Source organism: Trachypithecus francoisi, unplaced genomic scaffold (genome assembly GCF_009764315.1).
Source record: "Trachypithecus francoisi isolate TF-2019V2 unplaced genomic scaffold, Tfra_2.0 Lachesis_group20, whole genome shotgun sequence".
In the NCBI taxonomy this organism is placed as follows: domain Eukaryota; kingdom Metazoa; phylum Chordata; class Mammalia; order Primates; family Cercopithecidae; genus Trachypithecus; species Trachypithecus francoisi.
In genome coordinates, this window is record NW_022681466.1 from 17,344,682 (window position 1) to 17,415,407 (window position 70,726).

General features: G+C 47.9%; 1 protein-coding gene, 1 non-coding gene and 1 pseudogene across 3 annotated transcripts; 1 reads left to right on the plus strand and 2 right to left on the minus strand.

Moving 5' to 3' along the window:
- Positions 1-5,659: 5,659 nt before the first annotated feature.
- On the minus strand, positions 5,660-6,337 carry LOC117066582 (annotated as a pseudogene).
- Positions 6,338-23,111: 16,774 nt separating this feature from the next.
- On the minus strand, positions 23,112-35,213 carry G6PC (glucose-6-phosphatase catalytic subunit). 2 transcript variants are annotated; one of them, XM_033182888.1, is made up of 5 exons: positions 34,763-35,209; positions 31,098-31,207; positions 27,864-27,969; positions 25,620-25,735; positions 23,112-24,422 (listed from the first exon to the last, which is right to left on the minus strand). In XM_033182888.1, exons 1-5 carry the CDS (start codon positions 34,990-34,992, stop codon positions 23,911-23,913), a joined length of 1,074 nt encoding a protein of 357 aa, XP_033038779.1. In that variant the 5' UTR covers positions 34,993-35,209; the 3' UTR covers positions 23,112-23,910. The 2 variants fall into 2 exon arrangements, with proteins under 2 accessions (XP_033038779.1, XP_033038780.1); XM_033182889.1 differs by having other exon boundaries at positions 24,377-24,422; positions 27,864-27,886; positions 31,092-31,207; positions 34,763-35,213.
- Positions 35,214-45,059: 9,846 nt separating this feature from the next.
- On the plus strand, positions 45,060-45,166 carry LOC117068051. Its single transcript, XR_004430926.1, has one exon. It is a non-coding gene; the product is annotated as a U6 spliceosomal RNA (small nuclear RNA).
- Positions 45,167-70,726: the final 25,560 nt, after the last annotated feature.

Consider the following 70,726-nt stretch of genomic DNA (forward strand, 5'->3'; position numbering starts at 1 on the left):
CGGAGGAGGGCTGCAGTGTGCTGCATTGGAGGAACCAAGAGAACATTGAGCTGTGCTTTGTGGAATGAGGTTAAGGTTGACCAGGTAAGGTGCGGTAGACAAGGTCCAGTTGAAGTAAGCTTTCAGAGGCTATATGAGCATTATTGAGATATAATTCACACAGCACAAAATTCATCCATTTAAAATGCACAATTTGGTAGCTGGTTGAGGTGGCTCATGCCTGTAATCCCAGCACTTTGGGAGGCAGAGACAGGTGGATCATTTGAGGCCAGGAGTTCAAGACCACCTGGCCAACATGCTGAAACACTGTCTCTACTAAAAACACAAACAATTAGCTGAGTACGGTGGCACACGCCTGTAATCCCAGCTACTCGGGAGGCTGAGGCAGGAGAGTTGCTTGAATCCAGGGCGTGGAGGTTGCAGTGAGCTGAGACTGCACCACTGCACTCCAGCCTGGGTGACAGAGTGAGACTCCATCTCAAAAAAATAAAAATGAAAATAAAAGGCAGGGTGCAGTGACTCATGCCTGTAATCCCAGCACTTTGGGAGGCCAAGATGGGTAGATCACTTGAAGTCCGGAGTTTGAGACCAGCCTGGCCAACACTGTGAAATCCCGTCTCCACTAAAAACATAAAAATTAGCTGGGCGTGGTGGCGGATGCCTGTAATCCCAGCTACTCAGGAGGCTGAGGCAGGAGAATCGCTTGAACCTGGGATGCAGAGGCTGCAGTGAGCTGAGATCATGCCACTGCATTCCAGCCTGGGCAACAGAGTGACACTCTGTCTCAAAAAAAAAAAAAAAACTATAAATTTATCATGTACAACATGTTCTGAAATATGTATACATTGTGGGATGGCTCAATCTAGCTAATTAACATAACCTGGGAGGTGAGGTTGCAGTGAGCCGAGATCACACCATTGCACTCCAGCCTGGGGGACAAGAGCAAAACTAAGTCGAAATGAACTGAAATGAACTGAACTGAACTGAAATGAAATGATGTATAATTCAGCCGGGCACGGTGGCTCATGCCTATAATCCCAGCACTTTGGGAAACCAAGGTGGGAAGATTGCTTGAGGCTGGGATTTTGAGATTAGCCTGGGCAACATAGTGCAACTTCATCTCTACGAAAAATTAAAAAGTTACCCAGGCATGGTGGTATGTACCTGTATTCCCAATACTCTAGAGGCTAAGTTGGGAAGATATCTTGAGCCCAGGAGGTTGAGGCTGCAGTGAGCTATGACCATGCCACTGTGCTCCAGCCTGGGCAACAGAGTGAGACTCTGTCTTAAAAAAAAAAAAAAAATTAAAAAAAAAAAAATCAATAAAGGAAAAAAATACAATTCATTGGTTTTTAGTATGTTCACAGAGTTGTACAATAACCATAGTCAATTTTAGAACATTTTCATCACCCTAAAAAAAGCCCTGCAGCCTTCAGCACTCTCCATTTCCCCCAAACATCTAGCCTTAGGCAACCACCAATCTACTTTCTGTCTCTGGATTTGCCTACTCTGGACATTTCTATAAATGGAATTATATGGTATGCGATCTTTTGTGCCTTGCTTCTTTCACTTAATATAATGTTTTCAAGGTTCATCCACACTCTAGCATGTATTCGTACTTCATTACTTCCATGGCCAAATAATACTGCACTGTATGGCTAAGCTATATTTTATTTATCATCAGTTGATGGACATTCAAGTTATTTCCACTTTTTAGCTATTATGAATAATCCTGCTCTGAATACTTGTGTACAATTTTTTTCTTTTTAAAATTTGTATATATATATTAATTAAAAAATGGAGATGGGTAGAAAATAAAAGACTAAAAAAAAAAAAAAAAGACAAAGATGCAAAAAGAAATGAGGCCAGGCGTGGTGGCTCACTCCTGTAATCCCAGTACTTTGGGAGGCTGAGGCAGGTGGATTACTTGAGGTCAGTAGTTCAAGACCAGCCTGACCAACATGGTGAAACCCGTCTCTACTAAAAATACAAAAATTAGCCAGGTGTGGTGGTGTGTGCCTGTAATCCCAGCTACTCGGGAGGCTGAGGTAGAAGAATTGCTTGAACCTGGGAGGTGGAAGGTGCAGTGAGCCAAGATTGTGCCACTGCATTCTAGCCTGGGCAACAGAGCAAGACTCCATCTTTTTTTTTTTTTTTTGAGATGGAGTCTTGCTCTGCCACCCAGGCTGGAGTGCAGTGGCCAGATCTCAGCTCACTGCAAGCTCCGCCTCCCGGGTTTACACCATTCTCCTGCCTCAGCCTCCCGAGTAGCTGGGACTACAGGCACCCGCCTCGTCGCCTGGCTAGTTTTTTGTATTTTTTTTTAAGTAGAGACAGGGTTTCACCATATTAGCCAGGATGGTCTCGATCTCCTGACCTCGTGATCTGCCCGTCTCGGCCTCCCAAAGTGCTGGGATTACAGGCTTGAGCCACCGCGTCCGGCCTGACTCCATCTTTAAAAAAAAAAAAAAAAAAAAAGCAGAAATGAAAAACACACGAAAAAGAAAAACAAAGACAGGGTCTCACTACGTTGCTCAGGCTGGTCTTAAACTTCTGGACTCAAGCAATCCTATCTCTTCAGCCTCCCAAAGTGCTAGAATTACAGGCATGAGCCACAGTGCCCAGCCAAGTTTTTCATAATAAAGATTTATACCCTAAGAACAGTGATAATCCATTGAAAAGTTTCAAGCAAAAATGTGATATCAGAGTTTGGGTTTAAAACGATCACGCCATCAGTGTTCTGGTGAATGGATATGAAAAGGGTGAGAGTGAATGCAGGGAGCAGTTATAAAAGCCATTGCGGCCAGGCGGGTGGCTCATGCCTGTAATCCTAGCACTTTGGGAGGCCAAGTTGCGTGGATTACCTGTGGTCAGGAGTTCAAGACCAGTCTGGCCAACACGGTGAAACCCCATCTCTACTAAAAATATAAAAATTAGCTGGGCATGGTGGAACGGGCCGCCTGTAATCCCAGCTACTTGGGAGACTGAGGCAGGAGAATCACTTGAATCTGGAAGGTGGAGGTTGCAGTGAGCCAACATCAGCCTGGCCAACAAGAGCAAAACTGTCTCAAAAACAAAGGCCATTGCAGGCCATTGCCATGGATGGTGGTAACTTTGATCTGAGATAGGCAGCAGTAGAAATGGCCAGAAATGGGAAATTTTAGAGATATTTAAGGGGTAAAATTAAGAGGATTTGATGGTAGAGGATGGATGGGGAGGAAGATAGCATGTGGGATGCATGGACTTAACCATTCATGAAGACACAGAATTCCAGAAATGACCCAGTTTGGGGTAAAATATTAAGAATCTAAACTGGGTATGGTGGCTCACATCTGTAATCCTAGCACTTTGAGAGGCTGAGGCAAGAGGATCATTTGAGTCTATGTGTTCAAGACCAGCCTGTGCAACATAGAGAGACCTTGTCTTCCTGAAAACATCTTTTTTGAAAAGGAGTTTCACTCTTGTTACCCAGGCTGGAGTGCAGTGCCACGATCTCAGCTCATTACAACCTTCACCTCCCAGGTTCAAGCAATTCTCCTGTCTCAGCCTCCCAAATAGCTGAGATTATAGGTGCCTGCCAAAGTGCCAGGCTAATTTTTTGTATTTTCAGTACAAATGGGGTTTCACCATGTTGGCCAGGCTGGTTCTCAGACTCCTGACCTCAGGTGATCCACCCGTTTCGGTCTCCCAAAGTGCTGGGATTACAGGTATGAACCACTGCTCCTAGCCTCTATAAAAAAATTTTTTTTAATTAGCTTGGTGCGGCGGTGTGTGTCTGTGCTCCCAGCTACTCAGGAGGCTGAAGTGGGAGAATCTCTTGAGCCTGGAAAGTCAAAGCTGCAGTGAACCATGATCATATCACTGCACTCCAGCCCTGGCAACAGTGTGAGACCCTGCCTGAAAACAAAAAACCCCAGGTAACAAAACCCAGGTGTGCATGTTTTGAATTTGAGGCACCTGGGTGAAATTCAAGTCAAGAGGCTGAATGCGTAGTTGAATGTATAGCTCTAGAAAATGGTGGTGGTCTGGACAGGGAATATTACAAAAGGAAACACAAGGAAGGCTTCAGTGCCCTGGGGCCAGCATACTGGGAGCTGCTACTACAATAGGCCTGAAGGATTACTGGAAGCCAGAGAGAGGGGGCTATACGGAGAGGGTGTTCTAATAGGAACTGTGGACTTCAGTAAGGAACACCACCAACGCTCAATGACCCCTCAAGAATAAACTCCCTGCCTCACTCTGGTCTCTTGCTTGTGCCTCCCACTGGCAAAACCCATGTGGAAACCGAAGGAAAGTGAGCCTGCTGCAGTTCTCCAGGGCAGCCTGCAGAACAGAGAGGGAGGCAGAACGGAGGGCAAACGGGAGATGCCCAGCACAGAGGAGATTTTTTTTCAAAACTGAAAAACAGATTCAGTATTTTCTCCCGCAGACCCCCAGTGTAACCTCCAGGGACCCCCGTCCAGGTGCAGGGCACACCCTTGGTCACCCCAAATTCCCAGAGCTCCCAGGGTCCTCCTTCTCGGGGTCTCCACCTGGATGGTGGGGGTGGATGTCAGAGAAGGTCAGGGTGATGAGTGGAGAACGGCAACTCTGCTAAGGGACTATTCCCTTGTGGGGAGTGGAAGCCGGGCTCCCGGTGAAGAGCGGGACTTGGGGTGAAGCCGAGCGACAGCCCGGGAGGAGTGAGGATGGCGGGTGTGCTGGACATTCAGGGCTCGGCTGGACACTCACTCAGGCCTCAGACTCCCAGCGGTGCGGGCCTCGGTGTGGGCCGCCCCTCTCCCTCTCGGACGTAGAATCCAGTGTGAGAGAGCTGGGGTGTGCCCTCGCTAGGCCGGGCTGTGGGTGGGCGGCCATCAGCCCAGGATGGTTTCGAAGTCTGAGGGCAGCACTGGGTTGGCTGCAGCCTCCAGAGCAGCCAGCGTTGTCCCTGGAAGCTTCCGAATCAGCTGCTTCTGGGCTGTCCCGAGCGACCCCACGAGGTGGGTGTAGGTGACGCGGTATCTAGTAAACTTGAGCTGAAAGGCCACTGCACGGCCTCAGAAGACAGACGACCGGCGGCGCCCTTGACCCCCAGCGACATTCCTGTGTTACTTGGCTTTCACAGAATGGGGTAGCAGAGGGAAGCCGTGTCAGAGATGAGGCGCATGAAAAACGGGTAATTCTTTCAAACTTACCGATGAAACTGCCTCTGGAGTTGCTTCCTGCTGGTGAGTTCGTGGTCTCCCCGACTTCAAGAATGAAGCACAGACACCTTCATCGTGAATGTCACAGCTCTTAAAGATGGCACGTACCCAAAGAGTGACCAGTAGCAAAGTTTAATTGTGATGTGCAGAGCAATCACAACAAAACTCCCATAGGGTGGAGAGAATACCCAAGCCCGCTACCACCTCCCGTAGGTGGGAGCGGGGATGGGCTGGTGGGTGGAGCAGCTTTTATTCCCTTATTTGTCCCCGCCCATGTTTCATTTCTGTCCTATCAGAGTGCCCTTTTTTCAATCCTCCCCACAATTGGCTACTTTTAGACTCCTGCTGATTGGTGCATTTTACAGAATGCTGATTGGTGCATTTTACAGAGTGCTGATTGGTGCATTTTACAGAGTGCTGATTGGTGCATCTTACAATCTTCTTGCTAGCTACAGAGCACTGATTGGTGTGTTTTACAATCCTTCTTGTAAGACAGAAAAATTCTCCAAGGCCCCACTTGACCCAGGAAGTCCAGCTGGCTTCACCTCTGAAAACGGGAACTGGGGTGCACACGCGTGGAACCTGTAGGCCTGCAGCAGGAAGATCTTGTAGATGTTGGTGCACACCGTCTGGATGCTGTTCACCTGCAAATCCAGAAAAAGGCTGTGACACTTCAGCCGGAAGACCCCAAAGAGTTCACAAGGGACACATGTTCCACCCGGCCTTGAAGCCTTGGTTGAAGGTGAGACTGGCTCTGATGGAGGTCCGGGCATAGCTAGAGTAGTCGCTTGGCACTTCCAGGGTCGGGTGTCCAGCAGCAGGCCGCCCCAGAGGAACAGGCCGTGGGCCGGCAGCTAGACAAAGGCCACGCGACCCACGGCCTCGTCTTCCACAGGGAAGTTTACCACCGTCTTCCACAATTTCACCACGCAGCCGTACTCAGGGACACCTAGGACCACAGTCCTGAGGAAGTTTTTTGCGTGGGGGAGGTGAGGTGTCACCAACAAGAAGTCATCCACCAAAGGCAGGAGCAGCCCGTCCCGCCGTATCCCGGCAAACAGCTTGTTCTCCATGTAGCTGTAACACAGGCTGCAGAGCAGCGTGGTGAAGATAGAGCCCTGCGGGATCCAGAGGGGATTTTTTTTTCCTTTTTTTTTTGAGACGGAGTTTCGCTGTTATCGCCTAGGCTGGAGTGCAATGGCGCGATCTCAGTTCACTGCAATCTCTCTCTCCCAGGTTCAAGTGATTCTCCTGCGTCAGTCTCCCAAGTAGCTGAGATTACAGGCATGCGCCCCCATACTTGGCTACTTTTTTGTACTTAGTAGAGACGGGGTTTTGCCATGTTGGTCAGGCTGGTTTCGAACCTCGTGACCTCAGGTGATCCAGCCGCCTCAGCCTCCCAAAGTGCTGGGATTACAAGCGTGAACCACCGTACCCGGCCTTTTTTTTTTTTTTTTTTTTTGAGACAGGGTCTCACTCTGATTGCCCAGACAGGGTTCAGATAATTCTCCTGCCACAGCCTCCTGAGTAGCTGGGACTACAGGCACGCACCACCACGCCTGGCTAATTTTTAGTATTTTTAGTAAAGACGGGGGTTTCACGTGTTGGCCAGGCTGGGCTTGAACTTCTGGACTCAAGCAATTTGCCCACCTCAGCCTCCTAGAGTGCTGGGATTACACGTGTGAACCATCGTGCCTGGCCACAGAGGGAAATTTAAATGTCAGATAGGACGTGAGGGAAAAAGGACCCGCACAGAGCCTTGAGGTCCTGGGACATGGAAAACCAGGGTGAAGGCTGATGAAGGAGACAGAGGAGGCATGACCAGAGGGAAGAGAACACCGAGAATGTCCTAGAAGCCAAGTTAAGGTTGACTGCATTGTCAATTTTTCAGAAAAAAATTACACACACACAGAGGTGCCATTTTTTTGCTGCTATCTATTTTATCTGCTAGAGCACAGAAGCTGGGAAAATGGAATTGCCTTTTGGGGGAGTCCTTCCTTCAAAAACAACCAGCCCCACCTAAGGCAAGAGTCCCCTCTATCTCAGCAGTGTGGGTGCTCTTGCTGGCCCCACAGAAGAGCTTCCCCTAAGGCTCGCCCAGCAGTGTTACCTGGTGCCTGTGAACACAGGTTCCAGATGGAGGCAGATTACCTGGGTGTTGGGCAAGTTACTTAACTTCTTAGTTTATGCATCTGGAAAATTGGAATAGAAATCATTGTGAGGATTAACCTAGGTGTCCCAGTACCTGGGACATAGTAGTTGTTCAAATGTACTAGCTATTTTATTGATTGATTGATTGAGACAGAGCCTCGCTCTGTTGTCCAGGCTAGAGAGCAGTGGCGCAATGTTGGCTCACTGCACCTCTGCCTCCTGAGTTCAAGTGATTCTCCTGCCTCAGGCTCCCGAGTAGCTGGGACCACAGGCACATGCCACCACGCCAGGCTAATTTTTTTTTTTTTTTTGAGATAGAGTCTCGCTCTGTCGCCCAGGCTGGAGTGCAGTGAGGCGATCTCCGCTCACTGCAAGCTCCGCCTCCTGGGTTCATGCCATTCTCCTGCCTCAGTCTCTCGAGCAGCTGGGATTACAGGTGCCCGCCACACGCCTGGCTAATTTTTTGTATTTTTAGTAGAGATGGGGTTTCACCGTGTTAACGAGGATGGTCTCTATCTCCTGACCTCATGATCCGCCCGCCTCGGCCTCCCAAAGTGCTGGGATTACAGGTGTGACTAATTTTTGTATTTTTAGGAGAGACAAGGTTTAACCATGTTGGCTAGGTGGGTCTTGAACTCTGACCTCAGGTGATCCATCTGCCTCGGTCTCCCAAAGTGCTGAGATTACAGGCGTGAGCCACCGCGCTTGGCCTGTACTAGCTATGTAAATTCCAGAAATGCCTGGAATATAGTAGATGCTTGATAAATGTGAAATGAACGAATTGCTCCAGTTGAAAAATTATTAAATTAAAAGATGGACCCTGCTTACATAAGTAATAATCATAAGGGATTTTATGAACAAATAATTTGAAACCTTTAGAGTTTAAAGTTTCTTATTACAGTAATAAAATAAAGATGTTAACTTTGACAGTAATCTAAGTGTTCCGTTAATTGAATGATCAACTTGTTGGCTTTCAGAGAAGGAAGGAAATGTGTAGATTGGCACTAAGACATTCAAAGCCCCAGCAGGAAGCTGAGGCTCAGCAGAGCCAAGGAGTCAAGGGTCTTCCGGAATGTTCCCCAGCAGGGATGGACCACAGCTCCAGGGTGTGGACGAGTGGCAAGCAGGGCAGGTGAGCTTCAGTGAGCAAGGAGGTCTTTGAACGCAGGGTGCAAGGTATTGAAACAGAAAATATTTAATTTGCCTCAGTTTATTTTTAATTTTTTGTTTTTCTTAAACTGAGTTTGTTTTTTTGAAACTGAGGTTCATTTATAAAAGAACACATGTTATTGTGGCTATATAAGAAAATGTCCTTGCTTTTGGGAGATACATGAAGTTATTTAGAAGTAAAGGCCATGATGACTGTAAATTTTGCTGAAATGAATGATCAAAAACCAAGAATATGTACACATATCTAGTGAGAGAGTGATAGAGCAATGTGGCAACATGTGAATACTGTAGTTGGTGATTTACATGAAAAATATACAGAAATTCATTGCTTTTTTTTTTTTCTGAGACAGTGTCTCACTCTGTTGTCCAGACTGGAGTGCAGTGGGATGATCTCGGCTCACTGCAACCTCTGCCTCCCTGGTTCAAATGATTCTCCTGCCTCAGTCTCCCGAGTAGCTGGGATTACAGGTGTGTACCAGCACGCCTGGCTAATTTTTTGTATTTTAAGTAGAGATGGGTTTTACTGTGTTGCCCAGGCTGATTGGGAACCATTGCATTTTTTTAATTTGCTGTTTTTCAAAATAAAGAGTAGAAGGCTAGGTGCGGTGGCTCTCGCCTGTAATCCCAGCACTTTGGGAGGCCAAGGCGGGCAGATCATTTGAGACCTGGAGTTCAAGACCAGCCTGGCCAACATGGTGAAACCCCGTCTCTACTAAATATACAAAAATTAGCCAGGTGTGGTGGCAGGCGCCTGTAATTCCAGCTACTTGGGAGGCTGAAGCAGGAGAATCACTTGAACTCAGGAGGCAGAGGTTGCAGTGAGCCAAGATCCCACCACTGCACTCCACCCTGGGCAACAGAGCGAGACTCTGTCTCAAAAAAAAAAAAAAAAAAAAAAAGCCCAGTATGGTTGCACGTGCATGTGATCCCAGCTACTTGGGAGGTTAAGGTGGCAGGATCCTTTGAGTCCAGGAGGTGGAGGCTGCAGTGAACCATGATTGCGCCACTGCACTCCAGCCTGGGTGACAGAGTGAGACCCTGTTTCAATAAAATAAAAACCAAAAACAAAACCAAAAAACCTTTCAGTTCTTAAGCCAAGGAGATCAAGGTCTGCAAGCATTCACAATCCTTAGAAGTCACCTAAAGATAATGGATAACCTGAATCTGAAAGGCACGGAAAGTTTATTTTTCTCTCTGCTGGGGACATTACTCTAAAGGTAGCTGAGCAGGCCGGGCGCGGTGGCGCAAGCCTGTAATGCCAGCACTTTGGGAGGCCGAGACGGGTGGATCACGAGGTCAGGAGATCGAGACCATCCTGGCTAACACGGTGAAACCCCGTCTCTACTAAAAAAATACAAAAAAACTAGCCGGGCGATGTGACGGGCGCCTGTAGTCCCAGTTACTCCGGAGGCTGAGGCGGGAGAATGGCGTAAACCCGGGAGGCGGAGCTTGCAGTGAGCTGAGATCCGGCCACTGCACTCCAGCCTGGGCTACAGAGCGAGACTCCGTCTCCAAAAAAAAAAAAAAAAAAAAAAAAAGGTAGCTGAGCAAAGAGAATGCAACCTTTTTTTATTATTTTTTGCCTCCCTATCTACTCTTCTTAACAAGTTTTCCTGATTGCTTGCCACTAGTAGGGTTTAAATTCTCCCGAAAACTATCTCAGTCTCAGATCCTCATCAGCTGACATTACAATCAAGCTAGCCTAAAAGGGCTCATCTCTGGCTACAGAAATAGTGCTTTTTCATCTTTATTTTTATTTTGTTTTGAAATTTTGCAATTCCTTCCCTCATGAAGGTTATGGAAGAATCAGAAAAAAAGATGATGGTTAATATTATTTTATATCGTGGGAAACCTACTTAAACATTTGAAATGCTCAAACATGCCGCAATCTGCGTGGAGAACATTCTGGCAGTGGGTAACAAGAGTTATGAAACTTTTCAAACCTTTGACCCAGCAATACCAGTTTTGGGAATATACCCCAAGGAAATAACCCAAAAGGGAAAAAATGTAACTTGTTCAAAGATGTTGCTGTGCCGCTATTTATAAGAGTGAAGAATTGGAAATAATCCAAATACCAAATAAGGAAATGGCTCAGCAAATTATGGTATAGTGACATAAGGAAAACACCAGCAAATGATTTTAAATGACAGGAATGTAGCCTCTGCTGGCTCTGGGGAATGTGTAGTTTAGATTAAGTGACGAACCCCAAAACAAAACACCAAATGGAAAGGTTACAGCTATGAAAAATGTGTGTTGTGAAAAAAAGTTTAGAAGTGACTCTTGAGGAAAGGCAGACATAGTTTAGAGTCGAGTTTGGGTGCTTCTTCCGTAAAATTGCTTGTGAATTGCAGTATCTACTGCAGTACATTCCAGACCTGACCATTTCGATCCTAAACACAGCTATTTGAGTATATAAAGTAGACAGCAGTTACAAGGTAGATCAGACAGTGGGTTTTCGTTTTGCAGCAAAAAGTCTTCGTAGTTTTGTCCCTGTGCACAGGAAAATGTAAATGCTAGCATCAGAGTTTGGAGACTCTGAGGATTGCAGAACTGCAAAGACAGGCCGGGTACTAAAACCTTCCTGGAATCGGTCCACTGTCTGCTGGAAGATCAATCTCTAGACATTGCTCAGGGCTCACCACAACGAAGCAAGTGGAAGGGACCTACTTTTTCAAAGGAAAAAGAGGAAGAAATTAGATTTCAGAAATCAAATAAATCAGAGATGTCAAAGAAACATTTACAGAAAAGTAACACTGACTCTTCAATTACTATTACAGAATCAGGCTGTAATGTAGACCTCATTTCTGTAGACCTCATTTCTACAGACCTCATTTCTACAGAAGAAGACTCACACTTTTTTTTTCTTTTTTTTAAACATGAAACACAAGAATTCAGAATACGAAACTGAACAGTCAGATCAAGAAACTAACAGGACATTGAATCAAGGAACTGTAAGAAATAGGAGGTGGATAGATATTTGCAGCAAGCTTTAGGGGCTATATAGTATTTTAAAAATAATACATCATGGGTATGAATTAGTATTTACCAACCGGGAAGCAAGGAAACACACAGTAGAATGAACTATTATTAAAGTTTACACATGATTTAAAGTTCACTTTGCTAATAAATTCTTACCTTAACAACCTCATTAGAGACTGGGCACGGTGGCTCACGCCTGTAATCCCAGCAATTTGGGAGGCCAAGGTGGGTGGATCACCTGAGGTTAGGAGTTCGAGACGAGCCTGGGCAACATGGTAAAACCCTCTCTCTACTAAAAATACAAAAATTAGCTGGGCAGGGTGGTGGGCACCTGTAATCCCAGCTACTTGGGAGTCTGAGGCAAGAGAATCGCTTGAACCTGGGAGGCAGAGGTTGCAGTGAACCAAGATGACGCCACACTGCACTCCAACCTGGGCGACAGAGCGAGACTCTGGCTCAAAAAAACAAAACAAAACAAAAACAAAATAACCTCATCAGAGCTATTTGGCCTGGGATTTTTTTTTTTCTTTCTCAACCTTAACTTGGACAGTAAGAAACAATTAAATTAGGATATTTTTCTTTTCTTTTTTTTTTTTTTTTTGAGATGGAGTCTCGCTCTGTCACCCAGGCTGGAGTGCAGTGGCCGGATCTCAGCTCACTGCAAGCTCTGCCTCCCAGGTCTACGCCATTCTCCTGCCTCAGCCTCCCGAGTAGCTGGGACTACAGGCGCCCGCCACCTCGCCCGGCTAGTTTTTTGTATTTTTTAGTAGAGACGGGGTTTCACCGTGTTAGCCAGGATGGTCTCGATCTCCTGACCTCATGATCCACCCGTCTCGGCCTCCCAAAGTGCTGGGATTACAGGCTTGAGCCACCGCGCCCGGCTAGGATATTTTTCATTAGTAACAAAATGGGAGTATGTGCCAACAGTATTGGACATGAGTTTTACAGCAATGAGACAACAGAGAAGTATGTCATCTCTTCCACCTTCTCCGAAGAAGTCCAATCCAAGCTGAGAATCACTCAGCACCAGTGTTAGGCAGAGTTTCTCTTAACTACGTTCTTTGTTTGTTCATCTGAGAATGTGTTTTGTTTTACTCTTTTCTCTCCCTGGTGATTTAACAACAATATGAAGTACACCCAGAGCCTTTTTTGGGGAGAGCAGTTTATTTACCAAATTTACAATAGGTGGCTCTTTGCCAGCCCTCCCTATTTCCCCCTCAGTGTTTGGCTAAGACTCTCAATCTGGCTCCACATTTTATCCTGTATTTAATGATGTGCACATCCGTGGGTACCTAGTAACATATTCAGCTCAAGGTCTCTACAAGAGGCCTGGAGCCAAGAGTCATTTTACTTATGTGAACTCAGATGGGACAACTCCAGTTTTAAAGAGTAGACCTGATGGGAGGGAAACATTTTGGAATTTAGAGTGACAAATCCACTTGAGACAGACCTGAGCCAGGTGCAATAGCTCATGCCTGTAATCCCAGCATTTTGGGAGGCTGAGGTGGGAGGATTGCTTGAGCCCAGGAGTTCAAGACCAGCTTGGACGACATAAGGAGACCTCATTTCTACAAATAAATACCAAAAACCTCCAAAATTAGCCGGGCATGGTGGCATGCACCTGTAGTCCCAGATACTTGGGAGGCTGAGGTGGGAGGATCACTTGAGCCTGGGAGGTTGAGGCTGCAGCGAGCCATGATCGGGCCCCTGCACTCCAGCACTCCAGCCTGGGTGAGAGTGAGACCATGTCTCAACCAACAACAACAACAAAGTGGGTTGAGTTCAGCTGTCTCCTAACTAGAGGATAAATTAACTCACCAGTTGATGAAGTCTTTACTTTTGGGATCATTTACCCTTTGGAAGTTCCTAGAAGCTGTGCAGAGTATCTTATCGCTGTGCAGAGCACAGGTGAAAAATGAGAAAGGGCATAGTTCTGGAGATAACAGTTGGCGGCCGCTGTAGCTAGTGAGCCTGCTGACAAAGCTCAGAGAGCCAGATCAAAGACCAAGGCTGCTGTGTCAGCTTCTCCCCGATCGACACTAATACCCATCAGGAGTCAGGGCCTCGGTCGGGCACAGTGGCTCAAGCCTGTAATCCCAGCACTTTGGGAGGCCGAGACGGGCGGATCACGAGGTCAGGAGATCGAGACCATCCTGGCTAACACGGTGAAACCCCGTCTCTACTAAAAAATACAAAAAACTAGCCGGGCGAGGTGGCGGGCGCCTGTAGTCCCAGCTACTCGGGAGGCTGAGGCAGGAGAATGGCGTAAACCTGGGAGGCGGAGCTTGCAGTGAGCTGAGATCCGGCCACTGCACTCCAGCCTGGGCGATAGAGCGAGACTCCATCTCAAAAAAAAAAAAAAAGGAGCCAGGGCCTCACCTAAGGCTTCTCCACTGAGGAGCGCTTTGGAGGCTTTGCTGCAGGGGTGTCCATAGTCGTTTCACAGCAGTCTGTAAGGAGAGATGATGCCCCTGTCATTCCACTGCAGTCACTGTGTAGGGAACAAATGGACTGGCAGGAAAGACCTTGGCAGTTTAAAGATCTAAGTAAAGAAACAGACTTATGCCATCCCGCTTTTTTTTTTTTTTTTTTTTTTTGAGACGGAGTCTTGCTCTGTCGCCCAGGCTGGAGTGCAGTGGCGCGATCTCGGATCACTGCAAGCTCTGCCTCCTGGGTTCACGCCATTCTTCTGCCTCAGCCTCCCGAGTAGCTGAGACTACAGGTGCCTGCCACTATGCCTGGTTAATTTTTTCTATTTTTAGTAGAGATGGGGTTTCACCGTGTTAGCCAGGATGGTCTCGATCTCTTGACCTCATGATCCGCCCACCTCGGCCTCCCAAAGTGCTGGGATTACAGGCGTGGGACCGCGCCCAGCTGCCACCGAGCTTATTAAATCAATTCAGCCAAATTACATCTCTCAAAAGGCTCATTTGAGTTAATGGCCAGGGTGGATCAAGCACGGCTCAGCGGCAGCATTGCCAATCAGCCGGGGTAGAAGATTAGAATGAAAGATGGAGTAGAAAAGATGACATTCATGCCCTCAAAGGTGGCATGCCTCTGTCAAGAATCTCAAAACAGTTCACAATGGAGGGAAAGAAATTTGACTTTCATCCTTTTTTTCCACAAATTTCTTTTTTCTTTTCTTTTCTTTTCTTTCTTTCTTTTTTTTTTTTTTTTGCCACCCAGGCTGGAGTGCAGTGGTGCAATCTCAGCTCACTGCAACCTATGCCTCCTGGGCTGGAATACAGTGGTATAATCTCAGCTCATTGCAGCCTGCACCTCCCAGGTTCAAGTGATTCTCCTACCTCAGCCTCTTGAGTAGCTGAGATTACAAGCATGTGCTACCATACCTGGCTAATTTTTGTATTTTTAGTAGAGACTGGGTTTTGCCATGTTGGCCAGGCTGGTCTCGAACTCCTGACCTCAAGTGATCCACCCGCCTCGGCCTCCCAAAGTGTTGAGATTACAGGTGTGAACCACTGCGCCCAGCCCCAGTTTTCATTCTTTTTGCCTCTGGAGAGAGAGAAAGGAGCACAGAATAATAAAGGATTAGAATCCCCAGTTCTGTGATGGAGCAGAACTGGAGCAGGCCATTCTAGTGTTGAAGCCGAGTTGAGCTGTTCTGAGGGCAGTAACTATGGAATGAGAAGAGCAGAAGAAAGTGAGGAGGTGGCAGAAAGGAAAGTATTGAAAATTTGCTGGCTGGAAAACTAGCTTCTTGCTAAAAAAAACCCACACTCCACAAACACACCCAGCTGTTCCTGGTTGTAGTTAGTTATTACCCTTGTGTCCTGGGGAGACTTACGAAAGTAAAAGAAGAGAGAAACCTGTAACATAATTAGGAGAAGGCCACTTCAAAGACAATTATTCTAGCTTTGCCTTTAATTTGGTTAATAAGGCCTCAGTCTGGCTCAAATAATCTGACTGTACTGTTTACATATGTCTTTTACTTCTGTTTCAACAGCTGCACATTGACACAGCAGCCCAAACATACGCAACAGACTGGCAGAGAGGAGACTGCTCTTTGCTGAGAATAAAGAGGCCTGTGAACATGTGAGTTATGTGACTTAGACTCACCACTTCACCTCTCTTGGCCTTCATTTCTATATTCATGAAATGAAAAAAATTTTTGACTAGAATTTATAGTGAGCAACTTTCTTTTTTTTTCTTTTTTTTTTTTTGTTTTTGAGATGGAGTCTCGCTCTGTCACCCAAGCTGGAGTGCACTGGCCAGATCTCAGCTCACTGCAAGCTCCGCCTCCCGGGTTTACGCCATTCTCCTGCCTCAGCCTCCCGAGTAGCTGGGACTACAGGCGCCCGCCACCTCGCCCGGCTAGTTTTTTGTATTTTTTAGTAGAGACGGGGTTTCACCGTGTTAGCCAGGATGGTCTCGATCTCCTGACCTTGTGATCCGCCCGCCTCGGCCTCCCAAAGTGCTGGGATTACAGGCTTGAGCCACCGCGCCCGGCCGCAACTTTCTTTTTTGAAATAAAGGCCAACTCAGGACAAATAAAAAATATTTATAGACTTCTTTCTTTTATTGAGAAGAGCAGCCCAGATGCAGCTTTATTTTTCTGTATTTATCTTTTTAGAGGCAGGGTCTTGCTCTGTCACCAGGCTGGAGTACAGTGGCACAATCATGGCTCACTGCAGCTTCACCCTCCCAGGCTCAAGCAGTCTTCCCACCTCTGCCTCCCGAGTAGCTAGGACTACAGGAGCACACCATAATGCCCGGCTAATTTTTTTTTTTTTCTTTTCTTTTTTGAGACAGAGTCTCACTGTGTCACCAGGTTGGAGTGCAGTGGCAAGATCTCAGCTCACTGCAACCTCCGCATCTCAAGTTCGAGAGATTCTTCTGCCTCAGCTTCCTGAGTAGCTGGGACTACAGGTATGTGCCACCACGCCCAGCTTATTTTTATATTTTTAGTACAGACAGGGTTTCACCATGTTGGCCAGGATGGTCTCGAACTCCTGACCTCAAGTGATCCTCCTGCCTCGGCCTCCCAAAGTGCTGGAATTACAGGCATGAGCCACTGCACCCGGCCTAATTTTTATTAAAAAAAAAAAAATTTTGTAGAGATAGGGTCTTGTCATGTTGCACTCCTGGTCTTGAACTCCTGGCTTCAAGGAATCCTCCTGCCTGGGCCTCTTTCCAAAGTCCTAGGATTACAGGTATGAGCCACTACGCCCAGTCCAGATGCAGCTTTGTATTTTGTTTGTTTGTTTGTTTTTGAGACAAACAAAAGAGTGTCACTTGCCCAGGCTGGAGTGCAGTGGCGCAGTCTCAGCTCACGGCAACCTCCCAGGTTCAAGAGATTCTCCTGCATCATCTTCCCCTGTAGCTGAGACTACAGGCGTGAGCCACCGCGCCCGGCTACTTTTTGTATTTTTAGTAGAGACGGGGTTTCACCATGTTGGCCAGGCTGGTCTCAAACTCCTGGCCTCAGGTGATCCCCCCACCTCGGCCTCCCAAAGTGCTGGGATTACAGCTTTGAGCCACCACGCCCGGTTGGATGCAGCTTTTTAACCTTTCTCCCTGAAATTAGACTTTGAGCTTCGAATTGTCCATCACTGGACTAGAAAATCACTAGTTTTCCCTCTGATTAACGAAGGTCTTGGTTCCCCGATGGAAGTGATTTTGTTGCCTGCTTCTTCATGCCACTTCTAGTCAATTATTTCCTTAACCACATAACCAGAAGGCTATCTAGCCGGAGTGTTTTCTATTATCAAGAAGACACTTGAAAAACTTTTGCATACAAATGGTATAGTCCTATCTTATGCACACAAACAGGCCTTACAGCCTAGTTCAGCAGTTACTGCAGAGTGAAGTCAATGAATATTAATAATTCAGCAGCTAAAGTCATGATTTTCAGAAAACAAATCAGCAAATTTTGACAGGTTGCAAACAATGAGTCAATTAATTACAGCTGGAATTTCAGATATGTAGACATGTCTGCAAATGAAATGTTCCTGGAACGCCTGTTGGACAAACAAAGACATTGGCAATGCAAATGGAGGAATGCACTGAAAGTTCCTCACATAAAATCTGACCACCTGGCTAGGTGAGGTGGCTCACACCTGTAATCCCTGCACTTTGGGAGGCTAAGGCAAGAGGATGGCTTGAGCCCAGGAGTTGGAGAACAGCCTGGGCAACACAGTGAGACCTTGTCTCTACAAAAAAAACACAACCAGATGTCGTGGTGCGTGCCTGTGGTCGCCAAACAGTGGAAACAAGCCAGTTACCCGTCAACTGATTAACAAATATTTATTTATCATTCATTCATTCATTCATTTAATCATTATTTGGAGACAGGCTTTTGCTCTGTTGCCTAGGTTGGAGTGCAGTGGCTTACTGCAGCCTCCATCTCCACCTCAAGCCATCCTTCCACCTCAGCCTCCTGAGTAGCTGAGACGACAGGCTTGTGCCACCATGCCCAGCTAATCTTTTAGTATTTGTAGGCACAGGTCTCCCTGTGTTGCCCAGGCTGGTTTTGAACTCCTAGGCTCAAGTAAGCCTCCTGCCTCAGCCTCCCAAAGTGCTGAGATTACAGATGTGAGCCACCATGCCTGGCCTGATAAACAGATAAATGTGGTATATTCATACAATGTGATATATTCATACAATGGAGTATTACTTGTCCGTAAAAAGAAATGGAGTACCAATACATGTTACAACACAGATAAACCTTGAAAACATCACGCTAAGTGAAAGAGGCCAGACACAAAAGGCCACATATTATAGGAGTCTATTTATATGAAATGCCCCAAATAGGCAACTCTATGAGACAGAAAGTAGATTAGTGGTTGCCTAGGCTTGAGTGGGTTGGAGTAGAATGAAAACCACTGAATTGTACACTTTAAATGAGTGAATTGTATGGTATTGTGAATTATATCTGAAGCTGTCATACAATTTTTTTTTTTTTTTTTTTTTTTGAGATGGAGTTTCACTCTTGTTACCCAGGTTGGAGTGCAATGGTGCGATCTGGGCTCACCACAACCTCTGCCTCCCAGGTTCAAGCGATTCTCCTGCCTCAGCCTCCTGAGTAGCTGGGATTACAGGCATGTGTCACCACGCCTGGCTAATTTTTTGTATTTTTAGTAGAGACGGGGGTTTCACCATGTTGGCCAGGCTGGTCTCGAACTCCTGACCTCAGGTGATCCCCCTGCCTTGGCCTCCCAAAGTGCTGGGATTACAGGCATGAGCCACCGTGCCTGGCCTTGTTATACATTTTTTTAAAGGTGTTTTTTAGGCCGGGTGCGGTGGCTCAAGCCTGTAATCCCAGCACTTTGGGAGGCCGAGACGGGTGGATCACGAGGTCAGGAGATCGAGACCATCCTGGTCTACACGGTGAAACCCCGTCTCTACTAAAAAATACAAAAAAACTAGCCGGGCGAGGTGGCGGGCGCCTGTAGTCCCAGCTACTCGGGAGGCTGAGGCAGGAGAATGGCGTGAACCCGGGAGGCGGAGCTTGCAGTGAGCCGAGATCGCGCCACTGCACTCCAGCCCGGGCGACAGAGCGAGACTCCGTCTCAAAAAAAAAAAAAAAAAAAAAGGTGTTTTTTAAAGGTGTTACAATTTTGTTAAAAATCAAAAACATGGCTGGGTGCAGTTGCTCATGCTTGTTATCCCAGCACTTTGGGAGGCTAAGGCAGGAGGATGCTTGAGACCCCGTTTCTACAAAAAATAAAAAAATTAGCCAGGCACAGTGGTACGCATCTGTAGTCCCAGCTATTCGGGAGGCTGAGGCTGGAGGATCGTTTGAGCCCCAGGAGTTGGAGGTTGCAGTGAGTTGAGATTGTGCCTTTGTGCCCCCACCTGGGTGACAGAGTGAGACTCCATCTGGAATAGAATGAGACTCCATCTACAATCGAATAGAATAGAATAGAATAGGAATAGGAATAGACTCCAGAACCACAAAAACCTAAGCTTTTGGTCTGTGTGTGCTGTGGCAGCACTGGTCCAGGCAGCAGAAGTTGGACTTCCTTAATGGGTCTATTTTCCTTGGGCATTAATAGAATTGCATTGTGTGTGTGTGTGTGTGTATCATCCTCAAGCCTACCACCTGAAAACTGATACACTACTAGAACATTCTACCAAATTATGCCATAACATGACATGGACCTTGCTTTAAAACTGTCATCGGTCACTTAAACTTGCCTCACAAACCATTTCTAAAGTGGACATAAATCTATAACTTGGGGAACAGATGAGTGATCAAATTGTTCTGTCTAATAAGCCAGCTATAGGCCGGGCGTGGTGGCTCACGCCTGTATTTCCAGCACTTTGGGAGGCTGAGAGGGGCGGATCACGAGGTCAGGAGGTCGAGACCATCCTGGCTAACACGGTGAAACCCGTCTCTACTAAAAATACAAAAAACTAGCCAGGCGTGGTGGCAGGCGCCTGTAGTCCCAGCTACTCCGGAGGCTGAGGCAGGAGAATGGCATGAACCTGGGAGGCAGAGCTTGCAGTGAGCCGAGATCGCGCCACTGCACTCCAGCCTGGAAGACGAGCGAGACTCCATCTCAAAATAAATAAATAAATAAATTAATTAATTAAATAAAATAAGCTGGCTATATTACAAAATGAATATTTTGTATCTGGGATTACAGGCTTGAGCCACAGCGCCCAGCCCAGACTGCCTGCTTCTTTTTTTTTTTTCTGAGACAGGGTCTCACTCTGTCACCCAGGCTGGAGTGCAGTGGCATAATCTCGGCTGGCTACAACCTCTGCCTCCTGAGCTCAAGGGATCCTCCCACCTCAGCCACCTGAGTAGTTGGGACCACAGGCATGCATCACCACGCTTGGCTAATGTTTTGTGTTTTTGGTAGAGAGGGGGTCTCACCATGTTGCCCAGACTGGTCTCGAACTCCTGAGCTCAGGCGACCTGCCACCTCAGCCTCCCAAAGTGCTGGATTACAGGTGTGAGCCACCATGCCCAGCCCAGACTGCCTGATCCTTAACCTACTTCCACCATTCTGGACAAGATGCCTAACCCCTCCAGACCTATTTGTAGTATGAGGATAAATGACAGTAGCCAAATCACAGAGATGCTGGGAGAACCAAGCGAGTTAATTGTATAAACAAAGTACATAGAACAGAGTGTGGCCTAAAGTTAGTACTCAATAAACTTTATCTGTTATGTTTCCTTATCAACCTCATAAACTTCAGGGAGTGGGGGCAGTATTTACTTTCTGGCAGACCTCTCTTATAAGCATCTTGGACTTGGTCCTTGGGAGCAAATAGATTATCAAGGATAGGGCTGTGCCTAAGCAGTAGGGTTCAGTTCAGACAGATCAAAACCATTTCTGGCCAAGTGCAGTGGCTCACGCTGTAATCCCAGCACTTTGGGAGGCTGAGGCAGGAGGATCACTTGAACCCAGGAGTTCAAGACCAGCCTGGGCAACATAGCGAGACCCCCATCTCTATTAAAAAAAACAAGAAAGACTATTTCTTTCTCCCTGGATGGGACCATTTGATTCTGTGAGGGGCCTAGTTCGCACAGTGCCCTCTAAGAGCCCAAATCCAGTAGGAGAATGCAATCTTCCCTGAATATACAGACTCCAGAGTTCTGATGTGAAATAGCAGATTTCGCCCTCAGGAAATCCAGGGATACGGTGATGATTTGAGGCCTTTGGAGGTGGAACCCTGCACCCAGGATGAAATAAATATCTTAGCAGAGAAACCTGCAATAGCTCCCTTGAGCATTCCTTGGTGGTGTGACTGGCTCTGTTTAGACTTTCTTGAACTATAACCCAAAATCTTGCTGACACTAAGTTACTGGATGCCAGAGCTGGCTTAGTCTTGTTGTGTTACTGCAACTTGTGTGCTCTGATTGCTTAGTTTGATAGTGACCCTACCAGTCTACTCTCAAGTTGCAATTTGATGCCATAGAGCAACTCATGCTGACTTGTGGTCTGGTAGCCAATGTTCAGTCTTGGCCAACTCTAAATCTTTCTGGTTCTTTGCTGATTTTGGGCCTCCGTTTATGTGCTCGACTCTGCCTTTGCCCCTATGGATGCTTTATAAGTCTCCCTATCCCTAATGGGACTCTTGGTCAACTCAAGATAGAGCACTTTTCTTCTCCAAAGGGAAAATGCAAGCACAGAGAAACCAAATTATTCGTTTAGGGAAACAGAGCTAGAAATTTAGTTGGGCCAGAATTAGAAACTTCAGATCACATTGCATCTAAAATATAGTAATTAACAAGACTTCATTCTTAAATAAAATGTTGCTTTAATAAAATACTGCACATATATATTTTTCTTTTCAAAGATGTTATGAGCAGGATGGTTGTTTTGAATGATAATGTATTGTATACTATATAATTAGTAGCAAAAACAAGGACTTTCAAATAAATAGGCTTCAGCTTTTTTTTGGTGGGGGGCGGTGTGGGGAAGAAATACTCTGCAAATCAGCTGAGACTGAAAAACAGGCAAGGAGGGCCAGGCGCAGTGGCTCATGCCTGTAATCATAGCACCTTGGGAGGCCGAGGCAGATGGATCACTTGAGGTCAGGAGTTTGAGACCAGCCTGGCCAACGTGATGAAATCCCATCTCTTCTGAAAATATAAAAATTAGCCTGGCATGGTGGTCCTAGCTACTGAGGAGGTTGAGACATGAAAATTGCTTGAACCAGGAGGAAGAGGTTGCAGTGAGCCAGCATTGTGCCACTGCACTCCAGCCTGGGTGACAGAGTGAGAGTCCGTCTCAAAAAAAAAGAAAAGAAAAGAAAAGCAGGCAAGGATGGCTAGCTGGACATAGTGGCTTACACCTGTAGTCCCAGCTATGAGGCTGCGGTATGGTGGGAGGATTGCTTGAGCCCAGGAATTCAAGAGCAGCCTGGGCAACATAGTGAGACCCTGTCTCAAAAAAAAAAAAAAATAGAGAAGGTGTTGACTTTTCCTTTAAGAATGTGCTCTTGGTTGGCTTGGGATAGAGAAAGGAGTCATATTTACCCTCTGGGAATCAAAAGAAACACTGGAGTGACCTCTGAGAGAGAAATCCTGGCCCTACCCTTGTCATTCTGCCCAAGATTTCAGAGCCTAATTGAAACATACAAAAGCACCACCAGAGTTGCCCTCTAGCCATCTGAAGATCCAGTGGGGTGGATGTGGAGCCAGTGGAAAAATCTGGAAAAAGCAGAGCTGGGGGTTATAAGGAAGATGATGTAATGTGATAGAAGAGATGTCAGCTATACCTGAATGTTCAGACCTAGTGCAATATCTGGTCACTGCAGCCATTCAGAAATCCAAGGAAAGGCCGGGCGCGGTGGCTCAAGCCTGTAATCCCAGCACTTTGGGAGGCCGAGACGGGCGGATCACGAGGTCAGGAGATCGAGACCATCCTGGCTAACACGGTGAAACCCCGTCTCTACTAAAAAAATACAAAAAATTAGCCGGGCGAGATGGCGGGCGCCTGTAGTCCCAGCTACTCGGGAGGCTGAGGCGAGAGAATGGCGTAAACCCGGGAGGCGGAGCTTGCAGTGAGCTGAGATCCGGCCACTGCACTCCAGCCTGGGCGACAGAGCGAGACTCCGTCTCAAAAAAAAAAAAAAAAAAAAAAAAAAAAGAAATCCAAGGAAATACAAAGACTGTGTATGCACAGTAAAAAAATACTAGAAGCAGAATTACCCCACTAACCACCTATTAATTATACTCACGCTGGTCCCCCATTACTGAGAGTGCATTGTTATATAATTAAAGCCATTTAGACATGGCTTGGCATAGCACTTGCATGATATGCTACATACTAAAAATTCCTCCTTATGTAGCCTTTTTTTCTTATCAGATTCAGAGCTCCTTTCTACTTTTCTTGGTAAGGATGAACACAGGTAGAAAATTCTCAGTTAGGATTTCCAGCCTGGGCTTGTGATCTGACCCTACCTGGAAGTCTTACTTTTGTATATCTGACAGAAGAACAAGTAAGTCTTCAGGGGAAAATCCAGAACAACCCAACTTCTAGCATCAGGTCTTAATAGCTTTTCATTAGCTTTTCAAAAACGTCACCCAATATGATTAGGATTGTAAAAGAGGACCACCTGAGCTGACAGCGCCTCCGGCCTCTAAATGGGCTGGCAGAAGACCATTGAAAGATAAAATGGGCTGTTCCAGTGGGCATGAGCTCCCTACCTGTGAGAGTATTCAAGTAGAGAGAGGAGGACCTCCTGGCAGGAAACTTGCTTATGGTGGGAGGGTGTATGTGATATGGCACCTCCATCTGAGAGAGTCTATGCTGAGGGCAGGCTAGAGTCACACATGGGAATAAGCCGGGCGACCCTCCAATCTGCCGTCTGTGATTTAATTCCACGATGGCAGAATGGATGGCATGTCACTTGCTCCAAATACCAGCACCCATTGCTTCAAATACTAGTCCCCCTCAATCCCTGGCACAGTTGTTGACCTGAAATACTGAAGACTCCACGTCCCTTACAACGACTTCTTGTGTGGCTGGCCCAGGACCTGGGCGAGGCAGTAGGGGATGACACTGACGGATGCCAGGGGCACTACCGCACTCTTGCAGAAGGACAAGACGTAGAAGACCAGCTCGACTTGGGACGGGGGTTTCAAGGAGTCAAAGAGGTGCAGGAGGACGAGGGAGGCTACAATAGAGCTGAGGCGGAATGGGAGCCACTTGCCGAGTTTCCCCTTGCAGCTTTCCCTGTACATGCTGGAGTTGAGAGCCAGCCCCAGGCCAAAGAGGGTGCCCAGGTTCTTGAGGAGGCTGGCAAAGGGTGTGGTGTCAATGTGGACCCATTCTGGCCGCTCGCACCACCTCTGGGCTTTCTCCAGGGTCCATAGGAGGTCTACACCCAGTCCCTTGAGCAGCAGATAAAATCCGATGGCGAAGCTGAACAGGAAGAAGGTAATGAGAAAATATTTCTTGAGACTGGCATTATAGATGCTGTGGATGTGGCTGAAAGTTTCTGCAACAGCAATGCCTGGGTGGAAGAAAGAATTACTGTGAGAGATAGGAAGGATCTGGGACCTTTGCTAGAGGTGGGTTTGGAGCAGTGGGTGACATGCCCTCCGTTCTGTGACTGTGGAATTAAATCACAGACGGCAGATTGCAGGGTCGCCCGGCTTATTCCCATGTGTGACTCCAGTCTGCCCTCAACATAGACTCTTTCAGATGGAGGTGCCATATCACGTACATTCTCCCCCCATACGCAAATTTCCTACCAGGAGGTCCTCCTATCTCTACTTGAATACCCTTAGAGGTAGGGAGCTTGCCCCCACTAGAACAGTCCATTTTGTCTTTGAATGGAATTGATTGCTGAATAGTTCTTCCTTGTCTGTGTGAAACTGGTCCCTCTCTAATACTGTCTGTTTTCTCAGTTCTTTCTGCAGGAGTTAGTAAGTGATGAATCTAGTCCCTCTGTCACACATTTGGACACAGTTATTCTCTCTAACCTAAACATTCCCAGGTTTTTCATGTGATATGGCCTCCAGGTTCTTCCTCAAACATGGACCCCACTACTAAATGCTGTGTTACTTTTGTGATTACCATGAAACCATCATCTCCCTTGTTCTCAACATTCTTCTTTGAATGCTGCTGTGTTCTGTTCTTACAAATCTCCAGGGGAGAAATTCCACAGTTTTGTTAAGGTCTTATATTCTAGTGCCTCCCACAAAATCTTTCTTATGTTTCACCTAAATCTTGTCTTACCCTTGTTAACTGGATCTAAGAAAACACAGATATTCAAAACTCTGAACCTATAAAAGAGATCAACTGCAGTTATCTATTAGGTTTGCAAATAAATGTATTTAAATAAAGAGCTTTCCTAGGACACCGTGCTAATTTGTTAAATTTGGCAGATTCCCTGAAAAGTAAATTAGGCCTGTTGAAGATCAGTAAGAAATAAAGATTGTAAAAAGCTCCGAGATTTCAAGCTAATTCAATTTGGTTAGTTAATTTGATGCATGGTAACTTCTATACAATTCATTCTATAGATCTGGGCACTCCTACAGAAATTAATCATTTCAACTTGCTCATTCTTGACTTTCAACCCACAGAAATGCTCACAGTACTGATTACACACAGGATGTGGCTGAAATGCTGGGATTTTGTCCTAATCTTAGGGGGAGAAATGGAATGGGGTTGGGGGGAGGAGGAAGGGAGTCAGATCAGCCCGTACCTGACAGGACTCCGGCAACAACTTGATGAGGAAAATGAGCAGCAAGGTAGATTCGTGACAGACAGACGTTCAGCTGCACAGCCCAGAATCCCAACCACAAAATGACATTCAAGCACCTGCAATGGAAGAGGCAACCATAACAGAACACAGGTGCAGATCCTTCAGAAAAGAAAACAGCCCCTGCAGGAATGTTGGAGCCTGGCAAACTTGGGTGCTCTCAGTGGAATTTTTGTAAATTAAAGCCGGTACTCAAAAGCCCAAAGATACCTGTTGGGGGCTGGGTGCAGTGGCTCTTACCTGTAATCCCAATACTTTGGGAGGCCGAGGTGAGAGGATCACTTGAGGCCAAGAGTTCAAGACCAGTTTAGGCAACATAGCAAGACCCCTGTATCTTTAAAAAAAAATCAAAATTGACCAGGCACGGTGGCTCACACTTGTAATCCCAGCACTTTGGGAGGCCGAGGTGGGTGGATCACTTGAGGTCAGGAGTTTGAGACCAGCCTGATCAACAGGTGAAACCCCGTCTCTACTAAAAAGAAAAAAAAAAAAAATTACAAAATTAGCCGGGCGTGGTGGTGGTGCATGCCTATAATCCCAGCTACTTGAGAGGCTGAGGCAGGAGAACTGCTTGAACCCAGGAGGTGGAGGTTGCAGTGAACCGAGATCGCACCATTGCACTCTAGCCTGGGCAACAAGAGTGAAACTCCATCTCAATAATAATAATAATAATAAAAAACAGGCCAGGCACGGTGGCTCACGCCTGTAATCCCAGCACTTTGGGAGGCTGAGGCGGGCGGATCACTAGGTCAGGAGTTCGAGACCAGCCTGGTCAATATAGTGAAACCCCATCTCTACTAAAAATACAAAAATTAGCCAGATGTGGTGGCACGAGCCTGTAGTCTCAGCTACTCGAGAGGCTGAGGCAGAAGAATAGCTTGAACCCAGGAAGTGGAAGTTGCAGTGAGGCGAGATCACGCCATTGCACTCCAGCCTAGGCAACAGAGCGAGACTCCGTCTCAAAAAAAAAAAAAAAAGAAAGATGCCTGTGGCAAGTGGTGAACCCTTGTGTATATGAATTTTAACCTCCCTATTTTATCTATTTGATAATTAAGGATTTGCATGGGCTGGCACCATGGCTCACGCCTGTAATCCCAATATTTTAGGAGGCTGAGGCAAGCCAATTGCTTGAGATCAAGACCAGCCTGAGCCTGGGCAACATTGCAGAACCCTGTCTCTACAGAAAGATATGAGAGGCCGGGCGCGGTGGCTCAAGCCTGTAATCCCAGCACTTTGGGAGGCCGAGACGGGCGGATCACGAGGTCAGGAGATCGAAACCATCCTGGCTAACACGGTGAAACCCCGTCTCTACTAAAAATACAAAAAAATTAGCTGGGCGAGGTGGCGGGCGCCTGTAGTCCCAGCTACTCGGGAGGCTGAGGCAGGAGAATGGCGGGAACCCGGGAGGCGGAGCTTGCAGTGAGCTGAGATCCGGCCACTGCACTCCAGCCTGGGGGCAGAGCGAGACTCCGTCTCAAAAAAAAAAAAAAAAAAAGAAAGAGATGAGAAATTAGCTGGGTGTATGGCCTGTGGTCGCAGCTACTCAGACGGCTGAGGTGGGAGGATCGCTTGAGCCTGGGAGGTAGAGGTTGCAGTGAGCCGCTACCATGTCACTGCACTTCAGCCTGGATGACAGATGAGACCACTTTGTCAGGCTTGAGCCACCGCGCCCGGCCACAAAACACATTTTAAAAAGTTGCTGGGTGTGGTGGTGTGCACCTGTGGTCCCAACTACTCAAGGGGCTGAGGCGGAGGATTGCTTGAGTCAATAAAAAATAAAAAAATAAAAATAAAAAGGATTTGCACTGTGGCTGCACACCCGGAATTCTCTGTAATAGGAATATCTTCTGTTTCTCTGGTTATTTTAACCTGAGTGGGCGACTCTGTGGTTGGTACAGACATGGGTTTTTATTTAAGCCCTGCTGCTGCCTCACTACCTGATTTTTATAAGTCCCTTCATGGTGTTGGGCCTTGTTTCCTTATCTGTAAAACAAGGGATTGCACTACTGGATCCATTTCAGCCCAAACATTCCGTGACTCTGAGTTTCAACTGCCACAATTTTAATCAGTGCCTGCCCAGGTGTGGGAGCGGGCTAGGGGTATGTGAGGAAGAGCACGTGGTGTGTCAGCTACAGAGAGAGCCGCATCCTGCCCTCCACCACCTCCACCCCAGTGGTGAGTTCTTACCGAAATCTGTAGGTTGGCTTTTTCTTTCCCCGAAAGATGGAAAGAGTAGATGTGACCATCACGTAGTATACACCTGCTGTACCCATGGCATGGCCAGAGGGGCTCCCTAAAGGGCAGGAAAGAGAATGAGTACAGGTGAAAAAGTCCTCATCTGGGAGACAGTGCATCATCTACCCAGCCATCCCCCTATCCACTCGTCTACCCATTCATACATCTGTTTACCCCCCATCCATCCACCCATCTTCCCATCTATTCATTATCCGTTAAGTCATTTATTTAACAAATTTCCATCTACTATGCACCAAGCATTGTGCAAGGTCCTGGGAATACAATGGTGAGCAAAATCAGAGGGGGTCCCTGCTCTTGCAGTTAAATGCAGTCTGGAGATTACACAAAGAATCAGTATACCAGGCATACAATTACAAACTGATCTGCCCTCCACATCTTCTGTTCCTTCTCACCTTGCACACTCTGCTGGCTACACTGGCCTCATTGCTTTCCTTTAAACACACCAAGCACTTTCCCACCTCAGGGCTTTTGCATGGCGATCCTCTGACCAGACAGCCCTTCATAGCTCTTCTGCCAGAAACTTACTCCCTCACATCCTTTAAAACTTGACTGAGATCTCACATTCTCAGTGAGTCCTGCTCTGACCACGCTATCTAACCCTGCCTGCAACCGGTTCCGTGTTTTGTTTGTTTGTTTTTTAGAGAAGGGGTCTTGCTCTGTCTCCTAGGCTGCAGTGCAGTGTCATGATCATAGCTCACTGCAGCCTTGACCTCCTGGACTCAAGCAATCCTCCGCCTCAGCCCCTTGAGTAGTTGGGACCACAGGTGCACACCACCACACCCAGCAACTTTTTAAAATGTGTTTTGTGGCCGGGCGCGGTGGCTCAAGCCTGTAATCCCAGCACTTTGGGAGGCCGAGACGGGCGGATCACGAGGTCAGGAGATCGAGACCATCCTGGCTAACACCGTGAAACCCCGTCTCTACTAGAAAATACAAAAAACTAGCCGGGCGAGGTGGCGGGCGCCTGTAGTCCCAGCTACTCGGGAGGCTGAGGCAGGAGAATGGCATAAACCCGGGAGGCGGAGCTTGCAGTGAGCTGAGATCCGGCCACTGCACTCCAGCCTGGGCGACAGAGCGAGACTCCGTCTCAAAAAAAAAAAAAAAAAATGTGTTTGTTTGTATTTGCCCAGGCTGGTTTTGAACACCTGGGCTCAAGCAATCCTCCCACCCTTGGCCTCCCAAAGTGTTGGGATTATAGGTGTGTTGGGATTATAGGTGTGAGCCACCATGCCCAGTCTGGTTCCCATCCCATTCTTAATTCCTCTACCCTGAGAGACAGAGGTTCCTGAGATGTGCCGCCCAGACCTCCCTCCTGAACTGCAGGACTTATTTCGTAGCTGTTGAGAGTGTGATGGCAGATGGCTCTCTGCTCTCAGCCTTCTCCGGGCATTGCCCTGGGCTAAAGAGAGTCGCCTTGATCAAGGTTATGCCCTCCCCGGGGTCTGATTCCCTTGACCCAACTGGGGCCAACTTTGAGGAGCCATCCCTAGCTTCAGAGCTCCCTGTGGAGTCGGATGAGGCAGAATCACAACCGGACCTCTCCTTCTGCCCTTTTCCTGTTCCTTCCCTTCTACAAGTATAGTTCCTCAGAGTATCTAAACTCCTGCACGTGAAACTCCATTTCAGCCTGCTTTCCAGGGAACCCCATAGATAAATAAAGGCTTTCTTTCCTCCCTCCCTCTCTTCCTCCATTTCTCCCTTCCTTTCTGCCTCCCTTCCTCCCTCCCTTCTTCTTCCCTCTGACTAATTATATACCTTGGGTAATTCATTTAAACTTTTTTTTTTTTTTTTTTTTGAGACAGAATCTTTCTCTGTTGCCCAGGCTGGAGTACAGTGCCACGATTTTGGCTCACTGCAACCTCTGCCTCCCGGGTTGAAGTGATTCTCCTGTCACAGCCTCCTGGGTAGCTGGGATTACAGGTGCCTGCCACCACGCCCGGCTAAGCTTTTGTATTTTTTTTTTATTAGTGACGAGGTTTCACCATGTTGGCCAGGCTGGTCTTGAACTCCTCACCTCAGGTGATCCACCCGCCTCAGCCTCCCAAAGTGCTAGGAATACAGGCGTGAGCCACCGTGCCTGGCCTATCCTACATATTAATAGTTAACTTTTTTTTTGGAGAGAGTCTCCTTCTGTACTCAGGCTGGAGGGCAGTGGCCCCATCTTGGTTCACTGCAACCTCTGCCTCCCAGGTTCAAGCAATTCTTCTGCCTCAGCCTCCCAGGTAGCTGAGACTACAGGCATGTGCCATCACGCCCAACCAATTTTTGCATTTTTTAGTAGAGACAGGATTTTACAATGTTGGCCAGGCTGGTCTTGAACTCCCGACCTCAGGTGATCTATCCACCTTGGCCTCTGAAAGTGCTGGGATTACAGGCATGAAACACCACGCCTGGCCTAGTTTACTTATTATTATAATTTTTGTGTATTTCACCTCCTCTATTCAGATTTCAGCTCCACAAGGGCAGCAGGGATCTTTGTGTCTGTGAGGTATCCCTAGCACATAGAACAGTGTAGAGCTCCCAGTAGGTGCTTGGTAAGTAACAGCTGAATGAGTGAATGCTCTGAGGTGAATGAATGGTCTGTGAGAGCGAATAACTAAGGGACCTTCCCTAATTTTGGGGTCAGGAAAGGGTCTCTGAGGAAGGGATGCTAGTACCTTAGAGGGTACTAGTCTCAGAGGGCAGCTGAGACTTTAGGGCGACGGAGGGGGCTTCCTATTACATACTGAAAATGAAATCTATCATTTGATTTGACAGTACCCATCTGGCTGTAACTAATAAAATGTAGGCACAGCAACGGATTGGACAGTCAGCTCAGGAGGGCACATCCAGTGGGCCGGGCCATTGGGAAGGACCCGCAGGAGCTCAGGCTTCTGCCCCGTCCTTTCTCAGGACACAGCGCTGCAGGGCAGTGACTCTCATGAACTTTTGCCCGTGGGTGCCCGTACCTCTCTGGACTCCACCCAGGTTCTGTAACAGGCAGATTTCCAATACTACTGTGCTATTCAGGAAAGCATTGCTGAAGTGAATTAATTTGTGCCAATTGAAGAGCATGACAAAAGTGCAAAGGAATGGCTTTCCTCATGTCCCTCAAGGTCAGTCTCATCCATAACAGACGAACGAGGTCCACCCAGCTTCTGTCTCTACAGGGGCTGGGACGCTTACCTGGTCCAGTCTCACAGGTGACAGGGAACTGCTTTATCAGGGGCACAGAAGTGTTGCCGTAGTAGTTGGTGTCCAAAACCCACCAGTATGGACGCTGTCCAAAGAGAATCCTATGGAAAAACAGAACGAGTTTCTGGGGTTACTGAATGAACGCTTTTGCCCAAAGCCCACACCTTCAAGAATAGTGTAGCTTGAGAAGGATTTCACATGTTGCCTCTAGAAGGGAGAACTGGGTGGCTGGGAAGAAGTGTGAGAGGGAGATGTTTCATGACACATCCTTATGTATGTAACTTTTGCATTTTGAACTGTTTGTTTGAATGTATTTCCTTCCTTCCTTCCTTCCTCTCTCTCTCTCTTTATTTTTTCTTTCTTTCTTTCTTTCCTTCCTTCCTTCTTTTTTTTTTTTTTTTTTTTTTTTTTTTTTTTGAGACAGGATCTGGCTCAGTAACCCAGTCTGGAGTGCAGTGGTGCAATCTCGGCTCATTGCAACCTCTACCTCCTCCCACCTCAGCCTCCTGAAAAGCTGGGACTACAGGTGTGTGCCACCACACCTAGCTAGTTTTTGTATTTTTAGTAGAAACGGGGTTTCACCATGTTGCCCAGGCTGGTCTCCATCTCCTGAACTCAGGCAATCCTCCCACCTTGGCCTCCCAAAGTGCTGGGATTACAGGCATGAGCCACTGCGCCTGACTGTATGATCTATTTAAACACAAATAATGAAGCCCAAGATTCTGAACTCCGGGCAGGTGCGGTGGCTCACACCTGTAATCCCAGCACTTTGGGAGGCCGAGGAGGGTGGATCGCATGAGGTCAGGAGTTTGAGACCAGCCTGGCCAACATGGTGAAACACTGTTTCTACCAAAAAATATATAGAATTAGCCAGGTGTGGTGGTGCGTGACTTTAATCCCAGCTACTCGGGAGGCTAAGGCAGGAGAATCACTTGAACCTGGGAGGCGGAGGTTGCAGTAAACCGAGATTATGCCACTGCACTACAGGCTGGGCGACAGAGCGAGACTCCATGTCAAAAAAAAAAAAAAAAGATCCTGAAATCCATATAATGGCAGCTATGTGACTTTTTTTTTTTTTTTTTTTTTTTGAGACGGAGTCTCGCTCTGTCGCTGGGGCTGGAGTGCAGTGCTGGATCTCAGTTCACTGCAAGCTCCGCCTCCCGGGTTTACGCCATTCTCCTGCCTCAGCCTCCCGTGCGGCTGGGACTACAGGCGCCTGCTACCTCGCCCGGCTAGTTTTTTGTATTTTTAGTAGAGACGGGGTTTCACAGTGTTAGCCAGGATGGTCTCGATCTCCTGACCTTGTGATCCGCCCGTCCGTCTCGGCCTCCCAAAGTGCTGGGATTACAGGCTTGAGCCACCGCGCCCGGCTTTTTTTTTTTTTTGAGGCGGAGTCTTGCTCTGCAACCCAGGCTGGAGTGCAGTGGCCGGATCTCAGCTCACTACAAGCTTCGCCTCCCGGGTTTACGCCATTCTCCTGCCTCAGCCTCCCGAGTAGCTGGGACTATAGGCACCCGCCTCGTCGCCCAGCTAGTTTTTTTTTTTTTGTATTTTTAAGTAGAGACAGGGTTTCACCGTATTAGCCAGGATGGTCTCCATCTCTTGACCTCGTGATCCGCCCGTCTCGGCCTCCCAAAGTGCTGGGATTACAGGCTTGAGCCACCGCGCCCGGCCCTTTTTTTTTTTTTTTTTTTTAACCTCAAGCAGTATTTGTCCTGGAAGAATGCATATAGAACTAGAGTTTGAAACTTGGACTTGCATATACCATGGGTTCCCTCAGGCCTCAAGGAATCTTGCATTTCCTCTGATATCAGAGAATGCACTCCAGCCCCTAGGAGGAGCTCCCCCAGGAAACAGCCTGTATTTCCATCAGAATTGCTCTCTGTAAGGATGTATATAGCTTCGGATGTTCGTTTGGTGTCCTCTCTGCTTTGAAACAGAGTGTCTCAGACAAACCACTTCCCCTTTAAAAGCACTAGATGTATCTTTCACTGTGGAAATAGGTGTCAACTGTCAGTCAGGATGCCTTTTATCCCCTTATGATGGTGGAATAGTGATTTCTCACCGAAATCAGGGAGAGCCACTAACTCTGACCTCTACCAATGCAGAGAGATTGCATGGTTCTTCAATGGAGATCAGATGTTTGGAATAACACTTCATCTTCTTATTTTTTAGAATCATGTGGCTAGGTGTGGTGGCTCACGCCTGTAATCCTAGCACTTAGGAAGGCCAAGGCAGGCGAATCATGAGATCAGGAGTTTGAGACCAGCCTGGTCAACATCGTGAAACCCCGTCTCTACTAAAAATACAAAAAATTAGCTGGGCGTGGTGGCGGGCGCCTGTAATCCCAGCTACTCAGGAGGCTGAGGCAGGAGACTCACTTGAACCCAAATGGCAGAGGTTGCAGTGAGCTGAGATCGCGCCATTGCACTCCAGCCAGGTGATATTGCAAGACTCCATCTCAAACGAAAAAGAGAGAGAGAGAGAGAGGAAGGAAGGGAGGGAGGGAGGGAGGAAGGAAGGAAGGCAGGCCATAATGGGAATGTTTATGTGGTAGAAAACTGGCAAATGCTAAACTCAGGGCTTTTTTCCCCCCACAAAGAGTCAGTTTATCAGCACCGGATGTAACATAGTTCTTAAGGACATTGCTGCGGAAGCCAGCCTGCCTGCCTGGGCTTCCATCCTGGCTCAGCATGTACTAACCTCGCTGGCCTAATCATTTAACTCAACACCTTGGTCTCTGCATCTACTATTTCTGTAAATAGCAGTAACTACCTCACAGAAAAGCACATAGCACATGGCCTGGCACGCACTGTTTAATAAATGTTAACCCTGATTATTATTAAGCTGTCAGAGATAACCTATTTGTAGATTATAAAACAGAAACTCAGATAATTAATATGACTTGCCAAGGACATGTAGTTGGTGGGTGGTAGAACGAGGGCTGGAGCCCAGTTCCCAGGGTGACTTTTCATTACTCCACAAAACAGCCTGTTGAATCATCTGTTTCCTTTTTTCATACAGCATACATCATCTTTTTTTTTTTTTTTGAAACAGAGTCTTACTCTGTTGCCCAGGCTGGAATGCAGTGGCACGATCTCAACTCACTGCAACCTCCTCCGCCTCTCACCTCAGCCGCCTGAGTAGCTGGGACTACAGGTGCATGCCACCACGCCCAGCTAATTTTCGTAATGTTTTTGTAGAGATGGAGTATCGTTATGTTGCCCAGGCTGGTCTTGAACTCCTGAGTTCGCCCAGGAGTGATTCGCCCACCTCGGCCTCCCAAAGTGCTGGGATTACAGGTGTGAGCCACCATGCATGGCCCCATACATCTTTCTTTATGTTACCTCTTCTGCTTCATACTAAGAAAACTCTTTGCTCAAAGCCTATATAACTCAGACTTTTCACGAAATTCAACTGTCCTACCCTTTAACCCATATGAAATAGGCTTTCCTGTATTTTCAACTCACTGGTAGGATTTTTTTCTGTCTTCCCCCTTTATATAGATGATCCAAAGTCAGAGAGAAGGGTTGGTAGGATGAGTAGCCCATGGCTGCCTGAATAGCCTGGGGGAAAGCAACTTCTGATGGACAGATATTTCCAGAGCGAATGCCAGCCTCTTTTTCTTGCCGATCTCCTCTCTATATGGTTCTTACCACTTAAAGACGAGGTTGAGCCAGTCTCCAATCACAGCTACCCAGAGGAGTTTAATGCCCACAGCTTCCTGAAGATGGAACCAGATGGGGAAGAGGATGTAGAAGGCATTCCTGAGGTCTGCAATCACGGACACCAAGATGAACCAGTCCTGGGAGTCTTGGTAATTCACCTGGAGGTAGTGTGTTGACTGGATCCCAAAGTCATGGAGAACATTCATTCCTTCCTCCATCCTCGTTTCTTTGGCACCTCAGGAAGACGTCAGCAGAGCCCTTGCAGTTATTCCAGGCTTGGTGGTGATTGCTCTGCTATCAGTCTGTGCCTTGCCTCTGTTTTATATGCCCTGTATCCAGTATTCAGGTCAACCCAGCCCTGATCTTTGGACTCAAAAACCACTTTTGTCTAAAATGTATTGATCAAAGGTGCATCACCAGTAGGTTGATGCGAACATGTTCAGGGTGATTTACGTAAAATAGAAAAACAGGCACACAAAAACAGCCTGATCGGCCATGTACTCAGCAGGGCCAATGATTAACTTTGGCATGCTTCTTGGCAGTGCAAGGGGCTGCCCTCCTGGTCCCCGAAACCAGGCCAGAGACACGGGACAGAGTCTACATCCACGATGATTCTTGCAAAGATGTCAGATTTTCTATGCCTGCAACTGTACTTATTTGGGGACAAAGAAAAATCTTGGTGCTCTAGCTGCGCAAGTTTTAAGTTCTTAATTTTAAAATTAGTAAGTTCTAGCTGGTTGTGGTGGCTCACATCTGTAGTCTCAGCAATTTGGGAGGCTGAGGTGGGAGGATCCCTTGAAGCCAGAAGTTGGAGACCAGCCTGGGCAACAAAGCAAGACCCTCGTCTCTACACAAATATTTAAAAAATTGTTTTGGTGTGTGTGGTGGTGTACTCTTGTAGTCCCAGCTATTCAGGAGGCTGAGGCAGGAGGAATGCTTGAGCCCAGGAACTGGAGGCTGCAGTGAGCTATTGTCCCACCACTGCACTCCAGCCTGGGCAATGGAGCAAGACCCCAATCTCTAAAAAAACAAAAGAAAAACAACAAATAAAATATAGTAACTTCTATTGTACTGGGGACTGTCATCTTGCTGGTCTTTCCTTAACTGTATTAGAGTCTAGAGTCTGCCTCTGGTTTGGGAAATCAACCCCCTTCCTGGTATTGGCCTCATATCTCTTAGGATCATAAAGTAATCATTTTTTAATGCAGTGATTAATTCATTTAATGATCTTAAAGTTACAGCCCTTGGTGTTGTTTTCTTTTTTAAAATTTCTCTCTCTTTTTTTTTTTGAGACAGGGTCTCACTCTGTCTCCCAGGCTGGAGTGCAGTGGCATAATCACGGCTCACTGCAGCCTCAATCTCTTGGGCTCATGTGATCCTCCTGCCTCAGCCTCCTGAGTAGCTGGGACCACAGGCACACGCCATCATGCCTGGCTAATTTTTCTATCTTTTGTAGAGATGAGGTTTTTCCATGTTGCCCAGGCTGGTCTTCAATTCCTGAGCTCAAGCGATCTGCCAGTCTTGGCCTCCCAAAGCTCTGGGATTACAGGTGTGAACCACCATGCCTGGCCAAGTGTTTTAACTCATTTAAGCAAAAGAATGAATGTATAGTCTTCCTGTGCAACAATATGATGAACGTATGGTTCTAAATAAGAATACCAGCAAATTGGTAACTGGAGACTTAAAAGACTTTGTTTGAAACTTTCAGTTATTTTTGAAAAAGGGCTTCTATGTTTTGAGCTTTCTTATATATGTGTGTGTGTGTGTAGATACACAAAAGAAAGCTCAAGATACACTGTGTGTGTGTGTGTATGTGTGTGTACTGTATATCAGCCTACAAATAGTAGAGAGACCAAAACCCTCACACTGAGGTCACAGAGGACTATGAAAGGAACCAGGGAATGAATCAGGTAACGAATTCATGTATTTTAAAAAATACAGCTATTTAATCATGCTTCATATCACTATTATTATTTAATTATTTATTTATTTTTGTAGAAACGGGGTCTCACTACGCTGCCCAGGCTGGTCTCAAATTCCTGGCTTCAAGTGATCTTCCCACCTCACCCTCGCAAAGTGTTGGCATTACAGGCATGAGCCACTGCCTCCAAATTCATGCATTTTTGAGGATAAGAGCCAGGGGGAATAAAATGTTTAAAAACTTGCCTGAATTTCCCATCATTAAGTCCATATTGACATGTAAGGGGTAGCTGGGGACAGAGAAAAGAAACTCAGAGCTAATGAATCTGTGGCAAAGGTTGACAGCATTCCATGCTGGAAATGATTAAAACATCCTCCAGAAGGTATGACCTGGAGTCTCCTCCCCACCCCACCAAGGGCTCCCACTCAGCCCATGCTGACTCCAATTGCCCTTGACTGCATAGTTTCTGCTGGTCCAAGCAACCTTCTCCTGCCACGCCTAACCTTGGAGAGCAGGTAATGTGGTGGTAACTGTGGGTGGGTGCAAAGTAAGCCCATGCATGGCAGGCAGTGCTGGGGCATGGGGTATATGTGATCTGCACTGTCAGGGCTGCTGGGCCATAGGTAGGGAGCCTCCCTCTACCCAGATAAGCCTCTGTTGTAGAGTAACTATTGCAGTGACCTCTGGGATGAGAGTTTCTATGGTCTGAGGTGAGTCAAGGTGAGTCTAAAAAAATATACAAAGGCCACCGTCTGGGTCATGGCAGAGCAGCGAGGAGCCAGGGTCTCTGAGTCGGGAGGGGTTCTGTCATCATGTGCTCAGCACATGGGGAGCAAATGGAGGGCCCTATTTTCTGAGAAGCCTCAGGGAGAATGCCCCTGTAGATGAAGAGTTGGTAAGTGATGGAGCTGACATCCCACTCTGGGCATCCGGGGCAGTGGGAGTCTTCCTGGCCATTGGCCACCAGGCAGGGGGACCCTCTAGATCAGAGCAACCTCATAGTCTTGAGATGATGAGCTAGTTCTCACCTTTCCACCTGCCAGCCCCTTTCTGCTTCCTCCAGCACGTTTTTATCTGTGGGAAAACAGGTGAAGCCCCAGCTTGTTAGAAAGCTGACTGCATCAAGACACTGTGGATTCTCAAAGGTCTTGTGGATTTATGAGGGGAGTGGCTAGAAGTTTTGCTGAGAATTCACTTGTTTATCTGTTTATTTATTTGAGATGGGGTCTCACTCTGTTGCCCAGGCTGGAGTGCGGTGGCACCATCACAGCTCACTGTAGCCTCAATCTCCTGGGCTTAAGGTATCCTCTTGCCTCAGCCTCTGGGAAGCTGGGACTATAGGCCCACGCCACCAAACCTGGCTAATTTTTTATTTGTTGTGGAGATGGGGAGGGGGTCTCTCTATGTTGCCCAGACTGGTCTCAAACTCCTGGCCTCAGGTGATCCTCCTGCTTTGGCCTCCCAAAATGCTGGGATTACAGGTATGAGCGACAGCGCCCTGCAGAATCCACTCATTTAAAGAACCATCTCCAGAGAGGGGTTCCCGCCATCTCCCTCTAACTCCTGTTCTTTTCCCTTTTCAAGAAGTGCTCTGGTTTAATTCAACCAACGCTTCCTGAGCAAAGCACCATGCCTGGCTCTCTGAGGAATTAAAAGTTAAAACCAGGCCGGGCATAGTGGCTCACATCTGTAATCCCAGCACTTTGGGAGGCCGAGGCGGGCGAATCACCTGAGGTCAGGAGTTCAAGACCAGCCTGGCCAATACGGTAAAACCTCGTCTCTACTAAAAATACAAAAATTAGTTGGGTATGGTGGGGGGCACCTGTAGTCCTAGCTACTCGGGAGGCTGAAGCAGGAGAATCACTTAAACCTGGGAGGTGGAGGTGGCAGTGAGTGGAGATCCTGCCATTGCACTCCAGCCTCAGTGGCAGAGCGAGACTGTCTCAAGAAAAAAAAAAAGTTAAATCCCAGCTGTCTTCCAGGACTTTGGTGGTCTAGTGGGACAGGGTGGCCTGACATTTACAAAACTGTGTAAACTGGGGGATCCTTATGTAAGTGACAAGCTACAAGTTTGCCAAAAAGTCACTGACATAAGGCAGATTGATTTTTTTTTTTTTGAGACAGTCTCACTCTGTCGCCCAGGCTGGAGTGCAGTGGTGCGATCTCGGCTCACTGCAAGCTCCGCCTCCTAGGTTCACGCTGTTCTCCTGCCTCAGCCTCCTGAGTAGCTGGGACTACAGGCGCCTGCCACCACGCCTGGCTAGTTTTTTGTATTTTTCAGTAGAGACGGGGTTTCACCGTGTTAGCCAGGATGGTCTCGATCTCCTGACCTTGTGATCCGCCCGTCTTGGCCTCCCAAAGTGCTGGGATTACAGGCGTGAGCCACTGCGCCCGGCCAAGGCAGATTGATTAATAGGAGAATAGGAATACAAATGTATGTAACATGTATACATGGGAGGCTTAAGAATGAAGATCCAGGCCGGGCGCGGTGGCTCAAGCCTGTAATCCCAGCACTTTGGGAGGCCGAGACGGGCGGATCACGAGGTCAGGAGATCGAGACCATCCTGGCTAACACGGTGAAACCCCGTCTCTACTAAAAATACAAAAAACTAGCCGGGCGAGGTGGCGGGCGCCTGTAGTCCCAGCTACTCCGGAGGCTGAGGCAGGAGAATGGCGTGAACCGGGAGGCGGAGCTTGCAGTGAGCTGAGATCCAGCCACTGCACTCCAGCCCGGGCGAAAGAGCAAGACTCCGTCTCAAAAAAAAAAAAAAAAAAAAAAGAATGAAGATCCAACTTCCCAGTGAGGTATGGAAGCTCATCCACCATCTTGAGGTTACAGAAAGAATGGGTGGCTTGGATTCTGTTAAAAACAGGTCATGGGAAGGGGGAGAAGAGGAATTCTATCGAAGGGCAGAGGGAGAATGGTTGGATCGAGGAACAGAAATTAACTTGTAAATATTTCTCCCTGGATTTTAAATGGTTCTCAGAGACAGTCATTATCTTGAAAAAGGGTCATGTTGAGACTCTTTTTATGGCTACATTTTTGGTCTTCTTTCCTGTAATGGATAATGGGATAAAGGAAGAAGAAGAACAATTGTTCTTGTAAGTCAGTCCTTTTTTTGTTTTTTTTTTTTGAGACAGAGTATCACTCTTGTTGCCCAGACTGGAGTGCAATGGGATGATCTCAGCTCACTGCAACCTCCACCTTTTGGGTTCCACCAGTTCTTGTGCCTCATCCCCCCAAGTAGCTGGAATTATAGGTGTGTGTCACCAGGCTCAGCTAATTTTTGTATTTTTAGTAGAGATGGGGTTTTGCCATGTTGGCCAGGCTGGTCTTGAACTCCTGACCTCAGTGATTCACCTGCCTTGGACTCCCAAAGTGCTGGGATTACAAGTATGAGTCACCACGCCCAGCCAGTCCTATCTTTATAGGCAAAAGATAGGGGAAAAAAATCACTTCCAGGCTCCCAAGGGTAAAAAAAACCTCTCAAGGGTTTTTTATTTAATATAGTCATGGCCTGGTGCGATGGCTCGCACATATAAGCCCAGCACTCTGAGAGGCTGAGGTTAGCGGATCACTTGAGCTTAGGAATTTGAGACCAGCCTGGCCAACATGGTGAAACCCCATCTCTACAAAAAATACAATAATTGGCCAGGTGCAGTGGCTCACGCCTGTAATCCAAGCACTTTGGAAGGCTGAGGCCGTTGGATCACCCGAGGTCGAGAGTTCGAGACCAGCCTGACCAACATGGTGAAACTCCATCTCTACTAAAAATACAAAAATTAGCCGGGCGTGGTGGCACATGCCTGTAATCCCAGCTACTCAAGAGGCTGAGGCAGGAGAATCGCTTGAACCCAGGAGGTGGAAGTTGTAGTGAGCCGAGATCATATCACTGCACCCTAGCCTGGGCAACAGAACGAGACTCTGTCCCCCCCCAAAAAAAAATTAGCCCAGCGAGGTGGCAGGCACCTGTAATCCCGGTACTCGGGAGGCTGAGGTGGCAGGATCACTTGAACCCAGGAGGTACAGTGAGTTGTGATCATGCCACTGCACTCCTGCTGGGCAACAGAGCAAGACCCTGTCTCAAACAAACGAACAAAAAAAGTACTTATTATATTGGGAGTCATAGTTTGGGGTGACATCTTTTGATTTCCTTTGTAGAAATATCAGTGAGTTCCCTATTATTCTGTCCTCAGTAGAGAAGATTCGTTAATGCCGTCTAGGGACATGGTCAGCCAATTTGGGGAAGGAATGAGGATGGAAGTCATTCGGACTCTTCTTTGGTAGGTACCCAAGCAAGCCGCTCCTCAGGCATTTTCCCCACAACTAGAAATCCAGAGGCTTTGGATCTTGAGAAGAACATGAAGGAAAGATGCCAGGAAGTACAGTCTGGTCTGCTGATAAATAAGTGCAGCTGGGCCCAGGGCCCTGGCACCTTCTCCCAGGGCAAGGTTGACTCATTCACTCGAACAACTTTATTTGCAGACGAGAAAGCAAAGAGGGAAAAGGAGCTGTAACTTCCCACACACCTCATCCAAAAATTGCATTTACTACCAGAAAGAAAGTCTGATTTTACCTGAAGCCAAATCTTCTATTCTAGGTGGGGGGTCTGGATTCTGTTGAGAGAGGAGCCACCTTTCCTTTATTCAGTTATCATCCTACGATGGGTCTTTTTTTTTGAGACAGGGTCTCACTCTGTTGCCCAGGCTGGAGTGCAGTCGTCCCATCAATGCTCACTGCAACCACTTGACAACCTCCTGGGTCTCAAGTGATCCTCCGAGCTCAGTCTCTCCAGTACCTGGGACTACAGGCCCGTGCCACCACACCCGGAGAATTTTTTGTATTTTTTGTAGAAACAGGGTCTGGCTTTGTTGCCTAGGCTGGTCTGTAACTCCTGGGCTCAAGTGTCCTCCTGTGTCAGCCTCCCAAAGTGTTGGGATTATAGGCATGAGCCACTGCGCCTGGCCTAGAATGAGTGTTGTCTGCATTACTTATAGATGGGATTCAAAACCTAGCTCCGGTTCACAGTTTCGTCTGAGCAGCAGGGCTACATCCCAAACTGCAAAATGTACAGTTTTATTTTTGTTTTTAATTACTTTTCTTTTGTATGCTTTTTTTTTCCCCCTTACCAAGTGATCAATGGAGGAAGTGTTTCACAGTAGACATGGGAAACTGGCCAGATCAACTGCTGTCACCTTCTAAGTGAGTGACCCAGTTTATGTTTTAGAAAAACATGTTGAGAAAAACAGCTGGAGGGAGAGGTGGGTTAATCATTGTTCGCCAGTGCAAAGGGCTGGCTTCTCTCTGGCACAGTGAGAAAGTTCAGCTTCAGGACCTTGAACTGTGCATCTGTTGACCAGGTAGGGGAAGCATGGAGCGTGTCTCAGGATGGGTTGCACATTTCGTCCACAGAAGAAAACCTGAAGGCATTTACTGCATTGTAAACAGTTCAGAACTCCCCACTAGACACCTTCCTCCTGCCATCCCATGGCCTGCCTTCTTCCAAAATCAAATGAGTCACCAGAACCTTCATGGGAAGCACGAACTGCCCTTCCTCTTCTTCACCTCCCTCTTCCTTAGCCCCCTTCCCCAAAAGAAGCTGTTGTTCCCTCCAGGAAGTAACCTGTTTCCATGAACATTTAACTAGTTCCCTCACAAACAGATGACAGACTTTTCTGTTTTGTTGTTGTGGTTTGTTTGTTTGGTTGGTTGGTTTTGAGACAGAGTCTTGCTCTGTTGCCCAGGCTGGAGTGCAGTGGCGTGATCTCAGCTCAGTGCAACCTCTGCCTCCCAGGCTCAAGCAATTCTCCTGCCTCAGCCTCCCAAGTAACTGAAATTACAGGCGCATGTCACCACGCCCGGATGATTTTTTGTATTTTTAGTAGAGACGGAGTTTCACCATGTTGGCTAGGCTGGTCTCAAACTTCTGACCTCAAGTGATCCACCTGCCTCAGCCTCCCAAAGTGCTGGGATTACAGGCTTGAGCCACCGCGCCCAATCTCTTCTCCCATTCTTAATCAACCCTTTGCAGTGCCAAACCACCTTTGCAGTCAGAAAACATTTTTGCTGTCAAATTTCATCCATCCTGCCAGGAGTTAAACTTTGTTGATGGTGCACTACAGAGGCAGAGGCAAGGGAAAGAAGTTAAGAAACATTCTTGCTGTCAGATTTCATCCTTCATGCCAGGAGTTAAACTTCGTTGATGGCGCACTACAGAGGCAGAGGCAAGGGAAGCAAACCTGCAAAAGTGTGGTCAGGACTATTTTTAAAAGGCTCCCCTTGGTCCCGGTCTGTATGCCAGAGGCAAAGAAGGGCTATTTGAGGAGAGAAGGGAAGTGTGACTTGAGCTAAGCCCAAACCGCTGTCCCTCCTTGCTTCAACTCAAGGATTCTTTGGAAGAACTGAGACAGACTAAAGAAGGAGGGAAAGAAACCAAGTCATCAATTTCCCAGCTGTTGCTCAGCCTGGTTGTGGATGGGAGAGAGGTGGGGGTTGGTGGGTAGAAGGTGGGCAGGGGGCAGAAGGTGCTTCTTCCTTCTCCTTAGGAGACTCTCAGAAACACTCCCAAGCCTCCAGCAGGCAGCCCAGGAAACCGTAACCCCGCCATGGGCATCACTGGGTTTTAAAAATAAAATAAATAAAATTAAAGAGCTGTGCAACCTTGGCCAAGTCACTGGAGTCTCTGGGTTTTGCTTTTGTCAACTGTAAAATGAGACCCAGGGGCCCTCACCCTCCTTTCAGCTTTGATATTCTGAGCAGTGGCAGTCCTTTGAACGTAACTCCAATGAAGTGGTGCCTGGCTTTGAATTATCTAACAGAAGTAAATGATTAATGATTGTCAGAAGAAAAAAATAAACGTGGTCATATTTTAGAAATTAATTTTTTTTTTTTTTGAGAGAGGGTCTCACTGTATTGCCCAGGCTTGAGTGCCATGGTGCGATCTCTGCTTGCTGCAACTTCCGACTCCTGGGTTCAAGCAACTCTCCTGCTTCAGCCTCCCGAGTAGTTAGGATTACAGGCACACACCACCATGCCCGGCTAACTTTTTGCATTTTTAGTAGAGGTGGGGTTTAACCACGTTGCCCGGGTTGTTCTTGAACTCCTGAGCTCAGATGATCCATCCACTTCGGCCTCCCAAAGTGCTGGGATTACAGGTGTAAGTCACCATGCCTAGCCTTTTTCTTTCTTTTTTTTTTTGAGATAGGGTCTCACTCTGTTGCCCAGGCTGGAGTGCAGGGGCATGATCTTGGCTCACTGGAACCTCCTCCTTCTGGGTTCAAGCGATTCTTGTGCTTCAGCCACTTGAGTAGCTGGGACTACAGGCGCATGCCACCATGGCCCGACTAATTTTTGCTTTTTTTTTTTTTTTTTTTAGTAGAGGTGGGGTTTCACCATATTGGCCAAGCTGGTCTCGAACTCCCGACCTCAGGTGATCTACCTGCCTCGGCCCCCCAAAGTTCTGGGATTATAGGAGTGAGCCTAAATTATTTTCAAAAGTAGTATACACTCACATTATTAAAAAGATTCAGAGTTCAAAAGAGTATTCTGTGAAGCTAGTCTTCCCCCTACTCCTGAATACCTTCTAAACACCAGGGCAGCCAGAACCCAGCCTGACCTTAGGGGCACCATGAGTCAGAGAAGCCCCCACAATTCTCTAGTGAAAGCTCCCTACACAGAACCTGCCGCAGTCCAGATTGGAGTCATCCCTTCTACCCACTTTCATTCCCACATTTTCTTGCCCCCTGGCTCTGGCCATGCAGTCCTTTAATCAACTCTTTCTTTAAAAGCAGAGGAAATTCCATCCCAACCAAAATGCCAGTGTTGTACAGTCAGTTATTAGTTCTTCCCTCTTCCAGAGCCAGCTGGGAAAGATAATTAGGAAATTAGTAGTCTTGGACCCTTTAACCCACACCTTACCCCCTCTAAGAGTTCTCAAATAAGGACCTTGACTCAGAGAAGGGAAGAGGTGAGGCCCAGAATTGTCATGAAAATAAACAGTGAGGCTCCTAGGTCCCCAGGCCTGGGGGTGGCTATAGAGCTATTCTGAGCTGTGAAAACACAGCAGTGCTCTACTAGCAAGTAAACAGCCGCCTGTGCCGCCAGCGCCTGTCTGCCTGGCAGTGCCTGATCTTTAGCCAGCAGGCCAGAGAGACAGGGAGAGCAGCAGGGGAGAGTCTAGCGTGCCTCTCCTTTAGGGTGGAAAGGAACAGCAGTGTTTATTTTTAACATTTCATTCACTCCAGTGGTTGTGAAGTGGAAAGAGAGGCTAGCACCAGGGTCATGTAAGTCCAGGGGTTCTCTCCAACCTTGAATCCCAGAGAGCAGGATGCCTGTTGCTCCCTCCTCAATGCCTGGGGACTTCAGTGATCGCTTCGGCAGCACATATACTAAAATTGCAGTGGTGCAGGGAAGATTAGCGTGGGCCCTACACAAGGATGACATGGAAATTCGTGAAGCATTCCATACAAAAAAAATTAAATTAAAAATAATATGAAATATAAAGCTTGGACCAGCCTGGGTTACATGGCAAAACCCCATCTCTACAAAAAAAAAAAAAAAAAAAGAAACCCACAAAAATTAAACCCACAAAAAAACACCCACAAAAATTACCTGGGTGTGGTGGTATGTGCCTGTAGTCCCAGCTACTTGAGAGGCTGAGGTGGGAGCACCACGTAAGGCAGGAGGCAGAGGTTGCAATGAGCTGAGATCTCACCACTGCACTCCAGCCTGAGTGACAGAGTGAGACAAACAAACAAATAAAAATAAAGCCTGAGGGCCAGGCATGGTGGCTCGCGCCTCTAATCCTAGCAGTTTGGGAGGCCGAGGAGAGGGGATCATGAGGTCAGGAGATGGAGACCATCCTGGCCAACATGGTGAAATCCTGTCTCTACTAAAAATATGAAAATTAGCTGGGAGTGGTGGCATGCACCTGTAGTCCCAGCTACTCGGGAGGCTGAGGCAGGATAATACCTTGAACCCAGGAGGTGGAGGTTGCAGTGAGCTGAGATCACACCACTGCACTCCAGCCTGGGGACAGAGAGAGACTCTGTCTCAAATAAATAAATAAATAGATGATAGATAGATAGATAGATAGATAGATAGGGACAGAGAGAGACTCTGTCTCAAATAATAAATAAATAGATGATAGATAGATAGATAGATAGATAGATAGGGACAGAGAGACTCTGTCTCAAATAAATAAATAAATAGATAGATAGATAGATAGATAGATAGATAGATAGATAGATAGATAGGGACAGAGAGACTCTGTCTCAATAAATAAATAAATAGATGATAGATAGATAGATAGATAGATAGATAGATAGATAGATAGATAGACAGACAGATAGATAGATAAAACCTGGGCACTTTGGGAGGCCGAGGCGGGCAGATCACGAGGTCAGGAGATTGAGACCATCCTGGCTAACACGGTGAAACCTCGTCTCTACTAAAAATATAAAAAATTAGCTGGGTGTGGTGGCGGGCGCCTGTAGTTGCAGCTACTTGGGAGGCTGAGGCAGGAGAATGGCGTGAACCTGGGAGGCAGAGCTTGCAATGAGACAAGATCGTGCCACTGCACTCCAGCCTGGGTGACAGAGCAAGACTCCGTCTCAAAAAAAAAAAAAAAAAGAAAGCCTGGAGACTTCAGCCTCCTGTGCTCTCCTAGGAAGTCACCTGTGACCTCGTCATTGTCAAGTCAGCTGGTTGGCCTGTACTCATCTTTCTTCTTCCTTAATCATTTGGCCACATCTGATACTTGACTGGCAACCACCTTGAAACCCTGTGTTCAGTGTTGCTCTGACAAAGTCTCCTCTCCTTTCTCTTCTTCCTCCTTCCTCAGCATGATGTTGGATCTTGGTTGGACACCAACCGGATGTCCCATACAGTCCCCACATCCATAGGTTCCTTTCACACCTGTTCTTGCTCAGACTTTCCTGCTTTGTAAGTGAATCTCCTCCTCTCTGTCATCCTCTGGGCAGTGAGCCTGGTAACTTCAGAGCCAACCTTGACAGCTCTTCATGCCCCATTTGCAGTCACTCATCAGGATCTGTCCAGATACTTTGTACTCGTGCTGCCCCTGGCCAACCCCATTGCCTAGACGTCCCCTAGTCCCTTCATTACCTGTGATCACCTCTCCTCCTCTTGCTTCCCACCCCAAGCCATCCTATAGAATACAGGCCAAGGAGTCTTCTTACGATACGGTTCTTCTCACTTGTTACCTGAGAAATATTCAGTGGCTCCCCATTGCCTACAGAATGAAGTTCAAACACAAGCTCACCCACATTGGACACCAGCTTATCTTTCTAGTTTTATGCCCTGCAGTCCCCCTTGATGGCCACACACCAGATATATTAGATAAGTTTGGATTTCCCAAACTTGCCTTGGTTTTTCCAACTTTGCTTTTTCCTCCACCTGGAATATCATTTTCCCCATCTCTGTATGACCAGATTCTAACTACACTTCAAGGTCAAGGAAATAAAGCCTTCTCAACCCATTGACCTCCACCCCTCATTAGCTGCAAAAGATCTGTCTGATTTGAACTCCATGTTGGGGCACTTACTGCATTCAGACCTTGCATTATAATGGTTTTGCTTGCATCTTAACCTGCCATCCTGAGCCCTGAGTGCCAAGAAAGCATTCCTTCCAGCCTCCAGAACTGAGCTCTGCTTACATGTCTGGTGCCCAGTACAGCAGACTGTTCACACGGCTGTGAAAATGCTCCCCTCCCTGACGTGTGCTCTTTTGCATTGTGACTTTGCCTCTCTTCCCATCAAGATATAAAGTTTATGTCTTCATCCTTTGAATCTGGGCTTGATCTTGTGACTTGCCTTGGCTAATGGGACATTAACAAATGTGATATAAGTAGGCCAGGTGTAGTGGCCCACACCCATAATCCCAGCACTTTGGGAGGCTGAGGTGGGTGGATCACTTGAGGTCAGGAGTTCGAGACCAGCCTGGCCAACATGGTGAAACCCCGTCTCTACTAAAAATATGAAAATTAGTTGGGCGCAGTGGCAGGGACCTGCAGTCCCAGCTACTCGAGAGGCTGAGGGAGGAGAATTGCTTGAACCTGGGAGGTGGAGATTGCTGTGGGCTGAGATTGCACCACTGCACTCCAGCCTGGGTGACAGAGTGAGACTGTCTCAGAAAAACAAACAAACAAATAACAAAAAGCAAATGTGATCTAAGTAAAAGCTTGAAAAGCATTTGCTTGCTAGGGCTTACCCTCTTTGGGCTATGATTAGAACCCCAACTCACAAAGGGGAGAAGTCCAGGAAGCCTCCTGGAGACAGGTTGCTACAACATGCAGCCTGCCAGCCACCCCCAGTCACCAGAGCTGAGTGTGAGGTCTTAGACTACCCAGCCCTAGTCCATGTGGCTGATCCATGAAGCGATCCCAGGAGAATCTGGCAGAATTGCCCAACAGAGCCTGGGCCAGATTGCTGACCTACAGAATTGTGAGCAAGGTATTGGTTTGCTGTTTTAAGCCACTATGTTTTCGAGTGGTTTCCTTTTTCTTTCCTTTTTTTTTTTTTTGAGATGGAATCTCACTCTGTCGCCCAGGCTGGAGTGCAATGGCGCGATCTCGGCTCACTGCAAGTTCTGCCTCCCGGGTTCACGCCATTCTCCCACCTCAGCCTCCCGAGTAGCTGGGACTACTGGTGCCCGCCACCATGCCCAGCTAATTTTTTTGTATTTTTAGGTAGAGATGGGGTTTCACCGTGTTAGCCAGGATGATCTTGATCTCCTGACCTCGTGATCAGCCTGTCTCGGCCTCCCAAAGTGCTGGGATTACAGGCATGAGCCACCATGCCCGGCTCCTTATATATATATATATATTTTTTTAGAGACAGTGTTTTGCTCTGCTGCCCAGGCCAGAGTGCAGTGGTGCAATCCGTCATAGCTCACTGCAGCCCTGAATTCCTGGGCTCAAGAGATCATCCTGCCTCAGCCTCCCAGGTAGCTAGGACTACAAGTGCTTGCTACCACACCTGGCTAACTTAACATTTTTTTGGCAGAAACAGGGTCTCGCTGTGGTGTCCAGGCTGGTCTTGAACTCCTGGGCTCAAGGGATCCTCCTGCATCGGCCTCCCAAAGTATGGCGATTACAGATGTGAGCCACCGTGATTTCCTTACACAGTCACAGAAACACCTGGTAGATGCTACTTAATAAAATATTAAATAATAGCTCACATTCACTGAGCATTTACTATAAGCCAGGGACTTGTTTTGAAAAATTACATGGATTTACTAATTTAATTTTCATAAAAATCCTGAATTAGATTTTATTACTGTTCCCCTTTTACAAGTGAGGAAAGTGAAGTCCAGAGAAGTTAAATAACTTGTTCAAGGTCACATGTGTCACATGTGCTGGATCCAAACCCCAGGAACCTAGTTCCAGAAGCCACACTGTAAACCACTATACCACATTGCCTCTGCTTACGCAGATTGAGGAGAACATTATTGATTTGCAGCCCCCAAAACACCCCTCTCCACCCACATGTCAAATTCTATATTATTTAGTGGTCCAATTTCTAGTCCGTGATTTTTTTTTCTTTTTTTTTTTTTTTTGAGACGGAGTCTCGCTCGTCGCCCAGGCTGGAGTGCAGTGGCGTGATCTCAGCTCACTGCAAACTCTGCCTCCCAGGTTCAAGCCATTCTCCTGCCTCAGCATCCCGAGTAGCTGGGACTAAAGGCGCCCGCCACCACGCCCGGCTCATTTTTTGTGTTTTTAGTAGAGACAGGGTTTCACCATGTTAGCCAGGAGGGTCCCTTTTTTTTTTTGAGATGGCATTTTTCTCTCGTTGCCCAGGCTGGAGTGCAATGGCACGATCTTGGCTCACTGCAACCTCCACCTCTCGGGTTTAAACGATTCTGCTGTCTCAGCCTCCCGAGTAGCTGGGATGACAGGCATGTGCCACCATGCCTGGTTAATTTTTTGTGTGTGTTTTTAGCAGAGACGGGGTTTCACCATGTTGTCCAGGCTGGTCTTGACCTCCTGACCTCAGGTGATCCACCCGCCTCGGCCTCCCAAAGTGCTGGGATTACAGGTATGATCCACCATGCCTGGCCTAGCCTATGCTTCTAATATTCTCACATCCTGCCCTCTCAGGTCTACCTCCAGGCTCTGGGCTACTCCTGGGCTGTTTCAGTGACAGCCCATTGTGGGGAATGGATTTATAGATCTGCCAGCAACCACCTGCCCAGAAACCCTTTGGCTCCATCTCCCGCTTCCTGCTACCTCTGCTGCGTTGCTGGTCCCGGCAGTGCAGGTCTCATCTGGAAAGCAAACGCCTGGGCTCAGCGCACCAGTGCTGCCCTTTAGCCCTGTGTCCTGGCTTGACCCGTGCTGCCAGGGTGATTTTTCACTTAGGATCTTTGGATGTCCTTAGATCTTCTCTTCTGAAGTAGTCCAATGAGAAAATGGATATGATGTGGCTTTTAAAGGGAAAAAACGACTCATATATAATAATGTTTACTGTTTATTCAAATTTCAAAGATGTATTTAAGCATCCACACATGGGGACGACACCAAGCTGGGCACCAGGCCACCAAAGCCAGGTGCAGTGAGGGGAGTGAGGGGAGGACACACGTGGTCAAGGAACTAGAGTTCAGTGTGCGAACCTCTGTGGCAGAGTTCTGTCCAAAGTACTATGGGAGCAGAAAGAACAAAGTAAATAATATTCAGGGAAGGGTAGAGAGTGGGATTCGAGCTGGGTTTTAGAGGGTGAATAAGCTGTCACTAGATGAAGAAGGAATAGGAAAGAGGAAGGAAGCAGAGGAAGGAAGGGAGGGAGGAGTCAGAACACATGGGCAGAGGCTTAGTGGGTGGGAATGGGTTGTTCAAAGGAGGACGCACATCTGGGGTGTCTGGGATGTAAGCATCAGGATGACTGCAGTGTAGGGCCTGAACCCAGGTATGTGAATGACCTAATATTCCCTGCAGAGAGTGAGAAGCTCTGCAGAGGGATACTGGCCAGGGAAAAACTATAGGAGGGGGCCAGCCACAGTGACTCACACCTATAATCCCAGTGCTTTGGGAGGCCAAGGCAGGAAGATCCATTGAGCTCAAGGTTCAAGACCAGCCTGGGCAACATAAGGAGACTCCGTCTACACAAAATATTTAAAAATTAGCTGGGTATGGTGGTGCACACTTGTAATCTCAGTGACTCAGGAGGCTGAGGCAGGAGGATTGCTTGGGCCTGGGAGGTCGAGACTGCAGTGAGCTGTGATCACACCACTGCACTCCAGCCTGAGTGACAGAGTGAGACAATGTCTCAAAAAAAAAAAAAAAAAAATTAGCCAGTGGTGGTGGCATGCGCCTACAGTCCCAGCTACTCAGGAGGCTAAGTTGGGAGGATCACTTGATCCCAGGAGGTTTAGGCTGCAGTGAGCCAAGATTGAGCCACTGTACTGCAGCCTGGATGACAAAGACCTGGTCTCAGAAAACAGGCCGGGCACAGTGGTTCATGCCTGTAATCCCAGCACTTTGGGAGGCCGAGGCGAGTAGATTACCTGAGGTCAGGAGCTCGAGACCAGCCTGGACAACATGGTGAAACCCTATCTCTATTAAAAATACAAAAATTAGCTGGGCATGGTGGCGGGCACCTGTAATCCCAGCTACTCAATAAGCTGAGGCAGGAGAATCGCTTCAACCTGGGAGGCGGAGGTTGCTATGGGCCAAGATCGCGTCACTGCATTCCAGCCTGGGTGACAGAGCGAGACTCCATCTCAAAAAAATAAAGTAAAATAAAATAAAATAAAGATAAAGAAAAAACAATACAAAAAGCCAAAACTGTATGAGAGGAGGGAAGGAGGTGAGGAATTTGCTGACATGGAGTCTCTGCTCTGAAAGTTAAACATAAAGTCCGTGGCTAGGCTGGTTGCATCAGACGAGGCTGGTTGACATCTCCCAGGATACCTCAAGATGGTTTCTTGGTGAATTCACCCCAGTCCAAGGGATAAGCCTGAATCAGAAACCAGATTCCTCAGCTCACCAATGGGAATTGTCTTTCAGGGAAGGTCTATATTTACCAAAATTATACCTGAAGGTCAGTCTGTTGATTTACTGTAACTGTCAAAGCAAAAGTAATTCTTATTAGAATGTCAATTAGTTCATTTACAAAAAGAGATGAAAGTGATGTGCCCGTTTTCTTCCCATCACCATGATGTGGTGGGAAGCTGGCCTGTCGAGCTGGGCATCAGAACCAGCAGTTGGTCACAAGATAGCTTCAATAGGGCCTGGTGCCTCCATGTGCATGGCTAAAGTGCCTCTAGGATGGGATGTGTCCTGGCCCTGGCCAGGTCCTCTGCTCTAGATGTGGCTGATTGTCACTGTCAGGGCAGGCTCTGTGATGCTCCCTTTCTGAGGGAGACAAGGTCTTCTCACTCTGTCACCCAGGCTGGAGTGCAGTGGCATGATCTTGGCTAACTGCAGCCTCTGCCTGCCAGGCTCAAATGATCCTCCTACCTCAGCCTTCCTAGTAACTGGGACCACAGGTGCATGTCACCATCCTGGCTAATTTTTTTTTTTTTTGTATTTTTGTAGAGACAGGGTTTTGCCATGTTGCCAGGCTGGTCTCGAACTCCTGGACTCAAGTGATCTGCCTGCCTCAGCCTCCCAAAGTGCTGGGATTATAGGTGTGAGCCACTGTGCCCAGCCCCTTTCTGCACCTTCAGATGGACACATTCTTTATGTCTTAGACTCTCTAGTCAGCTTCCTCTTGGGAGGCTTGAAACTGAACAACTGTCTCCAGAGTTCTCCCAATCTTGGCTATAGAGTAGAATCACCTGGGGAAATGTAAAAACCAGTCATGTCTGCGCTTTGCCCCCAGAGGCTCTGATCATTTTAGGCTGAGGCGCAGTCCGGGTATGTTGACTTTTACAAGCTTCCCAGGTGATTTCAATGTGTAGTCAAGGTTGAGCACCTTTGTGAAAAGCAGCTGTGCGTATTTCTGCCCTTGTCGTTTGAGTGTTGACTTTGCTCTGAGAGGGTCACTGAATATGGATCTGGTACCAAAGGTTTCTCAAGCATCACCTTGTTTCATTCCTTCTTTTTTCTTACAATATTCAGACCAGTCTGATACCTTATTTAATTCTTCAAACAGGCCTTCCAGGCAGTGAAAAAGAGCCATGGCCCAGGGAAGGCCATGAGGTATAATTCTGCAAAGATCTGAATTCATTCCCAGCCCCACCTTTTACCAGCCAGGTGACTGTGGGCAGGTTTCCTAATCTCTCTGAATTATAGTTTCTGCATCTGTGAAATGAGTATCATTAACATCTGCCTTTCAAGGTTGTTATGAGCATTAAGTGAAGCAAAGATGGAAATCATCTGGCCCAGAGTAGTCTGTCCTGTACTGGCTTTTCCTTCTCAATAGGAGAATTGGGAGTGACAGACATCACATTCCTTGGAGGTCCTCAAGAAAGGGAAAGTTCCCCATCGTATTCTGACCCAGAGATGTAAAGTTAAGAGGCATAAGGGGCCGGGCACTGTGGCTCATGCCTGTATTCCTAGCACTTTGGGAGACCAAGGTAGATGGAATGCCTGAGCTCAGGAGTTCGAGACCAGCCTGGGCAACATGGCGAAACTCCGTCTCTACTAAAAATACAAAAATTAGCTGGGGTTGGTGGTGTATGCCTGTAGTCCCGGCCACTTGGGAGGCTGAGGCTCGACAATCGCTTGAGCCTGGGAAGCAGAGATTGCAGTGAGCCGAGATTGTGGCACTGCACTCCAGCCTAGGCGACAGAGCAAGACTCTGCCTCAAAAAAAAAAAAAAAAAAAGTATATGAGACATGCAGCAGGGAGGTATTTGAGACCTGGGCCCTACTGAGAATGCTACAACCTCTTTCCCTTCATATGATGGGTATCTGTAGCTGTGAGGTCTCTGTAGGTGGGGTCAGATAGTCTGAGTGAAGAAGCAGCAGCCTCTGCGAGGGAGATAAGGGTCAGATAGAGGGCCTGGGGCCAGCTCCCACTTCCAAGAACCATCAGGGAGGTTTTCTTGTTCCAGCAGCGTCTCCCCTGGGCCAAGCCAGTCAGTGGGCCATGTCTGTCTGTCTGGGACCTGCTGTCTCCCCGGCTTTGTGTGTGTGTGTGTGTGTGAGATGGAATTTCACTCTTGTTGCCCAGACTGGAGTACAATGGTGCAATCTTGGCTCACTGCATCCTCTGCCTCCTGGGTTCAAGCAATTCTCCTGCCTCAGCCTCCCACGTAGCTGGGATTACAGGCGCCCACCACCATGCCCGGCTAATTTTTTTGTATTGTTAGTAGAGACAGGGTTTCATCATGTTGGCCAGGCTAGTCTCAAACTCCTGAGCTCAGGTGATCCACCCACGTCAGCCTCCCAAAGTGCTGGGATTACAGTTGTGAGCCACCGCGCCCGGCCCCTAGTGGACAAATTCTACCACTGATGTCAAAGAAAATTAAACTGCAGCCTCAGCACTGCTGCAGGCAGCCCCGAATGTTTCCTCTTGAGCCTCCAGAGTGCATCTGCCCCAGACACTCTTTTGCCATCTGTCCAAGGAAGGCAAGAGGGCGATGGGGACACTTTTCTAGGCCAGAATATGGGGAGAGCCCATCTGGACCTCAAAGTCTTATGTCTTTTTTTTTTTTTTTGAGACAAGGCCTCACTCTGTCACCCAGGCTGGGGTGCAGTGGTACAATAATAGCTCACTGCAGCCTCGAATTCCTGGGCTCGTCACTTGATCCTCCTACCTCAAGCTTCCCAAGTAGCTAGAACTATAAGCATGTGCCACCATGGTTGGCTAATTTTAAAAATTTTTTGTAGAGACAGAATCTCACTCTGTTGCTCAGGCTGACCTTGCACTCCTGGCCTCAAGCGATCCTCCTGCCCCAGCCTCCCAAAGTGTTGGGATTACAGGCATGAGTCACCCTGCCTGGCCAGGACCCCAGTGTCTTCAGATAGTTCCTTTGATGCATAACAGGTAGGCTGTGGATGGACTTTCCAGTGTCAGAGAAATCTACCAAGGCCTAAAAAGCTTTTGAGTGATTTAAATACATTATCATTTTCCAGATGAAGAAATGGGTTCAGATGCTTACTCATGGCCACAGAAACCGTAAGGATGAACCCAGATGACTCCCTGAGTTCCTTTTAGCTCTGAGCCGGTGAGTTGGCCATGTAAAAGCCATTGTCCAAAGCCAAGATCCAATTGGGTCATTCTTCCACTTGATAGCAAATTGGAACCAACCCAATTGCCCAACAGGGAATGATTTGTTTACTATCGACTTGATAGAGTACCTCTTATCCTTTAAAAACCATCCATTTAGCCAGGAGCAGTGGCTCATGCCTGTAATTCCAGCACTTTGAGAGGCTTAGGCGGGTGGATTACCCGAGGTCAGGAGGTCAAGACCAGCCTGGCCAACTTGATGAAACCATATCTCTACTAAAAATACAGAAATTAGCTGGGCATGATGGCGGGTGCCTGTAATCCCAGCTACTCAGGGAGGCTGAGGCAAGAGAATCGCTTGAACCCAGGAGGCGGGGTTTGCAGTGAGCCAAGATCACGCCACTGCACTCCAGCCTGGGCAACAGAGCGAGACTTCATCTCAAATTTTAAAAAATCCATTTGAGTATTACATGACAACCTATAAAGATGCTTATGACTAATATTAAATGGAAAAAGTAGAATACAAAAGGGTATTTAGATTGTATTTACCTAACTAGGTAAACACATGAGTGCATAGAGACAAGAACTGCAGTTTCACTTAGATGAATGACAACGGGATGCTGGAGGGAGATTTGGGTGTTTTTAAATTATTGTCACATTGTTTTTCATGCAGCTTAAAGGTCTGGATCATCGCTGCTTACAGATAAAGTACACACTGCCTTGCATGGCCTCCAAGGCTCTGCTCACCCCAACCCCAATCAGCCTTTGCCATTCTGCCACCCTGACCCCATGCTCCAGCCATTGGGACATTCACAGAACCACGAGCCTTCATGCCTCTGTCACTGCCAGAACACTATGTTCCACAGTCCACTACTTGACTAAATTCAACTCGTTCACCACTTCAAATGTCACTCCCTGACTCCCAGTGAAAAAGATACAGAAGAAACTCACCGTATTACTTGACTTCAGGGAGGGACTAGAATCAGATGTGGGATGGAGACACAAACTCTTTTCTGAAATACAATTTTATTGGGCTATAAGTCACATACTGTATCATTCGCCCATTTAAAGTACATAATTCAGGCCAGGCGCAGTGGCTCATGACTGTAATCGCAGAACTTTGGGAGGTCGAGGCGGGTGGATCACCAGGTAACGAGATCGAGAACATCCTGGCTAACACGGTGAAACCCCATCTCTACTCAAAATTCAAAAAATTAGCCAGGCGAGGTGGCGGATGCCTGTAGTCCCAGCTACTCAGGAGGCTGCGGCAGGAGAATGGCGTGAACCCAGGAGGCAGAGCTTGCAGTGAACCGAGATCGCGCCACTGCACTCCAGCCTGGGTGACGGAGCAAGACTCTGTCTCAAAATAAATAAATAAATAAATAAATAAAATAAAGTATATAATTCAATGGTTTCCATGGTTTTTGGTACATTCACAGAATTGTGCAACCATCAGCGGACACAAGTTCTTTTGTGCCTTTAGGATTTTGAACATATGAATGTATTACTAATTGAAATAAATAAATGAATCCAATTAAACACACGTAACTATCACCTTTTCTCTGAAGTCCTCCCAGACTCCCACATGCTATGCTCCGCTAGTCTGTCGTAGCTCTTTTTTTTTTTTTTTTAGACAGAGTTTCACTCTTGTTGCCCAGGCTGGAGTGCAATGGCACGATCTTGGCTCGTCACAACCTCCGACTCCTGGATTCAAGTGATTCTCTTGCCTCAGCCTCCCAAGTAGCTGGGATTACAGGCATGCACCACCACGCCCAGCTAATTTTGTATTTTTAGTAGCGATGGGGTTTCTCCACGTTGGTCAGGCTGGTCTTGAACTCCTGACCTCAGGTGATCTTCCCACCTCGGCCTCCCAAAGTGTTGGGATTACAGGTGTGAGCCACTGCACCCAGCTCATAGCTCTTATCTAAGTATTTTTGTTTATTTTTTGTTTGTTTGTTTTTAGAGTCTTGCTCTGCCGCCCAGGCTGGAGTGCAGTGGTGTGATCTCGGCTCACTGCAACCTCTGCCTCCCAGGTTCAAGTGATTCTCCTGCCTCACCCTCCAAGTAGCTGAGACTACAGGCACGTGTCACCAATCATGGATAATTTTTGTATTTTTAGTAGAGACAGAGTTTCACCATGTTGGCCAGGCTGGTCTCAAACTCCTGACCTCATGTGATCCACCAGCCTCAGCCTCCCAAAGCACTGAAATTATAGGCGTGAGCCAGTGCGCCCGGCCAGTGTTTTTGTTTATAAAAAGACCTCTCCGCAGCCCAGACTCTGAGCTCTTTAAAGGCAAGAGCTTTTATGAAGAGAGTCATTTTTCTGTACCAATGCAGGTCTGGCATTCAGGAAGAGTCCCAGAAACGTCTGATGAGTGAATGAAGTTTCCTTTGCATCGTGTAGAGGGGGCTTGGTAGGAGAGGCCAGAGGATGATCCAGCCCTCCTCACTTTCATCTTCATCTCCACTCCAACTCCACTTTCCCCCTTCCTCATCTTGTTCCTTATCCTGTCCCCTCCCCATCACCAACCTCCCCACTATTCCCTCTCCACCCCTCTCTCACTTCCATCCTACTCCATCCCCACCCCTACTCTGTTCTCCAAATCCATTGCCATTTTGACCTCCATCCATCTTTATTTCTTGAATAGACCCAGTTTTCTGAAATGCAAAAACATATTGCTGGCCTCTTAGAAATAGCAGTGGGAGCTCTGTGGGCTCAGAGGCAGCCTCTTCCTCTGAGTGTTCCTCCCTCCACCATGACATCACTATGAAGGCAATTTTATTTACCACAACAAATACTACTATAGAATTAACAGGGGCCCGACACATGGCAGGGGCTGGAAAATACTTGCTGAATGAGTAAAGGACTTGTGAGTCTCTGGGGCAGCTGAATGAGACTGTTTCCATTGCAGGACCCAGGTGGTGAGGAGAAATGCCAGAGAAGCTGCACACCCCCTGGCCACAGAGCCTGAGTGGAGCAGAGGTGGCCCACTGTCAGCCACAGGTCAAGTGTCAGGGTGGGGACAGGGCAGGCTCCACCAGGAGGCAGGGCCAGACCACAGGGCAAGGTGGAGATGAGTCTGTGGCATCCCTAGGAAGCTCACCAGACTCACCCCAGAGCTTCTGACCCTTTGGATCTCTCTGGGCTGCATTCTTCAGGGTCATGTTGCTTCTTTCTTGAAGGTGGAAGGAAATGTTCCCATCAGAGCCTTCCAATTGGCCATCTTGGGGACTTCTCCTGAGAGCTCCTTGTGCACATACCCCTTCAGGGTGGCTTGGGTTGTGCCCTCAGACCCCAGTGAGGGGCTGTATCTCATCCTCCTTGGTCAGCAGGTGAGCCACAGCAGCAGGCCCCCCACAGACCTCAGCCTTGGGCCACAGGTACCTTCTCCCAATTTCTGCATCTGGAGAAGCAACCTGTGGAGCAGCCAAGAGTGGCAGACCTGGCTCCCTGCAGCATTCATTTTCGGGGCAAGACAGAGCATTTCCACTCTTATGACTCCCTTTTTATGTTTCGTTTTTGTTTTTTTTTTTTTTAGGCGTGGTCTCACTCTGTTGCCCAGGCTGGAGTGCAGTGGTGCAATCATGGCTCACAGCAGCCTCGACCTTCTGGGGTCAAGTGATCCTCCCAATTCAGCCTCCAAATTTCTTTAAAGAAAAAAAATGCAAGAAAGGCAAAACAAGATATTTGTCTGGGCTGAGAGGGTAAAGAGAAGCTCAATCTTTGAGCCGAGACACAAAATGGAAAGAAGAGGCAGCAGCAGCAGCAGCAGTAGCAGTTCTGCCTTTCCAAATCTTCCCCATCTAAGTGCTTTCAAGATACGCTGAAAGTCACGAATTGAAGTGTGGTTCCCACGGCTTTGGTCCTTGTATGAAGGTCCCTTTGCCAGAACTTCCTTCCTTTCCAGCCCACATGGTTGACGTGGGGGTCCAGGCAGTTCTCAAGGGAACCATAGGATTCCATGTGATGTGAGATCCCAGTTTATGATCTCTCTTCTGGTCACAAGCTGAATTGGACCCAAATCTGCACCCTGAACTTCCCTCTTGCCAGATCCTGCCTAGTCAGTGCCCTCCCCTCGGGCTGGGTGGGCAGCCTGGGCTTCCTGCTGAGACGGGACCCCCTTCTCCTCTCGATCTCACTCCCAGAAAAGACACTGATGGAGTAGAGGTGTGGACGCCACATACCGCGGAAGTTTCTCTTGCCTTGACACACCTGAGAAAGCTTGGTGTTTGAGCCCTACCTCCTCCCCACTTTACTCCCACCCCCAAATCCCCTCCTGGAAATAGTCCCGGTTCTTATTTATGCCTATCCAAAGTCCAAAGTCCACAGCCCATGAGGGGCAGCCCTGGTCAGGCTGGTCTTGAACTCCCAACCTCGTGGGAGGTTCGGCCTCCCAAAGTGCTGGCCTCCCAAAGGTTCGGCCTCCCAAAGTGCTGGGATTACAGGTGTGAGCCACTGTATCCGGCCACTCCTGAGGCTTTTTAGTGCCTACCCTCAGTGACATTCTGGTCACCTACGCTGGCTGCTGCAGAGTAACAGAGGCTACTGTCACCAGGGCCCTGGGACCAGATGACCCTTCACCTTTTTCATCCTTCCACCCACAAACCCCTGGGGCTGCTGCTGACACTTGACCATCCTTCCCCCTCACAAACGCGTACTCCGCATGGCCTGTGTAAATGGCAGGAACTCGTAACAGGATTATTTGTCAGTGTAGGCAGATGACAAGATGACAGGAGGAACATTTTTTGATGACAATGAAAGGCAAAGAGACAAGATGAAGAAAACTATTCAGAGACATAGGCCCCCACAAGGAGATAACCAAGCATTGTCCTTCTTCAAACAAGACTGTCCCTGGCAGATCCAAGGCTAACCCAGCCCAGGGGCAGAGGAGGACACCAGAAGTAAGGAATGGAGGAAGGAACTACAAGATCTGAGGCAGCAGGGACGCTCCCACGGGACCTCCGCTAGAAACAGCAGGGAACAGACCAGGCACAGTGGCTCACACCTGTAATCCCAGCACTTTGGGAGGCCGAGGCCGGAGGATCACTTGAGATCAGGAGTTTGAGACCAGCCTGGCCAAATGGTGAAACCCTGTCTGTACCAAAAAATACAAAAATTAGCGCAGCATGGTGGCACATACCTGTAGTCCTAGCTACTGGGGAGGCTGAGGCTGGAGAATCGCTTGAACCCGGGAGGTTGAAGTTGCAGTGAGCCGAGATCATGCCACTGAACTTCAGCCTGGGCGACAGAGAGAGACTCCATCTCAAACAAAAACCAAAAAACAAAAACCAGTAGGGAATAGAAGCTGAAGTAACAGGAAGACCGAGAGGAGGAGGACTTTGTCAGCATGAGAGGGAACAGACAGAGAGAAGGACCTGCTGTCCAAGGCCCAAAACTGAGATGCACTTTTACTGGAGAAACTGCTCTGGGGCTTTGGGAGAACAGTCTGGTCTCTAGAGGCTCTCTACTCACCTTTAAGATCCAGGGCAGGCCAGGCATGGTGGCTCACGCCTGTAATCCCAGCAGTTTGGGAGGCCGAGGAGGGTGGATGACCTGAGGTCAGGAGTTCAAGACCAGCCTGGCCAACATGGAGAAACCCCATCTCTACTAAAAATACAAAAAAATTAGCCAAGCGTGGTGGCGGGCACCTGTAATCCCAGCTACTTGGGAGGTTGAGGCAGGAGAATCGCCTGAACCCAGGAGGCAGAGGTTGCAGTGAGCTGAGATTGTGCCATTCACTCCAGCCTGGGAGACAAGCGTGAGAATCTATCTTAAAAAAAAAAAACAAAAAAAACACACCAGGGCAGAGGAGCGCTAAGGAGGCCCAAAAGAGCTTCTGAATGTCACCAAACTCTTACTTAAAAATGGTTAAGGTGGCAAAATTTTTTTTTTTTTTGAGACTGAGTTTTGCTATTTTTGCCCAGGCTGGAGTGCAATGGTGTAATCTGGGCTCAATGCAACCTCTGCCTCTTGGGTTCAAGTGATTCTCCTGCCTTAGCCTCCCGAGTAGCTGGGATTACAGGCGCATGCCACCACACCCAGCTAATTTTGTATTTTTAGTGGAGATGGGGTTTCACCATATTGGCCAGGCTGGTCTCCATCTCCCAACCTCAGTTGATCTGCCTGCCTCAGCCTCCCAAAGTGCTGGGATTACAGGCGTGGGCCACTGTGCCTGGCCAAGGTGGCAAATTTTATGTTACATATATTTTATACAATTTTAAAAGAAGGAAAAAAGTAAGTCACTTTGGAAAACAATCTGGCAGTTTCCCAAAAGGTTAAACATAGAATTACCACATAACCCGCAAATTCTACTCCTAGGCGTATACCCAAGAGAAGTGAAAACACACGTCCACACGAAAACTTGTGTATGAACGTTTATAGCAGCATTATCTATAATAATCAAAAAAGTGGAAACAACTCCAATATCCACCAATGGATGAATGGATAATCACAATGACATATATTGATACAATGGGATATCATTTAGCCCTAAAGAAGTGAGGCACTGATATACACTACAACATGGACGCATCTCACAAACATTACACTAAGTGAAAGAAGCCAATCACAGAAGACTACATATCGTCTGAATCTTTTCATGCAAATGACCAGAATATAGGCAAGCCCAGTGGGACAGAAAGTAGGGAAGTGGTTATCTAGAGATGGAGAGGGACTGTGGGGAAATAGAAAGTGAGCGCTAATACGTACAGGGTTTCCTGCTGGGGTGATAAAAATGTTCTGGAATTAGTAGCAATGGTTGCAAAACTTTGTGGATATACTAAAACACATGAAATTGGGCCGGGCACAGTGGCTCACGCCTGTAATCCCAGCACTTTGGGAGGCTGAGGTGGGTGGATCACCTGAGGTCAGGAGTTTGAGACCAGCCTGGTCAACATGGTGAAACCCCATCTCTACTAAAAATACAAAAAAACAAACAAAAAAATTAGCCAGGCATACATAGTGGTGGGAGCCTCTAATCTCAGCTACTCAGGAGGCTGAGGCAGGAGAATCACTTGATCATTTGAACCAAGGAGGCAGAGGTTGCAGTGAGCTGAGAATGCGCCATTGCACTCCAGCGTGGGCAACAAGAGTGAAACTCCGTCTCAAAAAAACAAAACAAAACAAAAACAAAACAAAACAAAACTCATGAAATTGTATACTTTAGGGAGGCCGAGACGGGCGGATCACGAGGTCAGGAGATCGAGACCATCCTGGCTAATACGGTGAAACCCCGTCTCTACTAAAAAAATACAAAAAACTAGCCGGGCGCGTTGGCGGGCGCCTGTAGTCCCAGCTACTTGGGAGGCTGAGGCAGGAGAATGGCGGGAACCCGGGAGGCGGAGCTTGCAGTGAGCTGAGATTCGGCCACTGCACTCCAGCCTGGGCGACAGAGCGAGACTCCGTCTCAAAAAAAAAAAAGAAATTGTATACTTTAAAGGGATGAATTTTATGGTATGTAAATTATGTCTCATAATTTACTCATAAAAACAAACTGTTAAGAAAACCAGGAGTGGTCTGGGGAAATGCCTGGCCATGGCTCTAAGCTCCAGGAGGGGCCATGCCTCACCTCTCTGGATGGGAACTCAGCACAGCTGGCATCAACAAAGCTGACTGTCCCCTGTGTCAGGCATCACAGGTTCAGGACGCTCCTGGCATAGAGGGGGATGCGAGGGAGGGCAGTGGAAGAAAGAGGGTCCTGGCGCAGGGAAGAGGGAACCAGGCTGCCGGCCCAGTGCCCAGCTGCTCCCCATCCCTCACACCCTGGCCCTGGAGCCCTTGGCCACATGCCCCATCCCAGGGACCACCTAGTTGTGAGAGAAGCCCCCGTGGGAGAAGGCAGGGAGGTCGGGGGCACAGGCAGCAGCCTGGGGCAGGCAAGCCAGGGGGTTGACCTCACAGGCCCCAGCATCCTGGTCCCCTCGGAAGTGGATGGAGTCGGCAGAGTAGAAGGAGGGGTCTTCGTCAAAGAAGTTGTAGGGTCGGAGGAAGAAGCCCACGCCGTTCCCCACAGTCACCGTGTTAGGAATGTCCTCTGCATGTGGGATGTGCAGAAAACCAGCTGTCACCCAGGCCACCAAGTCCTAGCAGGGGAGAAGAAAGAGGATCACGAGGTCTGGCTTTGCTGAGAATGTGCCCTGCCTCCCGCAGTGACCTTGCTCTGCAAGGGAGTCAGCTCACCCACCTGTATGTTCTTAGTTCCTTAGGAAAAATGTGAAGTCATAAAGTTTCTTTTCTTCTTCTTCTTCTTTTTTTTTTTTTTTCTTTTGAGACAGAGTCTCGCTCTGTTACCCAGCTGGAGTGCAGTGGTGTGATCTCGACTCACTGCAATCACCACCTCCTGGGTTCAACTCTCAGGCACCCAAATAGCTGGAATTACAGGCACGCGCCACCACACTCTGCTCATTTTTGTATTTTTAGTAGAGATGGGGTTTCACCATGTTGGCCAGGCTGGTCTCGAATTCCTGACCTCAAGAGATCCACCTGCTTCGGCCTCCTAAAGTGCTGGGTAGGATTATAGGCATGAGCCACTGCACCCGGCTGAAGTTTCATTCTTAGTGGGTTCTGAAAGTCCCTGAGGAATCTGGCTCCTAAGGCAGTGAAGTGGCTCATCGTGTCCCCCTGACTCCTCGCCTCCTCCCCAGCTGCCTGCTCACCACTCCATGCAACTGACCTGCCCTGCAATGGTCTCATTGTTGATGAAGTCAGTGAAGTCCACAGTGGGTGTCCAAGGGTCATTCAAATTGTAGATGCTGGTGCTACTGGGCTCCTCCTCCTTCCGCTGGGTTACCGCCAGCTGGTACCTACAGGAGTTTTTGATTAGACCAACAAGTTCATCAACTGTTCCACTGCCTGAGGCTGCACTGAAGACTGAACAAACACAAGGGGGAAATGAGCCCCGAAGTCTTAGAGTATTGAGCCTCTGTATCATTCTCTGTCCAGTTCTCCTTGCCTCTCTCTCTCTCTCTCTCTCTCTCTTTCTCTCTCTTTCTCTCTCTCTCTCTCCTCTGTAGACTTCCTGACTTGTCCGCTGTCCTGTACCTTAAACATCACTGGCCCAGCAGACTTCAGGTAGGAATGTTGCTCATCCATCCATCTGGATCAGAGCATGATGTTGAGCCTGGGCCTTGGAACCATACATATGGACATGGCCTCTTCCCCATCCTAGGTCAAATTCAGTATCTCAAATACCTAGATTTTAGGGAATCCTCCCTCCGATTTGTGCTCCTATCTCACTGTTTTTTTCCTCTAACCTTTAATGTGAACATTTTAAACACACAGAAAAATTGGAAGAATTGTATGTGAACATCCACATACTCAAGTCTAGCATCTACTACTACTATTTTCCTAGATTTGCTTCAATGCCTTATATCTCAGCATTCCTCCACCCACACATTAGGCTTTGTTTTGAGTGGCTACAGATTGTGGCCACAGGAATGTGTGTGTGTGTGTGTGTGTGTGTACCTGTGGGAGGTGGAACAGTGTGGAGCCCTTCATCCATTCTACCTGCCCCACTCCCTCCTGACCACCGACCACTCACCTCCCCCAGCTGAAGCCTCTCTCCATGGAGCTGTTCTGGGGTAGCGGCTCCCCAGAAAAGCTGTGCACCTGGATGCGGTAGCCCCGGGGGTGACCCCACTTGTTGCTGTGGTTGCTGGCCAGGTACAGGTAGCGAGGGGTGGCACCTCCCATGGGGAAGGTGGCTTGCTCCTCCGTCTCCAGAAGCTTCCGGGTCACCTCCATCCTCTGCATCTGGTGCTCAGGGCTCCACGGCACAGCCATGGGGACAAAGGCCGTATCCTCAGCCCAGACCCAGTTCTCTAGTCCTGCTCAGGGTGGGATAGGGGAGGGCCTGTCATGCAATTGCCCTGGCCCCTCTGGACTCTGCCTCCACCTGGCTTCAGAGTGGGGGCAAAAGAGCAGCCCAGAACTGAGTGTGCTCCTGCTTCTCTTCCCTCTCCCCAAGATAACCCCAGCCCAGGGATTTGGAGGAGGTCTTTCTCCCTACTCTCTTCTCTGGTAATAATCTCAGATGCCTTGCGACTGGGCCTCCACCAATCTCCTCCCTCTGAGGGGCTGCATGGGAGGGTGTTTACCTGAGGTTGGAACAACCTTGTGGGCAATGGGCAAGGTGGCACTCCCTCTGACCTGAAGACTTCCCCTCACATGTGAAGCCCTGTGGCATTGCCAGGACTGCCTTATCATGAAAATAAGCTGCACACTGACTGAACCTGAAGGAGCTATGTAGGCAGCATGCCGAGTGCCTTCTGTGTATTCATGCTTTCACTTTTCCAACAATCTCAAAAAGGAGGAACTATCATTGTCTCCATTTTACAGATGGGACAACTGAGGTTTAGAGCATTCAATAATGTACCTTGGTGGGTCAGCAAGGACACATGGTTAATATCATGGCAGTGCTGGGGACCTGGGTCTTAGTCTGGCCTTACACTGCCCACATATCAGCACATAGAGGAAGACAGCATAGAGAGACACCACAACACAGGAACAGCAGACATGAGGACCAAGGGGAAGGAAAACCAACGCTGGACCCGATGCTGCTGGGGCTTGGAGGTACCTTTTGGGTTTGAAACTTGGCAGGGAGCAGGGAGCAGGGCTTAAGACACAATCTGTTTCCTGAACTTTTGGAGTCTGAATGATTTTATTTGAGTCCAACTAGGTCCCACATTAGGAGTCAAGTTAAGTGATCTGAGACAAGGAGCAATAAATCAAAACATGCTGGTAGTTCCTTCTGCACCTTCCAAAGACCAGGAGAGAGGAGAGTCTGATTCAGCAAACCCTTAGTTTCCTTTTGTAGATTCACTGCCCCTAATCCATATCCCAGTGTTTCCATCCTTAGGTGACAATTGCAAACTAAGAGGTTTTTTTTTTTTTAGACAGAGTTTTGCTCTTGTTGCCCAGGATGGAGTACAGTGGCATGATCCTGGCTCACTGCAACGTCTACCTCCCGGGTTCAAGTGATTCTCTTGCCTCAGCCTCCAGAATAGCTGGGATTACAGGCACACACCAGCATGCCCAGCTAATTTTTGTATTTTGAGTAGAGACGGGGTTTCTCCATGTTGGCCAGGCTAGTCTCAATCTCCTGACCTCAGGTGATCCACTCGCCTCAGCCTCCCAAAGTGCTGGGATTACAGGTGTGAGCCACTGCACCCAGCCACAGACTAAGAGTTCTTTATGGTCCACACACACAAGTAGGCTCCTGTGGCTAATCACAATAATACCTAGTATTTCTCAAGGGTCCGCTATGTGTCAGGCACTATTACAAGTGTTTTAAAAGTTGCTATCATTTAATACAGAGATAAAGATAGATGTGTGTGTATGGGTTGGTTGAAATATATGCTTAAATTTTCTAGCTAAGTCTACTGAGAGGGCCTAAAAGCAATGACATCCCAGTAATGATGAGCACACTTGGTGCCCAGATATTGGTTTCTAAATACCATTCTCCAATTAAGTGAACCTGATCTCCTTGCAGACAAGGTTGATTCCAAGGTAGGAGCAGGGAAAATGCCAGATGAAACATTTTTGGGTGCCAGAAAGTAAGGAAGTGCTCAAAAAAGCGTGGAGGTGTGTGAAAAGTACATAGGAACTAATCTGAAGGACCTCCCAATGGCCAAAGTTGGAAAAATGTAAGGAACAAAGTAAATGATAGTACTCCATTATAATCCTTAAAGTACAATAAAAAACCATGAGTCTATAAAATTTGAATAAATAATTGAAAACAGAAATAAAAAGGAAGGACTACTCTTCTTTATGGAAAATTCCAATTAATAAATGTATAAGGAATAAGGAAAACTTAAGGATAAAGAAAATGTGGTATATATACATGATGAAATACTATTCAGCCTTAAAAGAAGAAAATCTCATTGCAACAACTTGGATGAACCTAGGGGACATTATATTAATTAAATAAGTCAGACACAGAAGGACAACACTATATGATCTCACTTATATGTGGAATCTAAAAAAAAGTTGAACTCATAGCAGTAGGAAGTAGAATGGTGGTTACCAGTGCCTTAAGGAGGGTGGAGTTGGGGAGATGTAGCTCAATGAATAAAAAATTTCAGGCTGGGCGCGGTGGCTCAAGCCTGTAATCCCAGCACTTTGGGAGGCTGAGACGGGCGGATCACGAGGTCAGGAGATCGAGACCATCCTGGCTAACACGGTGAAACCCCGTCTCTACTAAAAAAAAATGCAAAAAAACTAGCCGGGCGAGGTGGCAGGCACTTGTAGTCCCAGCTACTCGGGAGGCTGAGGCAGGAGAATGGCGTAAACCCAGGAGGCGGAGCTTGCAGTGAGCCGAGATCCGGCCACTGCACTCCAGCCTGGGCGACAGAGCGAGACTCCGTCTCAAAAAAAAAAAAAAAAAAAAAAAATTTCAGAAGTTCAAGAGATCTATTGGACTGGGCATGGTGGCTCATGCCTGTAATCCCAGCGCTTTGGGAGGCTGAGGAGGGAGGATCACTTGAGCCCAGGAGTTCAAGACCAGCCTTGGCAACATAGTGAGATCTCCATCTCTATTAAAAACAAACAAACAAACAAACTTAAATTAGCTGAGTGTGGTGGCGTGTGCCCACAGTCCCAGCTACTCAGAAGACTGAATTGGGAGGATTGCTTGAACTCAGTAAGTTGAGGCTGCAGTGAGCTATAATCACACCACTGCACTCCATCCTGGTTGACAGAGTAAGACCCTGTTTCAAACAACAACAGAAATCCCAAAGAGATCTATTGTACAACACGGTGACTATAGTTAATAACAATGTATTATATATTCTGGAAAATTGCCGAGTAGAGTTTAAGTGTTCTCACCACCAAAAAATGATAAGGGCTGAGCATGGTAGTTCACACCTGTAATCCCAGCATTTTGGGAGATCGAAGTGAGAGGATCACATGAGCCCAGTTAGTTGGAGGTTGCAGTGAGCTATGATCACACTACCTCATTCCAGCCTGGGTGACAGAGTGAGACCCTGTCTCAAAAAAGAAAAGAGATGAAAAAAAGAATGTAAACCACCTGAGAGCAACAGTGTTGTTTCTTTTGTTAAACTGCATAGTGGGGTGCTTGGCACAAGTGTGCATTCACACATTTTTGTTGCTTGCTTGAAAAATGTTGTTATGTGAAAAAACAGAAGTGACCAAATGTAGGTACATTATGATAACATTTGATTATAGAAATCTAAATACTTCGATCAGTATATCATATTTATATATAGTATACAATATAATAAATTCTATAATCACAGAGGTAATTTTTTTAACTAAGGAAGACTTTTTTTTTGAGACAAAGTCTGGTTCTGTCATGCAAGATGGAGTGCAGTGGCTCGATCTCAGCTCACTGCAACCTCTTGACTCCCAGATTCAAATGATTCTCTTGCCTCAGCCTCCTGAGTAGCTAGGATTACAGGTGTACCCATGCCCAGCTAATTTTTGTATTTTTAGTACAGACAGGATTTCGCCATGTTGGCCAGGCTGGTTTTGAACTCCTGACCTCAAGTGATCTGCCCGCCTCAGACTTCCAAAGTGCGGGGCTTATAGGCATAAGCCACCGTACCCAGCCCAAAGAAAACTTTTAAAACTAGGCATGAAGACTTCAGCTCACCCGTCCAGCACCGTTGCCTCTGCCAGGATGCCTTACCTGCTACATCCAGGTCCACCTTGAAGTGGGCGCTGTGGGTGTGGGCCGTGCCAAGGGTGTGCTCTGCAACTTTGTTCCCACACCTCTGGGCAGCACCAAAGGGGAATGCTGAGCTGATGTAGCCGGTGGTGTGGAGTCTGACTTCTATGGCCCCATTAGGGTGGAAGACTGTATCCCACACATAGTCATAGTTGAGCATAGTGGACACAGATCTGACGACCAGCACCGTTTCTGCAAGGCCCCCAAAGTAGTGGGAGTAGAAATCTGAGTGGTGTCGCCGCAGAGGGAGGCCCTGGTTGTGTTCAAATACACAAAAGGCATCACGTATTGTCTTGGTGGCCTGGGACTCGAAAAGGAAGTGCCAGTCCACATAAGTGGCCAGGTAGGGGCAGTCCACCCCACGGGTCAGGGGCGTGGAGAAGTGGCCCAAGCCAAAGCCACTATCTATGTACCGGCTTCGTAGAGCAGAAGGAGAATTGCCTCCATAGATGGCCAAGGCCTCCTGGACACTGATTTCATAGGCTACCCTCTCCCCTTGGAAGTGAACGTCAAAGATCCTTGGGCCGCTGAATGCTCCGAGGCCAAAGGAGAAAGTCCACAGTGAGGAGGCCACTCGACTTCCCTGGACACTGAAGCGGGGGCCCTGGGGATGGAACTGCAGAGGGGGAGTTGGACCTGGGGGCACAGGGGACTTCAGGGACCAGGATCCACCTGTGCCATTGTCTGGGATCAGCACCACGTTCACAAGGCCAGCCTCAAACTGAGCCTCCAGCTGGGCCAGGCTGTCGTAGTAGCGGCCTTGATAGAACACCTTCTGGATGGTCCAGCGGGCAGGGTCCAAGGCCTTGTGGTTCACTAGCAGCTCCAAGCCCACGGGGTGCAGGAAGAACCCAGTCCCTGAGATGTTGTAGTAGAGGCCAAACCAGGTGGCCCGGTCCCCTGATTGCAGACCACGGGGAGCCATGGTCATTGTCACCAGGTTCCGTCCCCGGCGCTTGTAGAAGCAACAGTGGTGGAGAAGCCCAGAAGCCTGGGGCAGCTCTCTGTCGAAGATCATCTGGTCTATGTCCAGGTACTCTCGGAACAACATGGGGCGTCGGTGATAGGGCAGGGGGCCTCCATGACGCTCCACGGTCACGTCCCGCATGTAGGAAGGGTGAGGCAGTGGCCCCACCACCAGCTCACTCACGTTGGGCTGGGGTTGTCTGCCAAAGAAGATGATGGCCAGTGCCTCCCGGGCAGGTGGGGGGCTCCCCCTGTCCAGGTGAGCCAGGGCTGCAGCCTTGGGAGGCAGCTGTAGCTCCACTGAGAAGACACAGTTGTCCGAGGGCCGGGCCTGGGCCGCATCCACCAGCCCCGGCCCCAGCCGCTGGGTCAGAAAGTGCATCACAGCTGTCAGCTCCTCTCGGCTCAGGTCTGCAAACAGCTGGCTCTGGCCAGGGTGTGTCCAAGGCTGGGCACTGGGAGATATGGAGGGGCAATGGGAAAGCTGGTCCAGCTTACATTCCTTCTCACCTCCTTTCTCACTCCCAGCCCCACCTTCACCTATGCCTGTCACCAGAACACTAAACAGGGACAAAATAATGAAGACAGCCATAGCTGAAGCTCCTGGGTTGTCTTCAGGCTCTTGGTTCTGAATGCAGAATGCAAAATAGACAACGATAAACAGACAGAGAGGACCTGGGTGCAGGATGTTTCTCTCGGCCTCTGAAGGCGCTGCCGGTCAAGAGGAATGATGGATATTGTGAAAAACCCCAAGGGCAGAGGGGTCGGGGGTGGAGCTAGAGGGAACTAGGAATCAGGCGTGTTCAGTAGGTGGGGCAGAGTTAGGAACTTTGACTTTAACTGACCCACGTAAGCCTCTGTCCTCCTGTTCCAAATCAAACAACACACTCAGGGTCAGGGTCAATGAACCAAGTAGGCAGAGAGGTGTGTTTTGGAGGTTAGAACTAGCAAGGCGCAAGAGGAAGTGGGGGTGACTGTCCTGTGGCTCTCCTTTCTCTTCCCTCCAGGTGGAACTTTTCTCCTGGCTGCAAGGCTGCAAGGGAGACTCACCTGCCACGCCTTCACAGCCAGATTCCCTCCTTCCCTCCTCTAATTTTTGATGTCCTCCAGGTTCTGCCTCCCACCACTCTCTCCTGCCTCCATCCATCAACCAGAATCTTAGCAGCAGCCTGAGGGAAGCCTGAGAGTAATGATGAGAAGGCAAAGTATTCGGTAGGGAGCTGGAGGGGCTGAAGGGCTGAGCCAGGTC

What these genes read in the sequence shown, in the direction of transcription:
- G6PC (XM_033182888.1), bottom strand. Translation starts at nt 34,992, where the DNA reads ATGGAGGAAGGAATGAATGTTCTCCATGACTTTGGGATCCAGTCAACA. An exon ending in AAGCCAACCTACAGATTTCG is followed by an intron (nt 25,736 to 27,863) that starts GTAAGAACTCAC and finishes CTTCCATTGCAG; the next exon opens with GTGCTTGAATGTCATTTTGT. An exon ending in TGTTGCCGGAGTCCTGTCAG is followed by an intron (nt 24,423 to 25,619) that starts GTACGGGCTGAT and finishes TCTTCCACCCAG; the next exon opens with GCATTGCTGTTGCAGAAACT.